Here is a 72089-nt window from a genome sequence, read left to right as displayed (position 1 = left end):
TAGGCCTGTTAGCCTGACTTCAGTTGTCAGGAAGATTCTAGAGTCCATTATTAAGGATAAGTTTTGGGGGTACCTAGAGGCACATGATAAAGTAGGTCTAAGTTAGCAAGGTTTCCTTTAGGGGAATTTTTTTGGAGCTCTTTGAGGAATTAGCAGACAGGATAGGCCATGAAGAGTCAGCAGATGTTGTATACTTGGATTTTAGAAGGTTTTGATAAGGTGTCATACATGAGGCTGGTTAACAAGATAAGAGGCCAAGGTATTACATGAAAGCAGATTGGCTGACTGGCAGGAGGCAAAGGATGGGAATAAATGGGAATAATTGGTTGACTACTGGAGACCAGGTGTAACCCAGGTTAATTAAACTGGAAGATGTAATATTAGAAAGGTCCACCTGTGGAGGGATGAAAACGAGGTTCACCAAATTAAAAAAAAGAGAACTTGGGGAAAAAAAGCTATGCAAGAACGAGGCGTGGCTGATGCAGTGCAGAAAAGAAAGAGAAACACAGCAAACTAGTAGAAACTAAAGATATAAAACTGTTAAAAGTGGAATTAGTAGTAAGTATCTCTACCCTACTTACTTGAAAACCTTAGGGTGAAACCCTGGAAGAGAGACGAAAGCTGCAGCTACAACAAGCAGCAGCTGTAACGAGACAATATCAGCAGAGATGAGTGTCCAAGACATCTACCGGGTAACCAGGAATTGGTTTTGTTAAATTACACCAAGGGATTTGGTGAGTTAAAACTTTTACTGTTCTGAGTGCATAAATTTGTGTGTGAAATATGTTCAGTAGTGTTGTAACTGAGAAATGCTGGAAATGACAATGTGATATTGAGTTAATTTGAAATAGAAAATAGAATGTGCATAAAAGCTTATGAATCGTAATCCTGTTGTACACAGGTCAGGATTTTTTTGTATAAGTTTGTGAATCAACTTTCCATGCAACAAACCAAGAAGAAAGTTGATGAGTGACCCAAGGTCAAAAATTCAGTGCAGGAATGAAATATTTAGTGACACAGAGGATTTAATACGATTGGATGTATAAGCTTATTTTCATTGGAGGGACCTGAAATTGATTTTCTGAAAGAACTGATTATTTTTGCAAAGACTTTGATAAGTTTCTAAATGAGATTTACTTAGTTTAAAAGTTGTGATGTTGGAAAATTGTTGTGAAAGGAGTTAAGCATTGTAGATATGAGTATTGGGTTTGAATTTGTAGATATACTGACTGGAACTGAAGCTGAAGTTAACCACACTACTTAAGAATAGGAATTTAATTAGTTTCTGACTAACTAGGGATTAAAAAAAAAGGAAAGTTTATTTAGTCTGTAAACCTTTAAATAAAGAATAATACTAGATCTAAGTAGTTGGAGGAATTGGAGTAATAAATTCTAATGAATATCACTGATTCTAATTAAACAGGAGTTTGGTTTTTGTTGATATCTAAGATTTGGAAACTAACAGAATGCTGGAATTTTGAATTGTTCTGACTCATGTAAATATTTTGTCTATCTTGCTTTTTTTTATAAAACAATACTTACCTCTAGAAGTGTGTGATTTCTATTCATTGCCTCCTTCCAATATCTAGAGCTTCTGATGACCTACTAGCACCTAGTGTAGTACTATGTAATTTGCTTTTTGTCACAAAGAGTGCGGTGACCAGTCACAGAATAGGACCAGTGCCACATAGGTGTTACAAGTGGCATTTCACAGGGGTCAGTATTGGGACTGTATCTTTTCACATTATATGCCAATGATTTGGAGGATGGAATTTATGGCTTTGTGACTTAAAGCTGTTTTAAACATGGTGTCTTAGCTGAATTGATGCTTTCCAAAAGCTCTAGCACGTCCTCTTCCTAATATTTACATGTTCAAGCTTTTCAGTCTACTGCAAGTCATTCCTACAATCACCAAGATCCTTTTCCGTAGTGAATACTGAAGCAAAATATTGATTAAGTACCTTTGCCATCTCCTCCGGTTCCATACACACTTTTCCACTGTCACACTTGATTGGTCCTATACTCTCACGTCTTATCCTCTTGCTCTTCACATACTTGTGGAATACCTTGGGGCTTTCCTTAATCCTGTCCATCAAGGCCTTCTCATGGCCCCTTCTGGCTCTCCTAATTTCATTCTTAAGCTCCTTCCTGCTAGCTTTATAATCTTCTAGATCTCTATCATTACCTAGCTTTTTGAACCTTTCATAAGCTCTTCTTTTCTCCTTGACTAGATTTACAACAGTCTTTGTACACCACGGTCCTGTACCCTACCATCCTTTCCCTGTCTCATTGGAATGTATCTACGCAGAGCCCCCATGCAAATATCCCCTGAACATTTGCCACATTTATTCCGTATGTTTCCCTGAGAACATCTGTTTCCAATTCATGCTTCCAAGTTCCTGCCTGATAGCTTTATAGTTCCCCTTACTCCAATTAAACGTTTCCCTAACTTGTCTGTTCCTATCCCTCTCCAATGCTATGGTAAAGGAGATAGAATTGTGATCATTATCTCCAAAATACTCTCCCACTGAGAGACCTGACATCTGACCAGGTTGATTTCCCAATACCAGATCAAGTACAGCCTCTCCTCTTGTAGGCTTATCTACATATTGTGTCAAGAAACATTCCTAAGCATACGTAACAAACTTCACCCCATCTAAACACCTCACTCTAGGAAGATGCCAATCAATATTTGGGAAATTAAAATATCCCACCACAACAACCCTGTTATTATTACACCTTTCCAGAATCTGTCTCCCTATCTGCTCCTCGATGTCCTTGTTACTCTTGGGTGGTCTATAAAAAACACCCGGTGGAGCTATTGACCCCTTCCTATTCCTAACTTCCACCCACAGAGACTCCGTAGACAACCCCTCCATATCTTTCTCTTTTTCTGCAGCCGTGACACGATTTCTGATCAAAAGTGCCATGCCCCTACCTCTTCTGACTCTCTCCCTGTCCTTTCTGAAACTACGGAAAAGGAACTTGGCGATTGTGGGGATGACTTGCAGTGGACTGAAAAGCTTGAGCACGTAGATATTAAGGAAGAGGATGTGCTGGAGCTTTTGGAAAGCATCAAGTTGGATAAGACACTGGGACCAGATGGGATGTACCCCAGGCTACTGTGGGAAGTGAGGGAGGAGATTGCTGAGCCTCTGACGATGATCTTTGTATCATCAATGAGGACAGGAGAGGTTCCAGAGGTTTGGAGGGTTGTTAATGTCATTCCCTTATTCAAGAAAGGGAGTAGGGATAGCCTAGGAAATTATACACCAGTGAGTCATAATTCAGTGGTTAGTAAGTTGATGGAGAAGATCCTGAGAGGCAGGAGTTATGAACATTTGGAGAGGCATAATATGAATAGGAATAGTCAGCATGGGTCTGTCAAAGGCAGGTCGTGCCTTACGAGCCTGATTGAATTTTTTGAGGATGTGACTAAATACATTGATGAGGGTAGAGCCGTAGATGTAGGGTTTATGGATTTTAGCAAGGGATTTGATAAGGTACTCCATGCAAGGCTTATTGAGAAAGTAAGGAGGCATGGGACCCAAGGGGACATTGCTTTGTGGATCCAGAATTGGCTTGCCCACAGAGGACAAAGAGTGGTTGTAGATGGGTCATATTCTGTATGGAGGCCGGTGACCAGTGGTGTGCCTCAGGAATCTGTTCTGGGACTCCTACTCTTAGTGATTTTTATAAATGACCTGGATGTGAGGAAATGGAGGGATGGGTTAGTAAATTTGTTGATGACACAAAGGTTGGGGGTGTTGTGGATAGTGTGGAGGGCTGTCAGAGGTTACAGCAGGACATTGATAGGATGCAAAACTGGGCTGAGAAGTGGCAGATGTTCAACCTAGATGGTAAGGTGGTTCATTTTGATAGGTCAAATATAATGGCAGAATATAGCATTAATGGCAAGAGTCTTGGCAGTGTGGAGGATCAGAAGGATCTTGGGGTCCGAGTTCAAAGGACACTCAAAGCTGCTTCTACGCAGGTTGACTCTGTGGTTAAGAAGGCATACGGAGCATTGGCCTTCATCAATCATGGGATTGAGTTTAAGAGCCGAGAGGTAATGTTGCAGCTATATAGGACCGTGGTCAGACCTCACTTAGAGTACTGTGCTCAATTCTGGTCGCCTCACTACAGGAAGGATGTGGAAACCATAGAAAGGGTGCAGAGGAGATTTACAAGGATGTTGCCTGGATTGGGGAGTATGCTTTATGAGAATAGGTTGAGTGAACTCAGCCTTTTCTCCTTGAAGTGACGGAGGATGAGAGGTGACCTGATAGAGGTGTATAAGATGATGAGAGACATTGATCGTGTGGATAGTCAAAGGCTTTTTCCCAGGGCTGAAATGGCTAGCATGCGAGAGTATAGTTTTAAGCTGCTTGGAAGTAGGTACAGAAGAAATGTCGGGGTAAGTTTTTACTCAGAGAATGGTAAGTGCGTGGATTGGGCTGCCGGTGGTGGTGGTGGTGGAGGCAGAAACGATAGGGTCTTTTAAAAGATTCCTGGATGGATACATGCAGCCTAGAAAAATAGAGGGCTATGGGTAAGCCGAGGTAGTTCTAAGGTAAGGACATATTCGGCATAGCTTTGTGGGCCAAAGGGCCTGTATTGTGCTGTAGAGTTTCTATGTTTCTATGTTTCTAACAGACAAAATGCAGAAGGAAATCAGCAGGTCAGGCAATATCTATGAAAAAGAGTAAATAGATGACAATTTGGGCCGAGACCCTTCTTCAAGGAAATGAATGGTCATGCATTTTGGTAGAAGGATTAAAGGCATAGACTATTTTCTAAATGGGGAGGAAATTCAAAAATCAGAGGTGCAAATGGATTCGGGAGTCCTTGTGTTTGGATCTGGAAAGGTTAACTTGCAGGTTGAATCAGTGGTAAGGAAGGCAAATGCATTGGCAGTACTCATTTTGAGAAGACTAAATATAAGAGCAAGGAGGTAATGCTTATGCTTTATAATACATTGGTCAGACTACACTTAGAATATTGTGCCATTGATATGCTGGCATTGGAGAGGTTCACAAGAATTATTCTTGGAATGAAAGGGTTAAGATATGAGGAGTGCTTGACGGCTCTGGACCTGTACTTGCTGAAGTGAAGAGTGAAGGAGATCTCATTGAAAACCAATGAATATTGAAATGTCTAGAGAGAGTGGATGTGGATAGGATGTTTGCTTTTGTGGGGGAGTGTAGAACTGGAAGCCACAGCCTCGGAATAGAGGGACATCCATTTAGAACAGAGATGATGAGGAATTTCATTATCCAAAGGTTGGTGAATCTGTGGCAACAGATGACTGTGGAGGCCAAGTCATTGAGTATGTTTAAAGTAGAGGTTAATAGGTTCTTGATTAGTCAGGGCTTCAAAGGTTACCGGGAGAAGGGAGGAAAATGCAGTTGAAGGAGATTATAAATTCATGTGGTGGAATGGCAGAGCAGTCTCGATGGCCCAAAAGGCCTAATTCTGCTCCTGTGTCTTATGGTCTTAATGTATGAACCTGGTGCGCCAAATTTATATTTTTGAAAATCTGAAAGTGTTTAATATTCTCAGAATATTTTGCCAGTGGTATGAGAATTCAACACGTATAAGTTCTGAATAAGCGATTATTTACTGTATACGACATGCCTGCTTTCCTGCAGATTTCCAATATTTTTTCTTCATTAAGTATTTATGAAGTTTTGACTGTATTAGAAATGCAACAGTGAATTAAATGGAGCAAGCACTTCTAAACAGTAAAGATGTGATAATTAGAAGTTTAGTTTTAGTGATGCTGATTAAAGGATACAGTCACAAGGGTTAATTCTTCTGTTCATTCATGAATTAATGCCTTGGGATCCACCTGAAAAGAAAAGGGATATGCGTAATGTTCCATCAATATGATGATATTGCTAATACTACTGCTCTCCTTCAGTACTGTACCAGAGTGTCTGCCTATAACTTTGTGCTCAGGTCAAAAGTAGGCAACATTTCAGAGGACCTGTCCTGGGCCCAGTACATAAGTGAGATTACAAAGGAAGCATGGAAGTGCCTCTACTTCCTCAGGTGTTTGCGAAGATTTAGATTGACATCTGTAACTTTGACTAACTTCTATAGACGTGTGATGGGGACTACATTGACTGGCTGCGTCACAGCCTGGTATGGAAGCACCAATGCTTGAATGGAAAATCCCACACAAAGTAGTGGAAGTGGCCCAGCCAATCATGAGTGAAGCCTTCCCTACCATTGAGTATATCTACATGGAGCATTTTCAAGGGAAAGCATCGTCCATCATCAGGATCCCCCACCACCCAAGTCATTCTTTTTTCTCACTGCTGTCATCAGGAAGAAGGAAAGGAGCCTCAGGACTCATATCACAAGGTTCAGGAATAGTTGTTACCCCTCAACTATCAGGCTGAATGTTGTAGCGTGGATGAAATTACTGGAGAGACAGTCACTGGTAGATACAAAGCAGCTTCATTATTCGACACAAGGTACTGCAGGTATCTATGTACCGAAACACTTTCCGCAGAAAGGTCTGCTAGCTAAATATGGGCTCAATATTTATATGCTAAACACAAAGGCAATCACTACTTTAAAAAGTTACAGACAATGCATAGACAATGCTTCCTTTTGAAGTAACATACAAACATCACACCTTCGGATTTCACCCTTTCCTTCTGACGCCAACCTGTCCACAGCCTTTAGTTCCATCCACAATACATTTATTTGGAATTTTACATGCTAACATAGAAGACAATTAATATTTATAACACATAGATAACACTGTCTTTGAAACTACAGCACCAGGCACCAGAAACATCTGGTATTTACACCTTTTAGGAAGCTCATTGTGGTGGACTCAATCCACAGTCCTTTGTCAAACAGTTAAAATAGAAGTCTGGTGGCCAAAGTCATTTAAGTGTTAACAAATCATCTACCCAAAGAGAAATCCGCTCTAATACTGAACAAGAGGGGATAACCACTCAACTTCACTTGCTTGATCACTGAACTGTTCCCATAACCTATGGACTCACTTTCAAGGGCTCTTCCTCTCAGGTTCTTGATATTTATTGCTTATTTATTTATCGCTAGTAATGTATTTTCTTCCTTTTTGTATTTGTACATTTTGTTCCCTTTCACCCTGTTGTTGCGGCATTTCATTGATTCTATCATGGTTATTGGATTTACTGAGTATGCCCGCAGGAAAATGAATCCCAGAGTTATATTTGGTGATATATATGTACTTCAGTAATAAAATTACTTTGAACTTTGAACTTTAAGATGTCAACTTAAAACTGATTTAAGGAAGAACTCAATAATTTAAAGACACATAACTATCTGGAGTAGACCTCAAAATTGATGGGCTTAAAACTCTGGCCTGCAATCAAAATAGAAGGATGTCATGATTTGAATAGACAAATTAATCTTGGCAGGCAGGCTTCCACATCAATATTTATTTTGTACTCTTGTGATTTGCAGTGGCAACTGGAACAAAAGATTCGTGTCACTCTGAAGTAACTGTATGTTCCATTCAAAACCATGTTTGTTTTTGTGTTGCAGCCATTAGGCAGAAGAAGAATTTCCATCTTATTACTTGAGGCTAAGTTTGAACTGTAACCTTCAAATGAAAATCCATTTATGCATCTAACTGCACTATTTGTCCAACCATCTATTTAAGGTGTAATTGTGCTGTCACATCAGTACTTTTGATAATAAAATACATTTAATAATCGTAAATACACAGGGATATCATTTTCAAGAATGTTTTTACTCATTTCAGAAGCCAGTGATACATAGAAACATAGAAACATAGAAACATAGAAAATAGGTGCAGGAGTAGGCTATTCGGCCCTTCGAGCCTGCACCGCCATTTATTATGATCATGGCTGATCATCCAACTCAGAACCCCGCCCCAGCCTTCCCTCCATACCCCCTGATCCCCGTAGTCACAAGGGCCATATCTAACTCCCTCTTAAGTATAGCCAATGTACTGGCCTCAACTGCTTCCTGTGGCAGAGAATTCCACAGATTCACCACTCTCTGAGTGAAGAAGTTTTTCCTAATCTCGGTCCTAAAAGGCTTCCCCTTTATCCTCAAACTGTGACCCCTTGTTCTGGACTTCCCCAACATCGGGAAAAATCTTCCTGCATCTAGCCTGTCCAATCCCTTTAGGATTTTATATGTTTCAATCAGATCCCCCCTCAATCTTCTAAATTCCAACGAGTACAAGCCCAGTTCATCCAGTCTTTCTTCATATGAAAGTCCTGCCATCCCAGGAATCAATCTGGTGAACCTTCTTTGTACTCCCTCTATGGCAAGGATGTCTTTCCTCAGATTAGGGGACCAAAACTGCACACAATACTCCAGGTGTGGTCTCACCAAGGCCTTGTACAACAGCAGTAGTACCTCCCTGCTCCTGTACTCAAATCCTCTCGCTATAAATGCCAGCATACCATTCGCCTTTTTCACCGCCTGCTGTACCTGCATGCCCACTTTCAATGACTGGTGTATAATGACACCCAGGGTTCGTTGCACCTCCCCTTTTCCTAATCGACCACCTTTCAGATAATAATCTGTTTTCCTATTTTTGCTACCAAAGTGGATAACTTCACATTTATCCACATTAAATTGCATCTGCCATGAATTTGCCCACTCACCCAACCTATCCAAGTCACTCTGCATCCTCTTAGCATCCTCCTCACAGCTAACACTGCCACCCAGCTTCGTGTCATCCGCAAACTTGGTGATGCTGCATTTAATTCCCTCATCCAAGTCATTAATATATATTGTAGGCAACTGGGGTCCCAGCACTGAGCCTTGCGGTACCCCACTAGTCACCGCCTGCCATTCTGAAAAGGTCCCATTTATTCCCACTCTTTGCTTCCTGTCTGCTAACCAATTCTCCATCCACATCAATACCTTACCCCCAATACCATGTGCTTTAAGTTTGCACACTAATCTCCTGTGTGGGACCTTGTCAAAAGCCTTTTGAAAATCCAAATATACCACATCCACTGGTTCTCCCCTATCCACTCTACTAGTTACATCCTCAAAAAATTCAATGAGATTTGTCAGACATGATTTTCCCTTCACAAATCCATGCTGACTTTGTCCGATGATTTCACCTCTTTCCAAATGTGCTGTTATCACATCTTTGATAACTGGCTCCAGCAGTTTCCCCACCACCGATGTTAGGCTAACCGGTCTATAATTCCCCGGTTTCTCTCTCCCTCCTTTTTTAAAAAGTGGGGTTACATTAGCCACCCTCCAATCCTCAGGAACTAGTCCAGAATCTAACGAGTTTTGAAAAATTATCACTAATGCATCCACTATTTCTTGGGCTACTTCCTTAAGCACTCTAGGATGCAGACCATCTGGCCCTGGGGATTTATCTGCCTTCAATCCCTTCAATTTACCTAACACCACTTCCCTACTAACAAGTATTTCGCTCAGGTCCTCCATCTCACTGGACCCTCTGTCCCCTACTATTTCTGGAAGATTATTTATGTCCTCCTTAGTGAAGACAGAACCAAAGTCATTATTCAATTGGTCTGCCATGTCCTTGCTCCCCATAATCAATCCACCTGTTTCTGTCTGTAAGGGACCTACATTTGTCTTTACCAGTCTTTTCCTTTTTACATACCTATAAAAGCTTTTACAGTCAGTTTTTATGTTCCCTGCCAGTATTCTCTCATAATCTTTTTTCCCCTTCCTAATTAAGCCCTTTGTCCTCCTCTGCTGAACTCTGAATTTCTCCCAGTCCTCAGGTGAGCCACTTTCTCTGGCTAATTTGTATGCTGCTTCTTTGGAATTGATACTATCCCTAATTTCTCTTGTCAGCCACGGATGCACTACCTTCCTTGATTTATTCTTTTGCCAAACTGGGATGAACAATTGTTGTAGTTCATCCATGCAACCTTTAAATGCTTGCCATTGCATATCCACCGTCAATCCTTTAAGTGTCATTTGCCAGCCTATGTTAGCTAATTCACGTCTCATACCTTCAAAGTTACCCCTCTTTAAGTTCAGAACCTTTGTTTCTGAATTAACTATGTCACTCTCCATCTTAATGAAGACTTCCACCATATTATGGTCACTCTTACCCAAAGGGCCTCTCACGACAAGATTGCTAATTAACCCTTCCTCATTGCTCAAAACCCAGTCCAGAATAGCCTGCTCTCTAGTTGGTTCCTCGACATGTTGTTTCAAAAAACCATCCCCCATACATTCCAAGAAATCCTCTTCCTCAGCACCTTTACCAATTTGGTTCACCCAATCTACATGTAGATTGAAGTCACCCATTATAACTGCTGTTCCTTTATTGCACACATTTCTAATTTCCTGTTTAATACCATCTCCGACCTCACTACTACTGTTAGGTGGCCTGTACACAACTCCCACCAGCGTCTTCTGCCCCTTAGTGTTACGCAGCTCTACCCATATCGATTCCACATCTTCCCGGCTTATGTCCTTCCTTTCTATTGCGTTAGTCTCTTCTTTAACCAGCAACGCCACCCCACCTCCCCTCCCTTCATGTCTATCCCTCCTGAATATTGAATATCCCTGAACGTTGAGCTCCCATCCTTGGTCACCCTGGAGCCATGTCTCTGTGATCCCAACTATATCATAATCATTAATAACAATCTGCACTTTCAATTCATCCACCTTATTATGAGTGCTCCTTGCATTGACACACAAAGCCTTCAGGCGCTCTTTTACAACTCTCTTAGCCTTTATACAATTATGTTGAAAAGTGGCCCTTTTTAATGCTTGCCCTGGATTTGCCGGCCTGCCACTTTTACTCTTCTCCTTAGTACTTTTTGCTTCTACCCTCACTTTACACCCCCCTGTCTCTCTGCACTGGTTCCCATCCCCCTGTTGTGAACTAACCTCCTCACGCCTAGCTTCTTTAATTTGATTCCCACCCCCCAACCATTCTAGTTTAAAGTCACCTCAGTAGCCCTCGCTAATCTCCCTACACAGAGCGTATTCCAGACAAAATTAACATCTAGCTTATACTGTCAAATTCTAATGGGGTTTGATTCTTTTATCATAGCAGATATAATCACCAGTGTTAAACTCATTCATGTTCAATAGATGCATAGTTTTCTTGGAGAATCAACAGGAGTGGAGGGAGAATTCTAGCTGTCTATTCTACAAATAAGTAACATCACCTACCATCAATTTCAGGCTGTTGAGAATGAATGAAATGGCACTGTGCACTTGAGAATGAGGGTAACCTAATGAAAGATAAAAAATGATCCATTTTTTGGCCTCTTGTACCCAGCAGGAATTTTGACCGTTGACTTTCCCATGGAATCTTTGTTGATATCAGGAATATTATTCCAGCCTAAAGCTTCTCCAGATGATACTGGGGATAATGCAGCCAGGAGTTTTCAGCCTCACTGGTCAGACAGCAGACAGAGAACTTAGTCACTAACAAAAGCAACCACCTTTGATGTATGTTATTTCCCCGAAACTGAGCCCACATTCAAACTGCTCTCCTTGCCAAGCTGCTACCTCAGGACTTACTCTGAACACTTACCACACTTAGTTCTAAGCCGTCCTTACATCATTTTGATCTCATTTCAAGCTTGCTTCCAGTAAGCATTGTCTACTGATAATACTTTCCAAGCTGGGTGGCATTTGAGCAAACAAAATGCATGGAGGGGTCACATAGAACATACAACATGGAACAGTGCCTCAAGAAAGTGGCATCCTTCACTTAGGACCCTCATCAGCTGGGCCTTGCCCTTTCTCATTACTACCATTGGGGAAGAATGCCCCACCTCCCCCTCGTACCCCATCTGTTATTTATTTTTATACACACATTCTTTCTCTCACTCTCCTTTTTCTCCCTCTGTCCCTCTGAATATACCCCTTACCCATCCTCTGCGTTCCCCCCCCCATTTGTCTTTCTTCCTGGACCTCCTGTCCCATGATCCTCTCGTATCCCCTTTTGCCTATCACCTGTCCAGCTCTTGGCTCCATCCCTCCCCCTCCTGTCTTCTCCTATCATTTTGGATCTCCCCCTCCCCCTCCAATATTCAAATCTCTTACTCACTCTTCCTTCAGTTATTCCTGACGAAGGGTCTCGGTCTGAAACGTCGACTGTACCTCTTCCTAGAGATTTAACTTCCTGGCTGATGTTTTGAGATGTTGCTTCAAGATATCCACATAATTTTCCTTCCTCATGATGCCATCTATTTTGTGAAGTGCACCAGTCCTTCCTGCAGCAAAGCACGTCCACAACATGATGCTGCCACCCCCATGCTTCACGGTTGGGATGGTGTTCTTCGGCTTGCAAGCCTCACCCTTTTTCCTCCAAACATAACGATGGTCATTATGGCCAAACAGTTCAATTTTTGTTTCATCAGACCAGAGGACATTTCTCCAAGAAGTAAGATCTTTGCCCGCATGTGCGCTTGCAAACTGTAGTCTGGCTTTTTTATGGTGGTTTTGGAGCAGTGGCTTCTTCCTTGCTGAGCAGCCTTTCAGGTTATGTCGATATAGGACTCGTTTTACTGTGGATATAGATACTTGTCCACCTGTTTCCTCCAGCATCTTCACAAGGTCTTTTGCTGTTGTTCTGGGATTGATTTACACTTTTTGCACCAAAGTACGTTCATCTCTAGGAGACAGAATATGTCTCCTTCCTGAGCAGTATAATGGCTGCGTGATCCCATGGTGTTTATACTTGCATACTATTGTTTGTACAGATGAACGTGTACCTTCAGGCATTTGGAAATTGCTCCCAAGGATGAACCAGACTTGACATCATTTTCTAACCTCAATCCAATAGAAAATTTGTGGGCAGAACTGAAAAAGCATGTGCGAGCAAGGAGGCCTACAAACCTGACTCAGTTACATCAGTTCTGTCTGGAGGAATGGAACAAAATTCCAGCAACTTACTGTGAGAAGCTTGTGGAAGGTGACCCAGACATTTGACCCAAGTTAAACAATTTAAAGGCAATGCTACCAAATACTAACAAAGTGTATGCGAATTTCTGAACCACTGGGTAAGTGATGAAAGGAATAAAAGCTGAAAAAAATCATTCTCTCTACTATTATTCTGACATTTCACATTCTGAAAATAAAGTAGTGATCCTAACTGACCTAAGGCAGGGAATGTTTTCTAGGATTAAATGTCAGGAATTGTGAAAAACTGAGTTTAAATGTATTTGGCTAAGGTGTATGTAATCTTCTGCCTTCAACTGTATATGTTAAGCCTCATGCATTAAACTAAATGCAGTTCAACTGAGTATTCTTTCCCTCCATTACTGAAACCTTGCTTTTCTTGGTTACTAATCTCACTCTCACCGGCAACTGCTTTATTCCATGACCACGGCTGCGTAGGGTAGGGTACTGACAGGGATAGAAAATTGGTTGGCAGACAGGAAACAAAGAGTGGGGATTAATGGGTCCTTTTCAGAATGGCAGGCGGTGACTAGTGGGGTACCGCAAGGCTCGGTGCTAGGACCACAGCTATTTACAATATATATTAATGATTTAGGTGAAGGGCTTAAAAGTGACATTAGCAAATTTGCAGATGACACAAAGCTGGGTAGCAGTGTGAAATGTGAGAAGGATGTTATGAGAATGCAGGGTGACTTGGACAGGTTGGGTGAGTGGGCAGATGCATGGCAGATGCAGTTTAATGTGGATAAATGTGAGGTTATCCACTTTGGTGACAAGAACAGGAAGGCAGATTACTATCTGAATGGTGTCAAGTTAGGAAAAGGGGAAGCACAACGAGATCTGGGTGTCCTTGTTCATCAGTCACTGAAAGTAAGCATGCAGGTACAGCAGGCAGTGAAGAAAGCTAATGGCATGCTGGCCTTCATAACAAGGGGAATTGAGTATAGGAGCAAAGAGGACCTTTTGCAGTTGTACAGGGCCCTGGTGAGACCACACCTGGAATATTGTGCACAGTTTTGGTCTCCAAATTTGAGGAAGGACATTCTTGCTATTGAGGGAGTGCAGCGTAGGTTCACGAGGTTAATTCCCGGGGTGGCGGGACTGTCATATGTTGAAAGATTGGAGCGACTGGGCTTGTATACACTGGAATTTAGAAGGATGAGAGGGGATCTGATTGAAACATATAAGATTATTAAGGGATTGGATACGCTAGAGGCAGGCAATATGTTCCTGATGTCCAGAACCGGAGGCCACAGTTTAAGAATATGGGGTAGACAATTTAGAATGTTGAGGAAAAACTTTTTCACACAGAGGGTTGTGGTTCTGTGGAATGCTCTGCCTCAGAAGGCAGTGGAGGCCAATTCTCTGGATTCTTTCAAAAAAGAGTTAGATAGAGCTCTTAAAGATAGTGGAGTGAAGGGATATGGGGAGAAGGCAGGAAAAGGGTACTGATTGTGAATGATCAGCCATGATCACTGTGAATGGTGGTGCTGACTTGAAGGGCTGAATAGCCTACTCCTGCAGCTATTGTCTATTGTCTATTGACTTGCTGATGGAATAAAACATAATAAAGCTTAAGGGATGAATCATGACATGATGAATACTTGCATACACTTGGATTATTTTAAGCGCAGGTGGCCGAGGAAGTGCTACCTAATGGCAGCATATAAAATTATGGGAGGTAGACACAGGGTCAATAGTCAGAATCTTTTCCTCAGTACTAGAGGACATTGGTTTAGACTGAGAGGGGAAAAGTTTAAAGGATGCATGCATGACAAATTTTCTTCTTACACTGACAGTAGAAGTACCTAGACTGTGCTGCCAAGGAAGGTGAAAAAAAAAGGAATGTAATAGAACTTTTAAAAGGATTTAGACCGACACTTGAACATGCAGAGAATAGTGCGATTTGGACCATGTTGAGGCAGGTGGGATGAGTTAGGTTGACATCATGGTTGGTGTAGAGACGATGAGTCAAAGGCCAGTTCCTGTGCTGTGCTAATTTCTAAGCTCAGAGTAATGTTTTCCATTACCCTGCCCAAGACCTTCTCAAAACTGGAAGCACTATCTTTCCACCCCTCCAATCATTGCAACAGGATTTCTAGAATATGCATCACTGTACCTCAGCTGGAAAAGCACCTCTTATACAGTGTTAGCATCCTTTAAGATCAGTCTCTCAATGTCACATCTGTGAGGCTGGTTGCTGACACTGAGTGTTCTTGCAATAAATCAATAGAATAGCAGTAGCTAAACTGACACAGCCTGTTTTAACTCATGGAAACTTGATAATGTTGTTTTGTGAAGTTTATTTTACAAGGTCATGATCTTCAAGGCACATTTAAAAACAGTGTTAATTTGCTCTGCAATATTATTTTAGTGCTAGTAAGAAAAAATAAAGAACACATTTCTAGCCTTGTGTGTTGAGCTCAACGTTTTGTGGAGGTTCAGCTAGAAGGTAGATTCATTGCATTTAGAAAATTGGTTTCGGTATTGATTTATTATTGCCACATATAATGTTTTTAATAATTTCTGAAATTCAGAACAACCTTTAATTGTCCTGTATTACACACTGCTTCAGACTAGCTGTTGAAAAAAAAAACAGATGGTATCTAAAGATTTATAAATAGGTGCATAGAATTTAAAAGAATGGAGACAAAATGAAACCATTATAAATTATTGGTTAGGCTTCAATTTGTGCTCAAATATGGCTAACATTTTTTGAAAAGGATTTCAAAGCCTTGGGAAGAATGCAGTTGGGGTTTGTTTGCATTACACTTGGAACAATTCATATTTAATTTACAGCAAAACTCTGTTACTCTGCTGGTGTGCCAGACTAGCAGATTTTTTAGACTATTGAACATTACTCCTATTAGTACCAAAACACACTTTTAATTAACCTTTTTTTGGGGTACACAGTAATAAAAGAAGTTTTCTTGATAATGTTTAAAGGAACTTGAGGAACTGAATCTTGCTGAGTTAAAAGTGACAAGTGAACTTAAAGCTGTACATGAATTTAAAGGTTTTACGTTTAAAGAGATCATGGGAAAGAGAACCACAAGCAAGAGAAAATCTGCAGGTGCTGGAAATCCAAAGAACACACACAAAATAATGGAGGAACTCAGCAGGCCAGGCAGCAGCTATGGAACAAAAGTACAGATGACGTTTTGGGCCGAGAACCTTCAGCAGGATAGAAGAAAAAAAACATGAAGAGTAGATTTTGGGAAAGAGAACTCTGATTTTCAACGCAAACACGAGGAATTCTGCAGATGCTGGAAATTCAAGCAACACACATCAAAGTTACTGGTGAACGCAGCAGATAAGGCAGCATCTCTAGGAAGGGGTACAGTCGACGTTTCCGGCTTTGATGTGTTTTGTCTGATTTTCAACCAAGTGTGGAAGAAATGCCCTGATGTGTTTCAAGAGAGCGTGGAAAGAGAACCAGGTGAGGAAAAGGGTGTCAGAGGGAGTATGGGAACCAGGGTCTCAGTGTGTCAGTATGAGAACTGTAACGTCAGTGTATCAGAGGAAGCGTGGGATCCAAGGCTGTTGTGTGTCAGGGAAAATATGGTAACTGAGGCCCGGTATTTGGGAGCTGGATCCCCATTGTGTTAGAGGAAGTATGGGAATTAGGGAGTGTTGGAACTGGGGCACTGGTGTGTTAGTATAGCAATTGGAACCCCAGTGTGTCAAAGGGATTGTGGGAACCAAGGCCCAGTGTGTCAGGGTGGGAATGGGGTCTTGGGGTGTTATGCAGTGCTGAAGAACTGGGTCTGTGGTGTGTTAATGCATCCATTAATGCAACCCAGTAACTTAAGTACTTAACCATCAGGATTTCCAAAGAATCAGAAGCAGATTATTCCTCCAGCAGCAGACAGCAGAAGCATTTTGAGGATACTGAGAAGATCCGGAATGAGAAGTCCGATTACTGTCTGAACAACCACCTCAAACCTAACCATGTAAAGAGGTGTGTAAACTGTTAAGAACTGGTATGGTGTACCAATATGAAAGTGGCTGAAATTATGTAACAATAAGAAATGTAAGTTACTTTCACACTGTGTAAAACCTAAAACTGTGCTGTTTTGCCTTTCAGGATGTAAAAAGGTTCTTGAATCTATTTTGCAGAGGCCATATCCTTAAGTAACAAAAACACTAAGCGTACTTAGGGCTTAACACTCGGTTACAAGACAGTAAAGATAAGGCAACGCACCAAATACCGTTCTGCAAATTCTCTACTTCTACTTTCTGTCTTTTTGCCTTTTTTCTCTGTCAGCTTATGTCTATTCTACCTGAGGAATAAACACAACAGCGCCAGCCATATGCCACATGCATTCTTAGAATAGGTTGCCTGAAAGCAACCTTTGATCTCCAGTTGTAAACATTTTCTAATATTGCACCCGCTAACATCAGGTTGACAATAAATGGCACATACAGCATTCTGACAACTGCCAGCTTTTACAAGGGCATCAGGACGCAGAGCAGAATCAGAATCAGGTGGATTATCACTGACATATGATGTGAAACTTGATGGTTTGCAGCTGTAGGACAGTGCAATTATATGAAATTACTGTAAATGATAAAATTAACAAGGTGGTGTTCATGGGTTCACAGATATGATGTGAAGGGGAAGAAACACTACCTCACATTGAGAAAAATGGTCTTTTGCCTCTACCATACCATTGATTAGTGCTACTCGCAACATCAGGCAACAAAGCAGATGAGGAGAATTAGCTCCAGAAAAGAGGTAACATTTAACTCAATACAAAAGGAGCCTGACCAAGCTGAGATCGCCATTTCGAAAATGTAACCTTCTTTTGAAATCCCAGGTCTTTTACACATTTAAGAGTATTAAGGGAAGGAAGTCATGGGCCGTCTCCTAGGGCGCTTTGCATGATTATATTGCACTTCACGCAGTCTGGGACGGCCAGTACAAGAAACAGTGGTCTGTACAGAATAATCAGAACAGACCAGATCAGAAAATTGCCCAGGAAACATGACAAAGGCCGGGGACTTTGGAGAGCAGAGATTGTAAAGGAAATGCTTAGCAGATTTGTCTGCAATTATCAGAGCCTTGCAGAGCAAAACCCATATTCATTGTCAGAAAGGTCTGCGCTCTGGTGACACAAATTGAAAACTAAGCTATTAAAGAAGCCAGAAAAATATTCCTGTAGGTAACATTATATTTGAAGTTTTTGCAAAAGATTCAGCTGTAATTCTTGAAAAGGAAATACCTGCTTGAAAAGAAAACTTTTTCAAGGCTACCAAAAAAAATCAGGAGATGGGCTAACTGGAGAGCTCTTTCAAAGATTTTTTTTGTCCAATTTGACCTGAATGACATCCTATTCTGTTGGATTCCATTAGCAGTCCCATGTTATCTTTTGATCCATATTGCTGAAGATGGTACCATTATCTCGTCAAGAGCATAAGAATTCAAAGTGTACATAGGCCATTTCACTTTTCACATCTGTTTTGCCATTCAATAAGATTGTGGCACACACATACTCTCTCCTAGTCACCTTACAACACTATATTTAAATCCATTATTCCCTCAATGCCCTAAAATATATCAGTGTGTGTCATCAGTATCTGGGGTGGAAAATGCTGAAGATTAACTGCTGTGCCATCTCAGTCCAGAATAGCCAATACCATTCTTCCTGCACCTTTGCAAAGTTTCTCTTTCATTTTGTGGGAAACTATTAAAATCTTTGAAGGGATTTCTGTGCAAATTCTCTTGCAGATTTGTTTCTCTTTGGCTTCTCATTACTGCCATCAGGGAAGAGGTTCAGGATTCTGAAGATCCACTCTTAGTGTTTCTGGAACAGACTCTTCGCCTCTGTCATCAGATTTCTGAATGGCTCATAAACCCATGAACACAATCGTGCTATTCCTCTTTTGCACAAATTGTTTGTATATTTTTATGGCAGCTTACTATAATTTTTATGTCTTGCTCTATTCTGTTACCACAGAACAACAAATTATTGGCACCCAATTACCCTCCATTGAGAACATCTACCATAAAGGCTGTCTGGGCAGGGCGAAAAGCATTATCAAGGATGCATCTCACCCTAACCATGGACTTTTTACTCTCCTCCCATCTGGTAGGCACTACAGGAGCCTCCACTCCTGCACCAGCAGGCACAGGAAGAGCTTCTTCCCTGAAGTTGTGACCCGCTGAACCTCATGTCACAGCGCTAAGCAGTATTGCACCCATATTGTCTCAGTACTTTTATGTTTGTGTGCTGTAGCACTTACTCTTTATTCGCAGTTATTTTGTAAATAACACTATTCTTTGCATTTCTGGTTAGATGTTAACTGCATTTCATTGGCTTTGTATCTGTACTCAGCACAATGACAATAAAGTTGAATCTAATCTAATTACATAACAATAAACCCAAATCTGGTTTTAAAGCTTTGCGGCGATAAATTACCAGCATACTACATTTACCATTATGGATTTAAGGAAAAGGAATGAAACCGGAGTGAGAGACGGGAATATTCTCCACAATACAGTGAATATACTGTATGTTACAATGCTACAAAGTTTTGGCACAAGTTAGAGGCAGCAATTTCAGTAATAATAGACACTAGCAATCAGGCCATCAGAATTGTGAGCTTTTACTTGAGCTATATTAATCTGCTGCTTCAAAATCATGTCTTTAGGCATGTTTATACTGTGTGTCTGAGAGACTTCTCCTGAGCCCATTTATTGAGCTGTCATTACATGCTGCAGCTAATGTACCAGTCCATCTGTTACATCAATCACAATGAACTCTGCATTAGTACCATTAGTAGCTCCTCCCTCAACACCATTCCAGGTCCCAAACAGTCCTTCCAGGTGAGGTGACACTTGACCTGTGAGTGTGTTGGGGTTATCTACTGTACCTGGTCACTCCTCCTCTCTATTGGTGATACCCAACGTAGGTTGGGAGACTGCTTTGCCAAGTACCTATGCTCCGTCCACCAGAAAAAGCGGTATCTACTGGTGGCTACCCACTTCAATACTAGTTCCCCATTCCCATTCCGACATGCCAGTTCACAGCCTCCTTTTCTGCCATGATGAGGCTACACTCAGTTTGGAGGAGCACCACCTTATATTCCGTCTGGGTAGCCTCCAACGTGACAGCATGAACACTGATTTCTCAAACATCCGGTAACTGCCCTGCTTTTGCCATTCCCATTCCAGTTTCCCTCTGTCATCTCATCTTCTTAGCAGACCATTACCTCTTCCTGGTGCTCCTTCCCCTTCCCTTTCATCCATGGTCTTCTACCCTTTCCTATCAGATTCCACCTACTCCAAACTTTTATCTCTTTCATCCATCAACTTTCCAGCTCTTTATTTCACTCCTCTCCCTCTCCCGGTTTTACCTCTCACCTACCACCTTGTATTTTTCCCTCCCCTGCCCCCACTTTCTTGCCCTAACTTCTAATCTTTTTTTTTCAGTCCTGAAGAAGGGTCTCGGCCCAAAAGATCGACTGTTCACTCTTTTCCATAGGTGCTGCTTGGCTTGTTGATTTCCTCAACATTTTGTGTGTGTTGCTTGGATTTCCAGCGTCTGCAGATTTCCTCATCTTTGAACTCCCCATCAGTTTTCATTTCACAGATTCTGGTAAAATGATGGTGCACTCAGACGTAGTAGCCACTCCAGGTCCAATCAAAGGTATACTTGTTCATCCTTTATGTCTTTTTTATGATTGCAAGTCACTGCTGGATACTAAGAACATCAAGTACTATAGGACTGTCATATTAGAGAATTTCTCAATAGCGATGGAGCTGGACTTCTTGTTGTGTGGTTACCCGGACTTGTTTGGTACTGTTGTTGTGTTGAGATGGTGTATGGTCTGAGTGATTTTCTTGGATGTTTTTTATTGTGATCGCAAGATGCTGGTGGATATTGGCAATGTAGAATACCGCAAGTTTGGCTTGCTAGGTCCTTGGGGGATCTGTGTTGCCTTGGTAATGACGAGGACTAGGCTCTCACTGCGGGGTCACCTGTTGCAGTCACCCAGGGGAGGAGACATCAGGGGTAACGTGGGAGACAGCAGAGCCGTCTGTGGGTGTGCTGATATATGTGCTAGACCCCCCGGTCAGTGCTGCCCTCCAGTGTTCAGTTGATGGAATAACAAACTGGACCAGGACAATTTACCATCAATGTACAGTCAGGACACTCAGTCACTTGGACTAATTTTTTTTTTCATTGTGACTGAATGTTTTTCTGTAATTTGTGCTATACAATGTGCTGTGTGTTTTGCACCTTGGCCCTGGAAGAATGCCATTTTGTTTCCTCTCATCGGTGAGACTAAAACTAGGGGGACATAGCATTAAGACTTTGGGGAGTAGATTTCGGATGGAGATGAGGAGGAACTGCTTCTCCCATGGGGAGGCGAATCTGTGGAATTCTCTGCCCAATGAAGCAGTGGAGGCTACCTCAGTAAATATATTTAAGACAAGGTTGGATAGATTTTTGGATAAGAGGGGAATTAAGAGTTATGGGGAAAAGGCAGGTAGGTGGAGATGAGTCCATGGCCAGATCAGCCATGATCTAATTGAATGGCAGAGCATGCTCAATGGGCCAGATGGCCGACTCCTGCTTCTATTCCTTATGTTCTTATTTTGCTTGGTTGTATTCATGTATGGTTGAATGCTAATTAACCTTGAACTTGGTGAGACAAGAGGGCAGATGGAATTATCGCAACAAAGACAAATTGCTGGGGAGATGTGGTGTGTCTGGCGGTATCTATGGAGGCAGAGGGATGGTCAACACTTTCAGTCGAGGCCGTGCGTCAGGACTGAGAGTGTGGAGGGGAAATAGCCAGTGTAAAGAAATAAGAGAAAAGGGTAAGAGCTTTGGGCAGTGGATAGGTGGAAAACAGGTGAAGATGGGCAAGGAAGGTCTCCTTGTCTCTACTTGTCGCTTTTCAGTCTTTCCAGTTTCTGTCTCAGCTTCTACTCACAGCTCTCCCATCTTGATCCACCTGCTATCGGCACCCACCCCCACCTCCCACCAACTTTTTCCAACTCCTTACCTATTTATTCAAATCACCCACCAGCCACTGTCTCTCTATTTTACCTACTCCTCCCTCACCTGGTCCCCTCTGCCCATCGCTTGGTTGTATCTGTTACCTGCCAGCCCCGCCTCTACCATCCCTTCATGATCATTATTTCCCCTCTACACACCCTCGGTCCCGATGCAGAGTCTCAACTTGAGATAGCGACCATCCTTTTCCTTCCATAAATCCTGCCTAACCCGCCGAGTTCCTCCAGCAGTCTTCTTTTGCTATAATTCCATCTTCCTTCCAATCATATCTGGATTACAGTACCTGTAGTCAATTTTGCCTCCAAATCATTATAGCAGTTGTGGAAAAAAAGTGGTTCAGGTATTGAAACTCATCAAAAGAGTGTTTTACAGAGAGGTGTGTATCAGCCCAAGTTTTGCTGTTGTAAGGCATCAAGCATTGTGCTCCATTCTTCCACATTCCCTCAGACATTTAGGCCTTTCTACTGATGGAAATAGGAGCCAATAACTTCACCAGGATATAGCATCGATACAGGTGTCTGAGACCTGAGTGAAAAGTGCAGACAGCTGTGTACCTCCTTAAACAACTGGAGTGAGAAAGCAATCACAGAAATACTGACAAGGAAATGGAAAAGGGAGTGGGCAAATCCCATCTCAGGCCTAATGCAGAGAGAAGGGAAAATGGGATTAACGAGGGAGAAGAAGAGGAAAAATAAAAATAATGGAAGAAAAATATTAGATCTCTGCTATAATTAAATCCCCAAGAAACTGAGACTCTACTCTTGAGGATATTAATTTTAGGGTTAAAAAATTTGTCTATATCAATACATCCTATCATTAAAGGAGAGCTTTGAATAGATAAGATTTGACTAGATGTGGTTCGTATCTTTGCTACAAAATACACAATTTCAGACTGTTCCATGCTCTTCAGCATTGGGCCAGACTGGAAGGGGCTGCAAAAGTGAAGCTGATGGCAGTGTGGCACACTTCTAAATATAGCTTCTCAACACTTAACTGTGCTTCGTTGCTTGAAGTTCTTTTATGCTTATACATTAAATGCAGTATCATTAATCTCCACATTACTTTGACAGTCTTACCAGGTATTAGTAACTGGCATTAGATGGATCCTTGATAGCTGCTGTGGGCTGTGGACACGATAAGCTGAAGAACCTGTTTCTATGACTCTTAAGAAAAAAATTGCCGCACAGGTTTCTCAATAAATCAAACGGCACTCGTCTGATTGAGGGACTTAGTGATTTTGAGAACTAGGTTAAAGCCCAAGGTTGAAAAGCAATTCATTATGTCATAGTTTTTTCTTATAAAATACCTTTTCCTGCCTCTGCACCACATAAATATTTTGCCGCTATTACGAGTCACTGAGGATTATTCTAAATTGCATAGTTTCTCCATCAATAATCCAAGATAAATCTAGTTTAAGACCACTATTGCTTAATAGTAGATGGAATTATTTCTTATTAGTTATAACCAGTGACTCTTTTATAGTTTGAAGTTTTATAATTCACAGATCTTGCTTTATTTGATAGGCCTAGACAAAATTGCTAGTAGCATTAAATTTTGTTAATTACATGCATATCATTCATGGGTAAAACAGCGCAATTATTATCTGTCCAAATACTGAAAATAAAAGAACACAAATATGCAAAAAGTACTCTTATATGATACATGCAAAAGGGAAGTAAGACAAACTAAAAATATGCAAATCCCTAAAGAGGAAGTCCCTAATACAGTGTAAATTAAAGTTTCTGACAGTTTGCATTATTATGTTCAAGCTGATGATTAACATAACAAATATGAGCAGCAAATGGCCACCACAGCCTTCAATTCTCCTCTGCAATTTGTACCATGATGACTGAAACTGGGAGGGCTGTAAAATAGTAGAGTTCTGGCATTCCTTGATTTATGACTACAGGATTGACTTTTTTTTGCTGTAATGCCATTGATTCTTTGAGGTCCTTGTCCTCAATTTACACATCTACTATTCACCATAATGAATAGCTCAATGCTGTGTGTGTTCTTTGGAATCCACAATTCATTCCCACAATTGTTTGCTCAATGTTTTTTGGTTAAAGAAAATATTTTCCCCAGGAATTCTCCCTTTCAGGGAATGAAAGAATGGCCAAATGAAATTTGTGAAAATCAGCATGCAGGCAATAAAAGTCCCCTCTGATCTTCAACCCACAGAGAAAGAAATAAACTCTACAGTGGGTGGGTAATTATTTACCACCTGGGGCTTTCCTTGTTTCCGGGAGTGTGATGGCTAATACATATTGTATGTATATGAATCCTTTTGTACTATATGAAAAAAACTGTAGTCCATTTAATATCCATGGGGTACAGAAAAAAACATTAACTAGTGTACAATCAGGAGAAATTCAAACTCCCAGTAAATGAATTCTGTAAATAATAGACTTATTAGAAGGTATAAACATGATTTTTTTTATATTTCATGTCGACAAGAGTATGGAGAAATGCTTGTTTGGTGGTGCTAATGTTCATTGCAAACTATCAAAAGCATGTTAATTTGAACAATTAGACATAATTTCTCAGTTTGTGTGCATGTGTAAGGCTCTGCCATAAATTAAATATGTGAATATTAAAAATCCACACAGAACAAAAAATCCTTTTGTAGGTTCTAATAATATTCACAGATCTCTGTGGGAAAATTTGCTGAATTACTTGGCATATTTAATGATATTAGAGCAATCCGAAGTGCAATTAATGTGTTTGCATGATTAGCTAATTATTGTTATTAAAATGCTCAAATTATTGTTGCTTTATTTAGATTTTGTAATGTGAGGTACATACATAAAAATCAGTTTGTTATATTCAAATGCAGATTCACACAATTATTCTGGATGCATATATTAAACCGATTACCAAGATAAAAATAGCTTACTCCTGAGCTGGGAAAGGCTCAGAACTTAGAACAGAATTCATTTACAGGGATTGGAATTCCTTCTGATGGTACATTAGTTAATGAATTTATATGTGCCATGAGTTACAATCTTGTTTATATAGATACAAAAAGGATTCATATACAGGGACATACATATTAACCAACACATTACTGGTTGAAAAGAAAAGCCCGTGTGGTAAAGGCTTAGAATTTAGAAAGTCCTAAACCCTGCAGTCAAAAAGTCAGTGTCAGTGATATTAAAGTCCACTTATTGGTTGTCAAAGGTTTTTACCCGAAATGATCACTTTACTTGTTTCCAAATTTTCCACATTCTTTGTATATTGAACTTTTTCCCTATCTTCTCATTCTTCGACAGTTTTCTGTACATACAAGCTCACGACAGGTTTCTTACACAAAACCAAAGCATGATGTATTGAGCTCACGCTGGGATCTATGAAAAATGGCCAAAGGTGGGGTGGGCACTGTCACAAACTGTGTGGATGACTGAAAATGAGGACTAAGACTTGTGGGAGGATGGTGATTCCATTACTGGAGGATATGGAAGCTGATGTTAGGAATGGGATTATGTTGATGTGAAAAGGGAGCAGTAAGGTGCTCAACTCTACATGAATTTTGAAGCATGTGAATAGTCAAAAAGACAAGAATGGAAAAGGAAAACAGGATGGGGGGATTGGGGGAACATGTCTTGCAGATATATTCTAAATATCTTCTCATCACTAGCTAAAAGTACTGGAAATTCCCTACCTACTAGTTGTGAGAGTTTCTTTACCACAATGATGAGAATAGTTCAAGAATGTAGTTTACCACCAACATTTCAAGAGCAATTAGAGATGGACAATATAACGTAAGACAACAGACATCTCACGGAAAATTGAAAATAACTACCTTTGTCTTTAAATATAGTTGTGTTTCTTTTTGGTTTTGCAACTTGCTTCAGGACCTTGGCCTCTATACCTCCTTGTGCAATTGGATCCTCGATTTCCTCGCTTGCAGACCCCAGTCAGTTCAGATTGGCAACAGCATCACCATCAGCTCAGGTGCAAAACAAGAGTGTGTTCTCAGCCCCCTGCTCTACTTGCTTTATGGCTATGACTGTGTGTCGAAGTTCAACTCCAATGCCATATTTAAGTATACTGATGAATCGAAAGTGGAGATGAATCAGCATATAGGAGGGAGATTGGAAATCTGGCTGAACGATGCCACAACAACAACGTCTTACTCAGTGTTAGCAAGACCAATACTTTGATTATTGACTTCAGGAGGAAGAAACCTGTGGTCCATGAGCCAGTCCTCATTGGGGAATTAGAGGTCGACAGGGCCAGCAATTATAAATTCCTAAGTGTTATCATATTAGAGGACTTGTCCTGAGCCTAGCACGTAAATGCAATTACAAAGGAAGCACGGTCATGCCTCTACATCCTTAGGTGGTTGCGAAGATTCAGCCTGACGTCTAAAACTTTGGCAAACCTCTATAGATGTGTGGTGGAGAGTACTGTATATTGACTGGATGTATCACAGCCTGGTATGGAAACACCAATGCCATTGGACGGAAAATCTTACAGAAAGTAGTGGATGTGGTCCAGTCCATCATGGGTAAAGCCCTCCATGCCATTAAGCACATCTACATGAAACGTCATCACAGGAAAACAGCATCCATCATCCGGGACGCCCACTACCCAGGTCATACTCTCTTCTCATTGCTGCATGTGGAAAGCGGCACAGGAGCCTCAGGACTCTCACTACCAGGATCAGGAACAGTTATTACCCCTCAACCATCAGGCTCTTGAACCAGTCGGAATAACTTCACTCAACTTTACTTGCCCCATTACTGAATTGTTCCCACAACACATGGGCTCACTTTCAAGGACTCTTCATCTCATGTTTTCTATATTTATTGCTTATTTATTTACATTTTCTCATTTGTATCTGCACAGTTTGTTATCTTTTGCACATTGGTTCTTTGTCCGTCCTACTGTGCGCAGTCTCTCATTGATTCTATTATGGTTCCTGAATTTACTGAGTATGCCCACAAGAAAATGAACCTCAAGGTTGGGTATGGTGACATATATTTTATATATTTTGATAATATATTTACTTTGAATGTGCATGTTTTAGTATTTTAACTCTTATGTTAATGAGGATCAATATATTTTGCAAAGATTTGTACAATACCTCTCCCATTATGGAGAGTCACAAAGACTGTACGTTTACATACCATTCAGCTTTAATAAATTATTATAGGGTTCAACTAAAACATTTGTCTGTCCATACAATATTACATGTCAACGATGAATAATTCTATAACTTTCCTCTAAGTTCTTTGATTTACAACTTTCCAACCAAATCCTTGATTTCAGAATCTGTCCTTGAGCGTATTAATGCAAATTCAGATTCACCAATGAATAAAGAATTAAGCTCATAAATTTCACGTAATCTCTTCAGTCAGAAGTTGAAAACATTTCAGATTAAGCTGCATTATTCCTTTATGAAAATATCCAAATTTAGAAAAAAATCTTTTAACTTATTGTAATACGCACAGTATGTACAATTTTGTAAGGAAATGGGTTTGACCCATAGACACAGATTGAATAAAATATTGCTCAACAAGTCCCAAAGCCACTTTTAGCTAACAAACTACCTTTAATCACACTTGAAATGTAGATAAATGCCACAGTCCTTTTGCTCACAGTTCAGCGAACAGCAAAGCAAAAAAAATCAAAAATGAAAATGGAAGATCCTGGAAACGCTCAGCTAGGTCAGGCATCATCTGTGGAGAGAGTTGTGATGACACTGAGTGTACCCATTCTAGAATTCTAAATGTAAGCCAAGACCTCAAGTCTTCAAGGTGTCGATCAGTACCTTACTTTAGGGAGATATTATATCAACCTATAATTCAAAGACTAATTTACTTAACTATTTTAATCTCTTTTCCAAAGGGGTCAGGTACTGATGAACAGTATAACTTTTTGTCAAGTAAAATGGAAATGCTGGAAGAACTTAATCAGTCAAGCAGCTCTCTGTAGAAATAGAAACCAGTTAACGTTTGAGTCAAAGTCCCTTCATTAGGACAACTATTTTCTCTTTCTAGAAACACAGCCTGATTGGTTGATCTCCTCCAGCTTTAAAAAAATGATTATTTTCCAGCATCTGCAGTTCTATTTCTTTTCCATGTAATATTTTGCTCCATTATAGAAAATGAACATAGCTTCAAATGAACAATAACACTTTCTACAGAGCAGCAGTAAAGCATCAGACAGGATTATGTGATTGAGTCTCTGCAATAGTGTTTGATATTTCTACATAAATCAAGGACAAAGCTGCAGAAAGTTCACCATTGAATGTGGAATATAATGTATTCTGCATTTTTTAACCCCGGGGTGGCTGCATATCTCATCAATTCTGTATTAATGTTGCCAACATTCACATTTCTTTGTTGAAATCTTCCCATTTAAAAAAAAATGAGTTAATCTGTAAAGAAAGCAGACACAAGAGATAACTGAATGAAATACATTAAACCAACAGTTGTATTACTCTCCCAATATTTTGTACCATTAGTGTCAACACTGAGCACAAATAATCAAAGATGAATTTGTGCCTGAAACATCCTTAATTTCAGTTGCAATTTTCTATTACTATATTGCAACAAAGCAAAGGGTGTCAGGCTGAGATGACATGTTTCTTTCATCCGTTTCTAGCATCTCATGCACCCAGCCCTTGTTTTAAACAGTGTTAAGCATTTTTTGTAATACCTCAGACAAAATAATTGAGAAGTACTCTCAAAATAGCAGCTAACACTGATGCAAAATTTTATATTCACTTCCTGGACCTTTTATTCTTATTTTAAAGTTTAAGCAGAACTTTTACAGAACAAGAATATGTTTGCTGATGAAGTCATCTAGCAGGCCAGTGGACCAATTACCTTTTGTGTTGGATTGCACAGTGTTATGGTTTCCCATTGGTGGAAGTATGATTGAAACATTTTGAAGGAAGCAGTCCATCACAGTATGCATACCTTTGGAAAATTAAATCAGGCTTGGACACCTGCAGAAGCATGAGCATTTGCAAAAGGCAGCAAGCTCCAGACATCATTCAGGCTTGGGCTGATTATTGGCTTGAAACATTCACGTCTCATAAGTGCCCGTTACTGGCTGCTTCAAAAGGTCATCTAAACTTCTCCTCACATTCAATGGCTTTATTATCACCATGAACCCACCATCAACCTCTGACTGGTGACAAATGGAACATAGTATTATGTATGTTATATGCTGGCATCCTGCTATGAGTAACTCACCTCCTGACACTTGAAAGACTTTCCATCTGTATGTAGTGTCCACTTGTCTGGATGAGTACAACTCCAACAACGCTGAAGAAGCTCAACATCATGGAGAACTAGGTGAGCCAAGAGGTCTGATTCTGTGCCACAGTGCTCCATGACTCTATGACAAAGCAGCTCACTTGTTTAACAGGCCCACCACCATATTCTTTCCCTCTGCCACTGAAGAACTGACTCTAGAATGTGCTATCCACAAGATGTAGAGTAGCAGGACTTCTTTGAAGTACCTCAGAAATGATACAACAATGAAGGGCAAGTACAGCAAAGATGGATGGGAAAACACCACCTGCAAATTCTCCTCCAGATTAAACATCATCCTGAAAACAAAATACATCACAGTTCCTGCCTCATCTCCAGGTCTAATTCCTGAAACCCACTCTCCAAAAGCACTGTTGAGAGTACAATTACCAGAGAGACTGCTGTAACTCTATAATGTAATCTTTCCGTGGGGAATATGTAAAAATTAGAATCATTGTGCTTTCTCGTTCTCCTCATTTCTATCACATTTAAGACCATCAGACCATAAGATATAGGAACAGAATTAGACCAAATGGTCCATCGTGTCTGCCTCATCATTTCATCATGGCTGATCCATTTCCCTCTCCTGCCTTCTCCCCATATCCCTTCACACCCTGACTAATCAAGAATCTATCAACCTCTCCCTTTAATATACCCAGGGACTTGGCCTCCACAGCCGCTTGTGGCAATGAATTCCATAGATTCACCACTCTCTGGCTAAAGAAACTCTTCAGCACCTCCATTCTAAATGGACATCCCTCTGTTATCAGGGGATATTCTCTGATCTTAGACTCCCTCATCATAGGAAACATCCTCTCCACAAACGCTCTGTTGAGACCTTTCCACATTCATATATGTAACACAAAAAGAGGCAGTTCTTTTTTTGCTTGCAGCCAGTCAGCTGATGTCTTTCCTGTCATACCAGGGGCACTTAACTTGTTAAGCAGCCTCATGTATGGCATCTTGTCAGAGGCCTCCTGAAAATCCAAGGACACAACTTCCTCCAATTCTCCTTTGTCTTCCCTGCTTGTTATATCAACTTCTAGCAGAGTGAAAAACTGAGCTTTACGGTGGGGTTGTGGCAATCACACATTTATTTGCAGTGTCCAATTCTGATTCCATGATCTCTGTGCATAACCTGGAAAGCAACAACATGCTGTATGCATACAGCACTGGGCTTGCCTGGCTGGCCAATGTTTACTCACTCATCATATGTGAACTTCAAAGCCAAGGTTGTCCAATGTCTATTACTAGCAGCAAATGAAAAAAACAGTGACTTGACACCTTCTTGAGCTTCTATAGTCCTTGTGGTGAAATGTACTCAGCTTCATAAACTGATTCCACTTCCAAGTCAGTCAGTTATTGGTCAACCCCACGTCAAGAGCCTGTGCTTTTAAACAGATATCCGTAAGTCAATTTTGTCCATAATCAGAAGATACAAAAATAAAAATACGAAAATACAAAACTCCACAGTTTTGTAATGAACGGCATCAAAACACAGAAGGCTGATAAGAAAGGACAGTTACTAGAGGTGCAGAGAGAAGGGAAACTAGTTCTGCTGTTCATAGGAAGAATCATATGTATGTCAGAATCAGAATCAGAATCAGGTTTATTATCACCGCATGTGTCATGAAATTTGTTAACTTAGCAGCAGCATTTCAATGCAATACATAATACAGAAGAAAAAAATAAGTAAACCAATTACAGTATATGTATATTGAATAGATTAAAATCGCTTAAAATAATATCTATTAGAAAACTGGGGTGTGTTCGCAGTTTCAATGTCCATTTAGGAATTGGATGGCAGAGGGAAAGAAGCTGTTCCTGAATCACTGAGTGTGTGCCTTCAGGTTTCTGGAACTACCACCCAATGGTAACAGTGAGAAAAGGGCACGTCCTGGGTGCTGGGCGTCCTTATTAACGGACACTGCCTTTCTGAGACACCGTTTCTTGAAGATGTCCAGGGTATTGTGTAGGCTAGTACACAAGATGGAGCCGACTAAATTTACAACCCCTTGCAGCTTCTTTCAGTCCTGTGCAGTAGCCACCACCTCCCCCATACCAGACAGTGATGCATCCTGTCAGAATGCTCTCCACGGTACATCTCCAGAAGTTTTTGAGTGTTTTTGTTGACATAGAAATCTCTTCAAACTCCTAATGAAGTATAGTCAGGGTCTTGGCTTATTTATAGCCGCATCGATATGTTGGGACCAGGTTAGGTCCTCAGAAATCTTGACACCCAGGATATTGAAACTGCTCGCTGTTTTCACTTCTGATCCATCTATGAGGATTGGTATGTGTTCCTTCATTTTATCCTTTCTGAAGTCCACAACCAGTTCTTTTGTCTTACTGACATTGAGCGCCAGGTTGTTGCTGTGACACCACTCCACTAGTCGGTATATCTCACGCCTGTACGCCCTATCATCTCTATTGAGACTCTATCAACAATGGTTGTATCATCAGCAAATTTATAGATGGTATTTGAGGTATGCCTAGTCACACAGTCATTGGTATAGAGAGAGCAGAGTAGTGGGATAAGCACACAACCCTGAGGTGCACCAGTGTTGATCATCAACAAGGAGGAGATATTAGGTTTCAGTAGATTTAAATAGGTACTTTTAATGTCAGAGAATTGTATACAATATACATCCTGAAATTCTTTTTCTTTGCAAACATCCACAAAAACAGGGAAGTGCCCCAAAGAATGTTAGAACCTTAAAGCGCCCTTCACCTTCCCCCCGCCATGCATAAGCAGCAGCAAGGCAATGACCTCCCTCCCCACCATGCACTCAAGTGTGTAGCAAAGCATCAATAAGGACACAGACTTGCAGAATTCCAATGACTGCTCATTCACCCGGTAATTCGACATACCACAGGCTCTCCCTCTCCCTAATAAGGGAAAAAGGGTTGTCCCCATTTCACAGCAAAAAGGGAGACATAACAAAACAACTCACTGATTTATGGTGATAAAAGTCTGTTGCGTTACTTTTTCTGAGATCTGTGTTCAAAGAATGTGGGTCTCTGGGCACACAGCCAGCAGCCAGCTCCCTGCTTTTGATCTTCCGTATACTCCTACAACACATCAGGTGGCGGTGTAGGCCTCAAATCTGCCCGCCTCCAGAGCCAGGAAAATCCAGCATCCTGAAGGAACACTAGCCTTCTGGGCTGTGTCTTTGTCATATCAAAAAGCAGCCGGTCGTGAGGCCCTGACAGCAGGTCCCATTTCCACAAAGAACCAAAGTCAGTATGTAACCCTAGGTCCGGTCTTCAAAGGTACCCTGAAAAGGTAAAAAAAGAGGTATTAAAGATAGAATTAGAGCTGCTTTGGAAGATGCAGCAAATTAGTCGCTGTTAGGTGCCATCGTCTGCACAAATTGTGGTCTTCTGGTTAGGAAGTCAAGGATCTAATTGCAGAGGGAGTTACAGAGGCCCAGGTTCTGTAACTTATCAATCAGGATTGTGGGAATGATTGTGTTAAATGTTGAACTATAGTCAATGAACAGCATCCTGACATAGGTGTTTTTATTGTCCAGGTGGTCTAAGGCTGGGTGAAGGGCCACTGAGAGTGCATCTGCCGTTGACCTATTGTGGTGATAGGCAAATTGCAATGGGTCCAGGTCCTTGCTGAGGCAGGAGTTCAGACTAGTCATGACCAACCTCTCAAAGCATTTACGCTGCAAAGTATGTATGCTGCATTTTGAATTTACTATCTTGCTTTTATGTTGTGGTGCCCATAAATAGGGTATTCCTACCCTGGAGATAGCCTGTATTAGACTCAAGTGACAGTCATCCTATTCAATTGATCAAGAATGAATGATGGACCATCCAGAATGGAAAGCAATGTGCAAAGCCATTTGCGAGCATAGTTTCTGAAGATGTACCAACCTGCAGCCTCACTTCTCCAGTGATCCAGGTTCAGTCCCAACATTGGCTTCTGTCTGTGTGGACTTAGCGTGTTCTTTTTATAACTGGCTGTGTTTCCTCTAGTAGCTCTGTTCTTTTTTAATTTACATCCTAATGACTTAGCAACACACATAAAAGTTGCTGGTGAATGCAGCAGGCCAGGCAGCATCTCTAGGAAGAGGTACAAACAACATTTCCGGTCGAAACCCTTTGACAGGACTAACTGAAAGAAGAGCTAGTAAGAGATTTGAAAGTGGGAGGGAGAGGGGGAGATCCGAAATGATAGGAGAAGACTGGAGGGGGAGGGATGGAGCCAAGAGCTGGACAGGTGATTGGCAAAAGGGATATGAGAGGATCATGGGACAAGAGGCCCAGGGAGAAAGAAAAGGCGGAGGTGGGGAAACCTAGAGGATGGGCAAGGGGTATAGTGAGAGGGACAGAGGGAGAAAAAGGAGAGAGAGAGAAAGAATGTGAGTATATAAATAAATAACGGATGGGGTACGAGGGGGAGGTGGGGCATTAGTGGAAGTTTGAGAAGTCAATGTTCATGCCATCAGGTTGGAGGCTACCCAGACGGAATATAAGGTGTTGTTCCTCCAACCTGAGTGTGGCTTCATCTTTACAGTAGAGAAGGCCGTGGATAGATATATCAGAATGGGAATGGGACGTGGAATTAAAATGTGTGGCCACCGGGTGATCCTACTTTCTCTGGCTACAATGCCCTGAGTGTGTAGGTGAATGTGGGAATCCATGTGTGTGTATGTGGAGGGAGGGTGCAGTTGATGGGAATGTGGAGAGAGTCAGAATCAGGTGTATTTTCACTGATATATGTCATAAATTTTATTGTTTTGTGGCAGTAGTACAGTACAAACATAAAAATTACTATATTATAATAAGAAATATAAAAAACAAAGAAACAGTGCAAAAAGCGAAGTAGCATTCACAGGTTCATGGTCCATTCTGAAATCTGATGGCGAAGGGGAAGAAGCTGTTCCTAAGGTGTTGGGCATGGGTCTTCAGATTTCTGTATCTCTTTGCTGATGGTAATAGTGTGAAGAGGACATATCCTGGATTGTGAAGGTCATTCATGATGGATGCCACTAATTTGAGGCATCGGCTTTTGAAGATGCCCTTGATGGTGGGGAGGTTATGCCTGTCATGAAGCTGAAAGACACTGCAGTCCTCTGTAGCTTCTTTTGATCCTGTGCATTGGCGTCTCCAAATCAGACAGTGACGTAACCATTTAGGATACTCTCCACAGTGCATCTGTAGAAATTTGTGACATACCAGATCTACTCAGACTCCTAATGAAATTTAACTGTTGTCATGCATTATTCCTAATTGCCTCAATGCTTTGGTCCCAGGATAGAGTTCCAGAGATTTTGACACCCAAGAACTTGAAGTTGCTCACCCTTTCCATTGCTGACCCCTCAATGAGTATTGTTATGTGCTCTTCTGACTTCCAAAAATGGGTTTACAGGGGATATCAGTGAGGGAATATCAATGCTGCGTGAAGTGGTCTAGAATTGGTCTACCCTGCACCCACTCCTTTCTGTAGCCTAGTAACTAGAAATGTACACAACAACTGCTGTGGTCAAAACTAATGTTATCTACTGTTTAAACAGGGCTTGCTTGTTTTTGTTTTATGCCTGAGCCAATAAAAGGAAGCATCTTTTTTAATAACCTTATCGACCTGTTCCACTACCTTCAGGGATTATGGAATGTCACTCCAAGGTGCTTCCACTCTGCTACACTTCACAGTACACTAGCATTTACAGGTGTCTCCCACTTTTCGAACGTTCGCTTTACGAAACCTCACTGTTACGAAAGACCTACATTAGTACCCTGTTTTCGCTTTCAGAAGGTGTTTTCACTGTTAGGAAAAAAGATTCAGCGTGCGATAAAAAATCCGTGCGCGTCCTGAGCAGCCGCTCTCCCCGGATTGGGAACTGCATTGCTTTAACACGTGCCTGTGAGCAGTCGTTTGCAAGATGAGTTTTATGGTATCGAAAAAGCCTGAAAGAGCTCGTAAAGGTGTTACACTTACGGCAAAACTAGACATAATTAAGTGTCATGGTGAACAAAGTAAGGACAAAGTGAGTTTGGCTTGTGGAAGCTGACGAAGATGATGTTGAAGAGGTTTTGGCATCCCATCACCAAGAACTGATAGATGAAGAGCTAATGCAATTGGAAGAAAAAAGGATAACAATCGAAACCGAATGAGTAATGACAAAGTATGACTTTAATTTTGAAAGGGTACGTCGGTTTAGGAGATATTTGCAGGGTGCTTTGAGTCCTTATCAAAGAACTGTGTGAGAGAAAAATGCGCGAGGCTCAGCAGTCAAGCAAGCCTTCCACATCAGCCACAGCAGACGACGAAACCTCGACCTTCGACATCGAGGCGGGCAGAGATAGAAGAAGATGAGCTGCCTGCTCTAATGGAAACAGACGATGATGAGATGACACTCCAGTGTCCCACTACCCCAACCCCCAGGCCACGGACAGATACCGATTCGCGGAGAATGCAACAGTAGCCGGGAGACACACAGCACATCTTTAAGAAAAAAGCCAGAATAAACATACTAATTAATTAAGTGCCGCCAACATGTAATTGTCGGCCCAGATCAGTGCCGATTTCTGATTGCGTCGTCTCTGATCTGGGCCGACAATTACGTGCTGGGCGGCACCTAATTAATTAGTATGTTTATTTTGGCTTTTTTCTTTAAGAAGTGCTGTGTACCTCCCGGCTACTGCTGCATTCCTGCATGCTTCGCGGCAATGTATCGCTCGGCAGCCTGGAGGGTGGGGGCCACTGCACCACCCAACCTGCGACGACTCAGTCTAACACACCATCATCAGTGTGCTCGGCAAGCTATCTTCCCGATTCCTGTAAATGTTACTACACTGTACATACATTATTTCTACTTTATATTGGCTGTGTATTTTTATGTGTTATTTGGTATGATTTGGCAGCTTCATAGCTTAAAGGTTACTGGAGAGCGCTTGCGCCATGTTCTTGCCAACAGCGCTTGCGTGAGATTCTCTGCCGACGCGACGCTTGCGTGAGATTTTCGCTACGGAGAACAGTTCAGTAATGATTGTGGAAAAGTATTTCTACTTTAAATAGGCTGTGTATTTATCATATCATTCCTGCTTTTACTATATGTTACTGTTATTGTAGGTTTTATGTATTATTTGGTAGGTTATTTTTGGGTCTGTGAACGCTCACAAAATTTTCCCATATAAATAAATGGTAATTGCTTCTTTGCTTTACGACATTTAAGCTTACGAACCGTTTCATACGAATGTTCTACCTTTGGATGGTGGGGAAAACCTGTATCGTGTTTTTGCTTCAAGTATTTCCCTAGATTTCATTATGACACAGAACCATCTGGTCTGTACCAACTCACAAAGAATTTCCATTCCTCCAATTGTTTTTCCTGTAACCTATTCTCATTACATTCCCATCAGCTTCTTGCTAATACACTTACTCACCTATGCACCATAGGACCATAAGATACAAATGCAAAATTAGAACAGTTGGGCCATCAAGTCTGCTCTGCCATTTCATCTTCACTTCATTTCCCTCTCAGCCCCAATTTCCCGCCTTCTTCCAGTGACTCTTCATGCCCTGACTAATGAAGAACCCATCAGCCTTAAATATACCCAGTGACTTAGCCTCCACAGTTGCCTATGGTAATAAATTCCACAAATTCACCACTCTCTGGCTAAAGAAATTCCTCCTCATCTCTGTTCAAAATGGACTCCCCTCTATTTTGAGGCAGTGCCATTTGGTTCTAGATTCCCCAACCACAGGAAACATCCTCTCCACATCAACTCCATCAAGGCATTTCAACATTTGATAGGGTTCAATGAGATTCCTCCTCATTTTCCTGATTTCCAAAGAATGCAGGACCTGAACCACCATTTGATCCTCATTGCAATCCCAAACCCTTGCAATCTCAAAATCATTTTTGTGAGCCTCTTTTGAACCCTCTCCAATTTCAGCACATCTTTTCTTAGATAAGGGGCTGAAAACTGCTCACAATACTCCAAGTAATGCCTAATCAGTGCTTTATAAAATCTCAACATTAGATCCTTGCTTTTATATTCTAGTTCTCTCAAAATGAATGCTAACTTTGCATTTGCGTTCCTCATCACAAACTGAATCTGTAAATTAACCATTAGGGAATCCTGCATGAGGGTTCCCAAGTCCCATTGCACCTCAGATTTTTGAATTTTCTCTCCATTTGGAGAATAGTCTACACTTTAATTTCTTCTATGAAAGTACACGACCATGCACTTTCCAACACTGTACTCCATTTACCTCTTCCTTGCCCATTCTCTTAATCCATCATAGTCCTTCTACAGTCTCCCTGCTTCTTCAGCACTGCCTATTCTTCCATCAATCACTGTATTGTCAACAAACTTGGCCACAAATCCATCAATCCCATCATCCAAATCATTGATATATAACAGAAAAAGGAGCTTTCCTGTGGAAGCTGTGACTCATTCTGATTGTTGAACATCACTTCTGTTATGATTGGTTAATTTAGAAAATAAAGCTGTTGTTCTCATTGGTCAGCTGCTTGAATATATAGAGAACATCACGGGAAGTTTTTTTCTTCCTCTCTTTGTTTAAGGCAAGCAGTGTACATGACCATTGGTAAGGTATGCTCCGTGCATGCTTTTAACTAAGTACGTCTGTTGAATATTCAGCTTTGTAGTTTCTGTAACTTGGGGAACATGAATGTTTGGTCAAATTTTTACTGTTTGTAAATAAATTATTAATATATTTATTGCAGTCAGAGTTTTCTATCTCATTTGCCAGACTAGCGAATATGATTTAACGTTACAGAAGTGGTTCCAACACAGATCCCTTTGGAACACCACTAGTCACCAGCAGCCAACCAGAAAAAGCTCTGTTTATTCACACTCTTTGCCTCCTGTGAATCAGTCAATGATCTAACCATGCTAGAATCTTTCCTGTAATCTTTCCTGGCTCTTAACTTGTTAAGAAGCCTCACATGTGGCACCTTGCCAAAGGCCTTCTGAAATTCCAAGTATATCACATCCACCAATTCTCTTTTGTCTGTCCTGCTTGTTATTTCTTCAAGGAATTGCAACAGATTTGTCAGGCAAGATCTTCTCTTAAGAAAACCATGCTGACTTTGGCCTGTTTCACAATGTGCCTCCAAGTACCCTAACATCTTCCCAACCACAGAAGTCAAACTAACTGGCGTCACAACCACGGATTTGGCAGCGCAACCGATACTGCAATTGCACTTGTGAATATGCACGTGTAATGCTCAGTTATATTGGCTCGTATATGTCTAGGGGAAATCCTGCCCAGCACCTGCCTCAACGCTTCCCATGGAATCGGTTGCTGCACCACTGCCGCCCGTATCAATCCCGAACATCAATCATCAGCCAGCACACACAGTACGTTTCACCAAGCACACTTTATAGATATTACTAAGTCTATGAAATTAATATAAATTCGATAGAGAAAAGGAAGTAATGGGAAAAAAAGGTGCCAGACTTATCAAAGTCCAAGTCCTTCGTGCACAACCGTTGGAGCTCAATAAATTCCTGACAACGACCCGGATCCTGTCAACTCACGGCTCGGGACCACCCAGAGTGATTGACCGGAGCCTTTCACACGTCCGCCATCCTCCCCGTCTCTCCGCCGTCCTCCTCGTCTCTCCTCCGACTCCCCCCCAAAAACCCTCGTTCCCAGTCATATGAGACAGCATTATCACCAGAAAAAAGCGATGACATGAATACCCATTGGCTAATAGCACCCTACTATCTGTACTAACCCAAGCAAATGTCTAGCTGGAGACTTTCTCAGCATTTAACATAACAAAGAAGCATTCCCAAGTATAACATAACAAAGAAGCCATTTTAAATTTAACATGCAAAAAAAACCCCGTACCCTCTCCCCCCACCAAATAAAAGTCATGCCCTCATGACGTTAACAGGGTTCAACAGTGCTCCTTGCAAAACACAAAACCCAACCCAGATGCATAAAGCAGTGACATAACTTCCCAGGGCTGTAGAGATCACATCTTGTTCTCCCGGCGCTGTATAAATCAACCTCTCCGGGAGGTGCCTACTCCTCTGAGACCTCTGTACTTCCTCTGCTGACTCTTCTGGTTCAGATACCCCAGGTGACACCCCTGTCAGACCCTCACCCCCATGGGGACCCCTCGGCACCTATGAGCCCTCTGCCTCAGGTTCTGGCTCCACCCCCTCCTCTTCCAATCCCGGCTGTAATACAGGCGGTTCTGCAACACCCTCCCTCCTCTCCCCTAACTCAATGAGGGAAAGGCCAGGAGCCTCTTCTCCCGGCACTGGGGAATCAGCGAACGGAAACAGATACCACACGTCCGAATCATCGTCTTCCGATGACGTATCCCTTTTCGAGGTGGGGACCAGCCCCGTCTCCTTCGCAGCGGGCTCTACCCGCGCCCCGCGCCCTTGCAGAGTCCTCGTACCAGCCGTAAACTCCCATTCGGGCTTTTGGTCTACCTGCACCTCTCGACCCAGAGGTAACAGGTGGTTCCGATGGAGTACCTTGACAGGCCCCTTCCCATACTCTGGTCTCACCCGGTAAACAGGGAGATTCGGCATCTGACTCTCTACCACATAGGGGGTAGCTGCCCAACAATCCGCCAACTTGTGCTTACCAGGTAGTCCTAAATTCTGGATAAGGACTCGGTCTCCCGGCAATAGCTGGACGAACTTTACTTTCTGTTCGTACCTCCTTTTATTCCGCTGGTTCTGCTTGGTGGCTGCCACCTCAGCCAACTCGTACACCCTTTTCAACTCTCTCCTCATATCAGACACGTACTTCAGACATGGCTTTGAAGGTATTTCCCCCGCTTCAGTCCCAAAACACAGATCAATGGGCAACCTCGCTTCCCGTCCGAACATCAGATAGTAGGGCGAGTGCCCCGTAGCATCATTGCGAGTACAATTGTAACAATAAACCAAATGGGCAATGTGCTGACTCCACTTACTCTTCTGTCCAATCTCCAAGGTGCCCAGCATGTCCAGCAGGGTCCAGTTAAACCTCTCGGGCTGAGGATCACCCTGCGGGTGATAGGGGGTGGTTCTGGATTTCTCAACCCCAAGCATATCCAGTAATTCATGTATAAGCCTGCTCTCGAAGTCCCGTCCCTGATCACTGTGGATCCGCCGGGGAAGGCCATAATGAACAAAGTACTTCTCCCGAAACACGTTCGCCACTGTAGTCGCTTTCTGGTCCTTAGCAGGAAAAGCCTGCGCATATCTAGTGTAGTGATCCGTGAGGACCAAGACATTCGCGGTATTGCTGGTGTCTGGCTCAATAGACAGGAAATCCATACACACCAGGTCCATGGGTCCCGCACTCTGCAAGTGGGATAACGGGGCCTCCTGCGCAGGCAAGGTCTTCCTCCTGACGCAACGGCTACGGGTCTTACAGTATTCTTCCACCTCCCCCCTCATCCGGAGCCAGTAAAACCAGTCCTTGAGTAATCCATAGGTCTTCTCTACCCCTAAGTGCCCGGAATCATCATGTAGTGCCCGGAGCACAGTCTTCCGATACTTCTCAGGCATGACCAGCTGCCAGCATCAGGGGTGGTTCGGGGGCAACGTGACCCGGTACAAGACGTGGTTCTTCAACTTCAACCGGGGCCACTCCTTCAGTAGTAGGGGAACGGAGGCATGCTTCACCTTCTCCACCTGGGCCATATCACCCTGTCTAACCGCGTACCAGATAGTGCCAATGCTTGGGTCATCACGCTGAGCCGCCCCCACTTCCTGGGGGCTCAACTCCGGCAACTGCCTGTTCCTCAGAGCAGTCACATTACAGTGAACAGTGGGCAGCGTGTCACCGTCAGCCCCCAGCATATCCACTGCCAGATCCGGCCTCATCGGAGCTCCTGCTTCCCCGTCGATCCCAACTTGACACATGGCCTTCACTCCCGGAGCAGGGACACTCTCCCACTCCTCAGCCGTGCCTGACTCGTTGTGCGCCCGACGAGACAGGGCATCTGCATCGATGTTCCGACTCCCCGGCTGGTACTTCAGGCTGAACACATAGGCAGACAAGGCTGCTAACCACCCGTGACCAGTAGCGTCCAGCTTCGCCGAAATCAGGATATAAGTGAGGGGATTGTTGTCAGTTCTCACCTCAAACTGGGCCCCGTATAGGTAGTCACTCAACTTGTCCACCACCGCCCATTTCAACGCCAAGAGCTCCAGCTTGTGAGTGGGATAGTTTCTCTCAGATGGCGAAAAACTCCGACTGACAAATGCCACCGGCCTCAATCCGTTTCCCTGTTCCTGGTACAGAACAGCCCCCAGACCGTCGTGACTGGCATCAGTGTGTAGAACATACGGCTTCCGGGGCTCAGCAAAAGCCAACACTGGGGCCTGTGTCAGCGCCCTTTTTAGAGATTTGAACACCTCCTCACATTGAGCATCCCACCTCAATCCAAAAGGCCCCCCCGGGTTCAAGTATCCTCCTACCTCCGACCCTCGGTCTCCCTTCCTCCTCCTCCCCACAGGTGGATAGCCACACAGCAGCTGGTTCAATGGGTGACTCACTTTCACATATCCTGTCACAAATCGCCGGTAATACCCACAAACCCCAAAAACGAGCGTAAGGCGCTCACCTTCTGGGGTCTCGGCCAGGTGGTGACTGCGGCTACCTTAGCTGGATCAATGGCCACTATATTTTGTGAGATTATGTGCCCGACATAGCTGACCGACGTCTTACAGAACTGACATTTATCCAGAGAAAGCTTTAACCCTTCCTCCTACAGCCGACTCAGCACCTTCAGCAGCCGCTCCTCATGTTCCTCCAACGTAAATCCAAACACTATCAGGTCGTCCAGGTACACCAATACCTCCAGCAGGTTCATGTCCCCCACTGTCCGCTCCATGAGCCGCTGGAAGGTGGCTGGGGCCCCCGATATGCCTTGGGGCATTCGTTCGAACTGGAAAAATCCCAGGGGGCAGATAAAGGCCGTCTTCTCTTCATCTGCCTCACTCATCGGAATCTGGTAATACCCACTCCGCAAATCCAATACACTGAACCATTGTGCACCACTCAGACAGGCCAATGCGTCTTCCACCCTTGGGATTGTATATTGGTCGGGAACAGTGTGCCGGTTCAGGGTCCTGTAGTCCACGCACATGCGTACCTTCCCATTTTTCTTCCTTTAGGGCTCCGGGACTCCTCGATAACCCCTACATCCTTCAACTGCCGCACATCTTCCACATCTGCTGGCGTCAACCGCCGTGACCCTTCTCTAAATGGGATGTCATTTGTCATCTGGATAGTGTGCCGAGTGCTCTTGGAACATCTCACATCAAACTTGCCCTGAGAAAAGACATCCCCCAGCTTCAGCATCTTCTCCACCAGCCTGCTCTTATACTCCGGCAGTACAGGGGAGTCTTTAAAATTAAAGGCCGGCTGGGTCAGCCCCCTGTTCTCCAATAGTTTTCCCCCAGTGGGTCTCACGGGGGCGTTAGACATCACCGTCACCGGGAACAAGTGCACGAGGGGCATCCCGTGCTTAAAGGTGATCTCCAACTCTGTTATGTTCCTTACCATCATCCCCATCCGCCGTGCCTGTACAGCTGAGGGCCTCTGCAATTCAGGTCTCACCAGCGCCCCAGCTGGGAACTGGGACTGCCCTTCCAGGTCGTCGGGGGCGTCTACTAGCAGGGCCTCACCCGGCGGTAATCCGGGGAATCTGGGGGTCCCCATCACTAATGCCACCTCCCCTGGCCGTATCACCTTAGGCCTCGCCTGAGTGCACCACACCATCCCTCGTTTGCACTCAGGATCCAGCCCCTGGGGGTCACCCACTCCTTTGTACACCGCACGGAACACGGGGTGGACCGAGAGGGTCTCCAGAAAGTTCTCCCCCGCCTTCTTCTTACAGGATCCCAAGAGCCGTCACACCAGAGGGGAGTTAGTCCCGTCTAGCAGGGCAGCGCCACCGGTTTCCACCGGGTCCGGACAAACCAACACCAGCGTCTCAAAGGCTTCCGACACTCCCACATCCCCCTCAGAGAATTCCAATCTCACTGACAGGTACCCATCGTACAGGTAATCACCGTCGCTCATGCCCCAAATCTCCAGCGCATTAAATGGGGTTACTGGCAAATGCTTCAGATGTTTGTTGTAGAACGACCGGAACAGTAAGGTAACCAGCGATCCTGTGTCAAGGATGGCTTTCGCAAAGATTCCCTCTATCCGTAGGGACATGCTGGAACGGGGTCCCACCAGTCCATCCGGAATAAGGGCTTGTACTTTTGGGGGTTCCATGGCTGCTTTTGGGGAATGTGTTCCTCCTGAGACTCCAGTCCGTTCCCTCACTGAGCCTCTCCTAAGTTTCCCGACACCTCTCCCTTCTTAGTGGCCCGGGGGACCTCCCTCCTAGGAGCATCTCGTCTCTCACAATCCCTCCGCAAGTGACCCGCTTCCCCACAGCTGTAGCACACCCCCGGCCACTCACATTCCTGCTGGAAATGCCCCTCTCTCCCACAGTTATAGCTCACGCTACCCCCCGCCTCTCTGCTCCCGGGACGCCCCACGAAAGGGGTACCCCCCCGCCATCCATCCCCTCACGCGGGGGGCCATCCCCCCCAGGAGCCCTTGGATTTCTCTGATCTCAACCCAGCCACCACCTCCTGAACCACTGAAGACTGTCTCTGGGGGTCCGAGCCCCCTGTTCGGCCCGAAGCACTCTCCTCCTCCCGCACCTCTCTAATCAGCTGCCCGATTGATGGAGGGGGGCTCCTCTTATATGACTGCTAGATACTCCAAGCCACCCTGTCATCCTCCCAGGAACCTCTATGTATCTGGCTCATCCTCAACTCTGCCACTTCGTCCGCTTCACTACCCCTCGGCGCCGCAGCCCAGTAAGCTTTCCTTCCAGATGGAAAATGTATTCTGAGAGCTTTTCCCCTCTTCCCTGCCCCATTCGTTGAAACTCTGCTAAAAGTCACCAGGGATCTCCTGACAGTCCAAACACTTCCTCCAAAGCGTCCAAACACTCCGACAGGGAAGCCGAAGGGCGTGCCGCTCTCAACTCGCGGACTACACCGGCTGCCCTGCCCCTTAAACTTTCCACCAATCGCTGTCTCTTTTCCTCATGCGAAACTGACCACGCCTCTAACAACAGGGACGTATTCTCAATCCGTGCCTCATAGTCATCATCCCCTTCTGGGGTGGGCCTGGATCCTGAGAAAATTCTCAGCTTTGGGCGGGGCCCCTCAACCCTTCTCACCAGGGAGGTAATGGCAGCCGCTAACTCAGAGGTCTCACCCCTAACTGGGGGATGGGGCCTGGCCAAGCCTTCCCACTCCAACCCTCCACACCTGGCTACTGGCACCTCCCCTGGGGCCTCATCTAGCTCCTCCTCCGGCACCTTCTCACTTGCGTCCTCCGGGAGGGTGTGGTGACCCCACGGCCCTGCCTCCCCCTGGACGTGGACTGTCGCTGGTAGTTCCAACGTCATGACGTCGGCACCCGTCCGCACCAACATCCAGCTGGGCTCCAGTTCTTTCCCACACCTTCTAGCTATAAGTTCTACCTGCTCGATACCTTTAATCAAACTCAACACTCACGCTAGTACACCTGCTGAAATGCGGAAATCCACCCCACTTAGCACGCACTCATGATTCACTGGTACATTCTCTAATTCACACCAATTTACAGTCTAATCTCGATCCATCTTCCCGAGTCTACATATTGAGCTTCTTTAGTTTACATTGAGTATCTCTGATATCCATTCCAAGCTTTTCAAATCACAAGTACTCAGGTTCCCAGCTTTGTGGTCTTGTGACTCAGGTCTGCATAACAAATGAGTGATCCAAGCAAGCTTATCAATTGATTCAACAAATCATCACTCAAGTCAATAGTGTAAACTTTGGAAGAGCCCTACTCCAAAAGCTGATCCCTGGCTGGAGTGTGCAAATATACAATTAAAGTAACCCTATCAAGAATATTTTTAACTCCTTGATGAAAGTCATGGTACAGACTGGGAAAATTGAACTCTCACTTAGCAAGTGAAACAGATCTACAGAGAATCACCTAGCTTAGCGATGAAAGAAACCTGTCTATGCTGTCTTGATCTGCACTGGGGCCATATCCGAACCCGGGTGACAACTGGCTTATAATGCTCTTTCTTCTGCCTCTCTCTCCTTTCTTGAAGGGTGAAGAGACATTTGAATTTTTCAATGCCTCCAGGACAATGCCAGAATCTATTAATTCCTGAAAGATCATTACAAATGCCTCCACAATCTCTTCAGCTACCTCTTTCAAAATCCTGGGGTGTAGACAGTCTGGTCCAGGTGATTTATCTACCTTCAGACCTTTCAGTGTCCTCAGCACCTTCTCCCTTGTCATGGCAACTTCACTCACTTCTGCCACCTGACACTCTGGAACTTCTGAAATTCTGCTGGTGTCTTCCACAGTGAACACTGATGCATTTGTCTGCCATTTCTTTTTCCCCCATTACTACTTCTCCAGCATCATTTTCCAGTGGTCTGTTATCTACTTTTACCTCTTTCCCTCGTGATATATCTGAAGAAACTTTTGGTATTGTCTTTAATATTATTAACTCCTTTACCTTTGTATTCCATATTTTCCATCTTTTTGAATTTTTAGTTGCGTCCAGATGATTTTTAAAAGTTTCCCAATCCTCTAACTTCCCAATAATTATTATATGCCCTCTCTTCTTCTTTAATGTTAGCCTTAAATTCCCTAGTCAGCCACAGTTGCATCATCCTGCCTTTAGAATACTACTACTTCTTTGGGATGTATCTATCCTGTGCCTTCTGAATTGCTTCCTGAAGTTCCAGCCATTGTTGCTGTGCTGTCATCCCTGCCAGTGTCTCCTTTCAATCAACTTTGACCAGTTTCTTTCTTATGCTTCTGTAATTCCCTTTCTTCCACTGCAATACTGATACATTTGACTTTGCTTCTCCCCCGCAGATTTCAGGGTGAATTTTGTCATATTATAATAACAGTGCCCCTAAAGGTTCCTTTACTTTAAGCTTGCTAATCAATTTTGGTTCATTGTACAACACCCAATCCAGTATAATAGTTGATCCCCTAGTGGGCTCAACCATGAGCTGCTCTATAAAGCCACCTTGTAGGCATTACAGAAATTCCCCCTCTTGGGATCCAGCACAAACCCAATTTTCCCCAAACCACCTGCATATTGAAACACCCCATGACTGTCATAATGTCGTGCTTTGACATGCCTTTTCTTTCTCCTGCTGAAATTTGTAGCCCACATCCTTGATACTGTTCAGAGGCCTATAAATAACTACTATCAGGGTCTCTTTAAAAACTTGCAGTTTCTTAGCTCTACCCAAAAGGCTTCTACACCTTCCAATTGATGTCATCTCTTTCACATTAGGGCAACATAGAGTAACCAACTGACTGGCTAGGCCATGAAGAAGCACAAGAAAGGAACTGGGCAAAGTTGATTTATAATGTGGGAGGATGCTGGAGTACACCTCACTATCATGGGGAGCAAACTCAACCCCTCACAGATAACACAGATCAAACCCAATTTCCTTGCAGTGTGAGGTACCAGTTATATAGACTGTGAGGCTGTGTGAAGAGAACTTATTTACCACTAAGACAGCTTGCCAACTTTAAATCCATTGATCAAATTAATTTGGAAATCTTTAGTATTACTAATAGTAATTGGACTGTTTTAAGGATTGAATCAGTTAATTGCATATCTAGAACTGCAATTATCCTGAATGAAGCAAATGCATGATTCTTACCTGACTTGGAGAATAAGGTGTAGTGGAACAGTAACAATGATCTAACTGTTAAAATGGCAAGACTGGCACCTCGCATAGTACTTACAGAAGCAGCAAACATGTCAGACTCCTCTAACACTACCCCTGAGTCGAGGTCATAGAGATATACAGTCAAGGGAATGGACTTGGAAAAAGCCTTAATAAATTGCATACAACTGTGCCGGTCATTGGCAAAACATAAGCTTCTGTGATGTCTGAAGCTCATAATTGTATGTCTGTATCAGGAAAGAGGATGTATTAGAAATATTGGCTCATTAGCATGGATTATTTCTCTCAGCCTGACAGTATCTAGCTCAGAGTGTAAGAGGAAGAAAACAAGAAGATTGTGACAGCTCTGCTGGAGATTTTTTGTCTTTGCCATGAGTTTCCTGCGACAAAACTAGAGAAAAGCTAATGTTATTCCTTGTCCAAAGAGGAATAAGAATAAGTCTGGAAACTATAAAAGACGCTGAGCTTAACATTAGGAGCAAGGAAGTTGTTGGAAAAGATTCTAAGTGACAAAATTTATGTTCATGGAAAGTTGCGGATTGATTTGGAAGGTCGGCATTGTTTTATGTAAGAAAGTGAAATCTCCTAAATCAGAATTTTTTGAAGAAGTAATTGAAAACTGAAGAAGGGACTCGGCCCAAAATGTTGACTGTTTATTGATTTCCAGTAGACACTCCCTGACATGCTGAGTTCCTCCAGCATTCAATGCCCTAAAACAGAAGTATGCAGACAGAGCAGCAAACATAATTTACATGGATTTTAGTAAGGTTTTTGAAAGGTTTGATTTGTATGCTGATTTTGCAGATTTGGATTGCATAAAACTTCCAAAGCATTTGGCAAACTGGCTTCAAGATAATGATAGGAGGCAGAGGCTAGAGGTAGATAAGTGACTTTTAACTGGAAGACTGTGACAAGAGGTGCTGGGACCTTTACTATTTGTAATTCATACAAATAATTCAAATAAAGAAATAGGTGGTTTAGCAGATGGCACAAAACTGGTGGGGTCATAGAACACGAAGAAGGTTGTCTAAGAATGCATTGGAATTTAGCTCAGCTAGAAATTTGGGCAGAGTAATGGCAGATATAATTTAATCCGGACAAGTGTGAAGTAACACAATGTGGTAAATAAAATTCTGGTAGGACATATAGACTAAATGATAAGAACTTTAAGAATATTGATGTACATAGGAGCCTTGGGAGCATGTCCATAGCTCTCTATGAATGAAGACATAGGTGTATAGAGAAGTAAGGGAGGTACCAAGACCAAGGCATTGAATGCAAAGTTTGGGATGTCAAATTGTAGTTGTATAAACTCTTGGTTAGACCACGCTCTGAGTATTGTGTACATTTCTGGTAAGGTTGGTATATCTTCAAAGACATGGTAGAAATATAGAGAGTTCAGAATAGATTCATCTGGATGTTGTCTGGAGTAGAGGATTGTAGTTATGAATAGTGATTGGGGAGGTTAGATCTATTGTCACTGCAATTAAAGAGGTTGAACAATGATCATACAGAGGTTTGTAACATTATGAAAATAGATAGTCAGAAAGTCTTTTTCCTAAGAAGGGGAGCATAGAACTGGAGAACACAAGTTTAATGTGAAAAGAGGGAAATTTAAAGGAGATCTTAAGGTTTTGACCTGAGGATCATAATCAAACAATTTGATTCCTATCTGGATCTATCATCTTGGAGTAACTCTTAGTTTGATCTCTTTGGATAACTAGAGATTTTCCTTTCTGACATTGCAAAACCATCAGACAACATGGTGAAAATAAAAATTCTCAATAAGAGGAATGGCTGTCATTCCTTTACAAATGCTTTGGAGTGAAGTTCTGATGGTATTGGGTTTGCTGTCCATGAAGTTCTGAACGCAAATGAAGATCTTAAGCCCTAACCAATATAGATAGTTGTTGGTATATTCAGTAATGGGAGGTTATACTCTAACCACCTACTCTTCAAGGCTAGATCTGTTTATCGTCCATGGCCGGTTTGGCTGCCAATAGCCACTATTTGAGTACATGGTCCACCCTCCCTGCAAAAGAGGAGATTTTTCAGCTTGCAAAGTAATTTGAACACAGTTCATTTATTTTTAATGACACCCATTTAAATTAAGAGGAAGTACTTAAAATGCATTTAAAACCCACGCAGGTTCTCTATCATAAAAAATTTCCAATTTGCAAATGATTTTTAAAACACAGATTTCCAAAACACAGGTCCAATTTCCATCAGCTAAAAACACTTACCAATGCGTTGCAGATAAACAAGTCATCCATCACAGAAATCAAAGACAGAGGAATGGATTCTGGTCACCCTATCTTTCTGCCATTCTTCTTGTTGTTCCTTCACCATTCCTAACAAAACTGACTGCTCTTGAACATTTATACAATTTTTTTCTCTACTTGGTGACTTCGCTCACTTGATATTTTCAGTTACATTTGTCGGGCCAGGTAAGCACACTGTTTAATTAAGCTGAAGTGGATTCCATTGTTTTCTCTTGATTAAATAATGGGCCAAAGGGAACCCTATTGTTGTCTTGCTTGACAAGAGGCTGAGTATGGAATATTGATTGGAAGATTAACTTACTCAAAAACAACCCTTTGATTTACTTATGGGTAGAATCAACTTCTGCCTCAGCAGGGATCTGGACCCACTGCAATTTGCTTTTCTTCTCATTATGTCTACAGCAAATGCAATCTCACTGGCTCTCTGGGTGACCTTGGATCACCTGGACAATAGAAATACCTATATCAGGATGCTGTTTATTGACTATAGCTCAGCATTTAACACCATCATTCCTACAGTTCTGATCAAAAAGCTTCAGAACCTGGACCTCTGTACCTCCCTCTGCAATTTGATCCTCAACTTCCTCACCAGAAGACCACAATCTGTGAAGATTAGAAATAACCTCTCCACCTTGCTGACAATCAAAACTGGCCACCCTCAGGGATGTGTGCTTAGCCTACTGCTCTACTCTCTCTACACCATAACTGTGTGGCTAGGCACAGCTCAAATGCCATCCATAAATTTGCTTGCGATACAACCATTGTTGGCAGAATCTCAGATGGTGATGGAAGGGTGTACAGGAGTAAGATAATTGAGTGGTGTTGCAGCAACTCAACATCAAAAACTGATTGTGGACTTCAGAAAGTGTAATATGAGGGAACACACACCTGTCCTCAAAGAGGGATCAGAAGTGGAGAGAATGAGCAATTTCAAGTTCCTGTTGTCAATATCTCTGAGGAACTAATCTGGACCCATCGATGCAGCTACATTTCATTAGAAGTTTGAGGACATTTGGTATGTCACCAAAAACACTCACAAATTTCTACAGGTGTACCTTCGAGAGCATTCTATTCGGCTGATCACCATCTGGTATGTGGGGCTACTGCCGTGGATCGAAGTAAGCTGCAGAGAATTGTGAAATTAGTCACCTCCACCATATGCACAAGCCTCCGTAGTATCCAGGACATCTTCAATGAGCGGTGCCTCAGAAAGTTGACTTCCATTGTTAACAACCCCCACCGCTCAGGACATACCCTGTTCTCATTGCTACCATCAGGAAAGAGGTACATGAGCCTGAAGGCACACACTCTGTGATTCAGGAACAGCTTCTTCCCCTCTGCCATCTGATTTCTGAATGGACATTGAACCCACGAACGCTACCTCACTACTTTATTTTTATTCCCTATATTTTGCACTGCCTGTTTAACTATTTATACACACACACACACACATACATACACATTTATTGTAACTCACAATTTTTTATCTCTATTGTCATGCATTGCATGGTACTGCTGCTGCATAGTTAACAAATTTCACAACATACGCTGGTGATATTAAACCTGATTCTGATCCCTGGAAGTGTCAACTTCTGTTTTAGAAAGCTGAGCTCAACAAAAATGCCGTGCCCACCGCCCCCCGCCCACCCCCGCCGGCTGAGGACAATGATTATCCATCACAAAGTCAGATTGACAGTCTCAGATGGGGGGGGGGGGGTAATAAAGCATTACCATTAAAATATTATTTACAGAATGGAAAAAAAATCAATGCTGAAGCACCTACACTAGTAATTTAGATTATCTGGATAAATAAATGTAGATTTTGACAAATACTACCACCACAGCTGGGGAATTTAAATTCCAAGAAGCGACTAATTTAGTTATAAAATAGTAATAGTGTTTATGACTCATTAGTTTAATCTTTCAGTCCCTTGTTTAGCAACTTTAATTCACCTCTGTCTTAAAGTTATTCAAAGACTCTTGGCAAATTGCACTAATTAATAGATTCTGCTCTCTCCAGTACAATTTGGAAACAATTAGGGTGTGTGATGATGGGGGTGGGGGAGCGGGGTAGAGTTGCTTGTAATATCAAGGGAAACATGGAAGCTGAAGAGAAAGGCTGCCAAACAGTGGAAATGCCGAGACAGGATGGAGATGATTGTGTCAGTGATTAAAAGAGGCACTGGATGCATGGTGTAGCTTTGCAGCAGGGAAAAGAGTGCAAGAACATTGCATTGCAAAAGGGGAAGGCAGCTCAAGCAGAAGTGCCTGTTTACAGAAGTAACATCAGTAAATAGATTACCATCATAAGAAGTGGTGACATGTGGTGGTGCTACCATGAAGTGAGTAAATGGAAAAGGATATTGCCAAAATTTGGGGCAGAATGGGAAGCTATTGTGCAAATATATGTTACACAAATGTGAGCAGCAACAAAGCCACTCTGAACCGAAAGGGCAGGGTGATAGTTCACAGCTCAGCACATACAGAAACCAGCTGCCCTCTATCTGTACATTTTGCTGCTTTGGTAAAGCATATTCAAACACCCCACTCAACCCACCACTGATATTCTCTCTTCTCGTCTCTTCCATCAGGCAGAATATACAAAAGCCTGAAAGCATGTACCTCCAGGTTTAAGGACAGCTTCTATTCCATTGTTATAAGACTAATGGAATGGTCCCTAATGTGTTATTATTAGGTGTGTATGTAATAAAGAACTTCAGTTCCCAGGGTGCAATGCGGGCAATTCACCTGGTGACGCTGGTTAACGGGGAGTGCGTGTTAAAGTGTGGTGCTAGAAGCCATGACTGTCTCCTGTTAGTAAACATGTTAACGTTTAAACCCACACAAAGTTTATCTTTTATCAAGAACAAGCATAACGTGGTGTCAGACGTTGGTGTGAGGTCTGAATACAAAGAATAACTGAATACCATGAGCAACTGAGAATGAGATGTTAGGTTCTGACAGAAGCTGCCAGCAAGAGAGCACGCTGTCTCAATGTTCACTGAGATTCAGGTGAAACAACCCGAAAAATTCTGTTGTAGTTACCTGCAATCTAATGGATTACTGAAAATGCCTCAAACAGTGATTAAGTGCAACATATTTAGCAGCAAGTAGAGCTGAAGGTGCAGAGGAAAAGTTGAACATATATCTTTCTGCACATAATTGGCGAAGATGCTTTGAACATCTACAACAGCTTTCAAATTGATTATACAGCCTTGATATTGGAGACTCTGATGACAAAATTTAAGGAGTATTTTGTTCCAAGTAAAAACATCATGTTTGAGAGATACAAGTGCTTCCCCTGTGAGTTTGGAGAATTTAGAGACTCAGTAGTCAGAAACAAAATAGTTTGTGGAATCCTAGATAATGGGATCAGAGAAAGCTTGCTCAGTGAAAAAGGTTTTATGCTAGAAAAGGTGTAGGTCAATGGAGACAGACAAGCACAAGCTAAGGAGCTGCATAGGGCAAAAGCAACAGTGCATGCTGTGAAAACAGAAGGGCAGAACACAAGGCATTTCTCAAAGCAAAGAGATAGCCTCAAACAGCAAATGTGGAGGTGGGCATATCCCAAAGATGTGTCCTGCTGGTGGAAAGTCCTGCAATAATTGTGGGAAGAGGAATTATTTTGCAAAGTGCTGCAAATCTGGGGCTACCTAGAGGAAGGTGCATGATGTTGATGAGGAATTTGAGAAAGTTTTTGTAGATTCTCTGCAGACTGCTGGTACTGGTAAGACAGAATGGATCGGCCCAGTGTCAGTGAATGAGATAGTAATTCCATTCACGCTTGACACTGGAGCCCAGGTGAATCTGTTATCTGTGGATGATTACAAGACTCTCAAAGTAAAGACCAAGATTTACCCAGTGAAGTTAAAAGTGACAGGCTATACTGGAGAAAACATTCCAGTAAAGAGGGGCTGCATTGTGACCTTCAAGCACAAGGGACAGCACCTAAAGGCACAGCTATTGATTAAGGAAGGAGAGTACAGCCAATATTGGGTCTGAGTGCATGTGAAAAGCTCACTTTGGTGACAATAGTTTCCATAGCGGCTTCACAGACCAAAAATGACCACTCTTCACTCATGGAAGAGTATGCAGATGTCTTTGAGGGGCTAGTGTACACAAAATCCATGTAGATGAGAAAGTAGCTCCTGATGTCTATGCATGCAGGAAGGTTCCATTTACACTTAGAAGCGAACTTAAACAAGAACTAGTGTGCGTGGAATAGATGAGTGTCATACAGAACATTGAAGAAATGACAGATTGGGTGAGTTCACTGGGTCACTGTGCAAAATAAAAATGAAGCATTGCAGATATGTCTGGACCCAAGAGATCTCAATAAAGACATCAAGAGAGTGTTTTAAATTACCAGTTCACCAGAGAGAAGGTATTACTTCCTTCAGTTACCATATGGAATTCTGTCTGCACCAGAAGTCTACCAAAAAACTATCCACATTAACTTTGAGGGCAAACTTGGTGTTGAGACATGATCAATGACATCATCGTCTGGGGGTTCACCAAGGAAGAACACGATGCACGACTGAGACGGGTGCTAGACGTGACACAGAATGTAAATTTGAAATTAAATTAAGAGAAATGAGAGTTTGGTGTTAAGACACTGACTTGCATAGGAGATGCCATATCAGAAGAGGAAGTGAAGCCTGACCCAAAAAAAAAGGTCAGCCATAGTGAACATGGAGAGGTCCCAAAACAAAGAGGAGGTGAGACATTACCCGGGGCTGGTGACTTATCTGTGTCAGCACCACTTAGGGCATTTCTGGAGCAGCAAAATGAGTGGATTTGGTCTGACGAGCAAGAAGAGTGTTTCCTGAGGTTGAAAAGTATCCTAACTGAAGATCCCATGCTGAAGTTTTATGATGCAGAAATGCGTACTATGATCTCGGCTGATGTGTCTCAGTACAGCCTTGGAGCAGTACTACTGCAGCAGCATGATGACACATGGCAACCTCTGGCCTGTGCATCAAGGACTTTAACAAGTGCAGAAGCCAACTATACACAGATAGAGAAAGCTTCTTGCCAGCATGTATGCATGCAAAAGGTTCCATCAGCAAATTTATGGACAAGTTTTTGAAAAGTGAGGCAGGCCATAAACCACTGGTCTCAATTATCTCAAAACCATGAGGATACAGCACATGTTGATAAGGCTGCAGAAATATGATGTGAAGATGATTCACACTCCAAGAAAATACAGTATATATTTGCTGCTGATGCACTGTTTCGAGCAGTCAACAAGATAAAAAAAGAATGACCAAAAGATTAATGCAGATATACAGGCCTCTGTTGACATGGTTGTCACCTCCATTCCTGTATCTGCAAATAGAACAGAGCAGATTAGGACAGCAGCAGGGAAAGAGTAAACAATGAAAGCACTCGAAGTTCACTTGGGACCAGAAGTGATGTTGGTGAATGGAAAGTACATGTTAAAATGTGGAACTAGAACCCGTGACTGCCTCCTGTTAATAAATGTGATCGTGTTTAAACCCATGTAAAGCTTGTCTTTTGTCAGGAACAAACAAATCACCTAATATGATCGATGAAGTCTTGACCTCATTAGGATCTTGCATCTCATTGTTTAACTGCACTGCACTTCCTCTGTAACTTTATTCTCCAATCTGTTAACGTTTACCTTGTTCTACCTCTAATGATTGATTTGTAGAATGGTGTGCAAGACAAGCTTTTCACTGTACCTCGGGTTCCTGTATGTGACAATAATAAACTAGTATCTATAATCTGTGTCTGCATGAATAGAGAGGGAATGAGGGAATAAACAGTGTTAATAGCTGCAGCAGGCTCAATTCCCCATTTTAAACTTAATTTTGTGATTCACTGCCAGGGACAGAGGATGGGGTTGTTTATGTGTGTTTCTGTAGGAATGTACGCTTCTGTAAGAACATCCCCACCAGGTGGCATTTTCTTTGTGCTGTAACCACACCAGCTTCTTCGGGACTATGTCTGACTTTGTGAATCATTTATTCTATAGTGTCTTAAATTATTATGGCTCCTGCTCAGTGTGGTTGTGTAAATAAGAGTTATTTACAGAGAGACATGGTGTTGCAAATAAGAGGTGAGGGCAAGTGACTGATAGTATGTGCAGGAGCTTGATGCTTTTTGTCAATTATTTTATAGCTCAGTAAACTGGCTGCATGTACCTGAGGTAAACTCACAAAGGAAAAGATTTTATAAGAGTTTAGGAGAATTTAGGAGAGCTTATTCTTTTGACTTGCTGGTGAATTTCACTTTGCTGGAGCCCAAAACAAGTGTATTTGAAAATAGTCAGTTAATAGTTGATTAGCTAACAAGTTTATTAACAGCAGACAGTAAAAAGGTGGTCAGGTCAAGCAGAGTGGCATTGAGCCTTGGGAGCTGGATTGATATGTTGTGTTAGAATAAAGGAATGAGCGGAATGGTGGGAGTGGTTCTCAGGCAGGAAGGATGGTGGTGGGGGCGGGTGGGGTGACTCTAGAGATGGGAGGAAGTGAAGAAGATGGATTTGTGAATGGCAGATGGTATTGAGCAGTAGGAGTTGTATAGAAGAAGGTAAATGGCAGATTTCTGGGAAACAGTAAAATAAATGGCCATTTGAGGATTGGAATTGCTTATCATCCAATGATGAAAGCAGTAGACAGGATGTAAATAAAAAAACAGAAGAATTTAATATTTTGTTGAGTTTTGACTATGGATCCGTTTCTGACATCAATCTGATTGATTAACTAAGCGTCAGGATGTTGGAGCAGGGATCCAATCGCAGACCCAGTACTGTGCATGCAGTGATATTAATTGAGTAACAAATCCTGAGGTGCAAACAAAGTCAGCGTCAAAGTTCAGGCAGAGATCAAAACATCCAGAGAAATCCAAAAACCAGAATCAGGAAACAGGCAGAGTCAATATTAAGACAGACAGAGTACAGATACAAATGTTGGAAAGACTCAGGAAAATTCACTTGCACAATTTGACAACAAACAGGTGAAAACACAGGACTGAAATACACTGAGCAATAAACAGAGAGGCAGGTGACAGGTGGAGCACAATGAGACACAGGTGGCAGCAAAACAGGTAATAATGAGAAACAGGTGAGAGGCGGAGTATTCAGTAATACAGGGGCTGGAGTAGAGCAGGAGCGGGGACTGGAGCACATGGGGCATGAAAACAAGCAAGAGCACATGGCAATACAAAACCACAGACTAATGGCTAGGGGGAAAAACACACAAAAAGACAAAGTTCAACTGGAGGTACTGACAGTACTCCCCCCACCGTCTACGGACACCTCCAGGCATCACAGCAGATTGAGCTGGGTGCTGGCGATGGAAGTCCTTGATGAGAGAGGGTTCCAGCATGTTATGGGCGGGGACCCAGCACCTGTCCTCAGGAGTGTAGCTCTCCCAGTCCACAAGGTACAGGAGGCCACAGCCCCAGCGACGAATGTCCAGCAGCCTCTGACCCATCGATGAGCCGTGGGGGTGGGAGGGCAGTCGATTGTGGGCAGGACACAGGGATGGCTCATGAAAGGCTTGATGCGGGACACATGGAAGGTGGGATAAATGTGGCGGAGACCGGAGGGGAGCTTGAGGTGGATGGCAGCAAGGCTGAATGGGAAAGGGGCCGATGAAGTGGGGGGCAAGCTTGCGAGAATCCACCTTGAGAGCTCAACTGGAGGTACTGACACTAATGTTTAAAAAAGAGAATTAGGTGATATTGTGGGTGCAAGAGCATTACGAGTTGGTGCACTCATAGTGTTTTGTAAAGATAATAAGCAACATGAGAAAAGTTTGGGGTTAAAAGATGTGGGAGGAATGAAAGTAACATCAAGAGATTACAGTATATTGAAGGACAGTGGCTTTGGAGCATAGGAGGGGTGACTGATAAGTTCGTGGCCTAAGGTAGAAGGAGTCAATTTTAGTAAATCTAGCACATTTATTTTTCAACATAGTCCCCTCCTACATTCTCACACTTAGTCCAGTCGTCGTGGAGAATACAGATCTTGGACCTCAAGAAAGCGTCCACAGCAAGGGTGATTGATAAATTCGTGGCCTAAAGTAGAAGGAGATGAGTTATACGGCTCTCATTACATGCGCATGCAGTTCAACTCTTTGAGTGATTATGTAGAAAGTTTGAAGCTATTAACTCATCAGTGAATAACTCATCAGGGGTGATTGATAAGTTCGTGGCCTAAGGTAGAAGGAGATGAGTTATTAACTTCAAACTTTCTGTGTAATTCAGAGATCTGTAGGAGTCTATCAGGGCTGCCTCCTTTCCTCCACTCTCTTCAACGTCTTCCTGGAACGAATCATGAGTGTTGCCCTTGAAGATCATGTGAGTACAGTCAGCATCGGAGGGAGGAACATCACAAACCCAAGATTTGCTGACGACATTGATGGACTTGCAGGAAAAGAGGACGAACTGGCCAACCTGGTCAGCCATCTTGACAGAGCCTCCAAAAAAGTTTGGAATGGAAATAAGTGCTGAGAAAACCAAGCTCATGGCAAATGCCAACGGTGCCATCACAACAGACATCTCAAGCTCATAGTCAGAAACTTGAAACAGTGTAGCAGTTCAAATACCTGGGGGCAATCATCAGTGATGAAGGATCAAGACCAGAAGTCCTGGCAGGAACCACACAGACAATGACCGCACTATTCAAACTCAAGACAATATGGAGGGATAGCAACATCATCATGAAGTACAAGATCAGACTCCTGTGTGCATTGGTATTCTCCATCTTCCTGTACACATGTGAGACATGGACCCTCACATCAGAGCTACAGAGGAAGATATAGGCATTGGAAATTAGATGCTATCGCAACATCTTGGGCATCTCATACTTGGACCACATCACAAACAAGCAGGTCCGCAAGACCATCCAACACCACATTGGCCCCCAGGAAGACCTTCTCACAACGGTGAAGAAAAGAAAGCTGAGATGGTACAGCCACGTAACAAGATCCAGTGGCCTTGAAAAGACCATTCTACAAGGAACTGTGGAGGGGTAAAAAAGGAGTGGTAGACAGAGGAAAAGATGGATGGACAACATTAAAGAATGCACAGGGAAAACATTTGTGATGACTCAGGCACTGGCACACAACCGCGACACATGGAACAGACTGGTAACAAAGCTTGTCATGACGTCGCTCCGACGACTCAACCAGGAGCTTAGGGTGCAAGGCAAGGCAAGGTAAGGTATTAGATGCTGAGCTAAGGTCAATGAACAGTATCCTGACGTCGGTGTTTGTGTTGTCCGGGTGGTCTAAAGCTGCGTAGAGAGCCATTGAGATCGTATCTGCCGGCGACCTATTATGGTGATAGGCAAATTGCAACAGGTCCAGGTCCTTGCTGAGACAGGAATTCAGTCTAGTCATGAGCAACTTCTCAAAGCACTTCGTCACTGTAGATGTGAGTGCTACTGGGTGATAGTTATTAAGGCAACTCAGGTTATTCTTGCAAGCATGAGAAAATCTGCAGGTGCTGGAAATTCAAGCAACACACACAAACTGCTGGTGGAACGCAGCAGGCCAGGCAGCATCAGTAGGAAGAAGTACAGCTGACATTTCGGGTTCAGACCCTTCATCAGGACTATTGGAAAAAAGAGATAGTAAGAGATTTGAAAGTGGGAGGGGAGGGGGAGGGGGAGACCCAAAATGATAGGAGAAGACAGGAGGGGGAGGGATGGAGCTAAGAGCTGAAAGTTGATTGGCAAATGGGATACAAGGCTGGAGGAGGGGGAGTATCATGGGACAGAAGGCCTTGGAAGAAAGAAAGTGGGAGGGGAGCACCAGAGCAAGATGGAGAACAGGCAAGGAGTTATTGTGAGAGGGACAGAGAGAGAAAAAAGAGAGAGAGAAAAGAAGGAAAAAACAATCAATCAATGTCAGTAAGTAAATAAAGAAAGAAAGAAAGGGATAGGGTAAGAATGGGAGGAGGGGCATTAACGGAAGTTAGAGAAGTCAATGTTCATACCATCAGGTTGGAGGCTACCCAGAGGGAATATAGGTGTTGTTCCTCCAACCTGAGTGTGACTTCATCTCGACAGTAGAGGAGGCGATGGATTCATCTCGACAGCATAGGAGGCCATGGATCTCCTAGTGGCCACACATTTTAATTCCACATCCCATTCCCATTCTGATTTGTCATATACTGTGTCCGGTGCTCCCAGTGCGGCCTTCTATATATTGGTGAGACCCGCTGCAGACGGGGAGACCGCTTCGCTGAACTCCTACGCTCTGTCCGCCATAGGAAGCAGAATCTCCCAGTGGCCACACATTTTAAGTCCACGTCCCATTCCCATTCTGATATGTCTATCCATGACCTCCTCTACTGTCAAGATGAAGCCACACTCAGGTTGGAGGAACAACACCTTGTATTCCGTCTGGTAGCCTCCAACCTGATGGCATGAACATTGATTTCTCTAACTTCTGTTAGTGCCCCACCTCCCCCTCATACCCCATCCCTCATTTTTTTTATTTATTTATTTGTTTGTTTGTTTTCTCTTTTACCCTCTCACAATAACTCCTTGCCTGTTCTTCATCTTCCTCTGGTGCTTCCCTCCCCCTTTCTTTCTTCCAAGGCCTTCCATTCCATGGTACTCCCCCTTCTCCAGCCTTGTATCCCTTTTGCCAATCAACTTCCCAGCTCTTGGCTCCATCCCTCCCCCTCCTGTCTTCTCCTATCATTTTGGGTCTCCCCCTCCCCCTCCCACTTTCAAATCTCTTACTATCTCTTTTTTCTGTTAGTCCTGACAAAGTATAGTCTGAAACCTCGACTATACTTCTTCCTAGAGATGCTGCCTGGCCTGCTGCGTTCCACCAGCATTTTGTGTGTGTTGCTCACGTTATCCTTCTTAGGCACTGTTATAATACAGGAAACATTGTTGGAATTTTGTTTAACTTTTAAGTTTTGAGGTTATGTTGATGGAAGATGCAATCGTAAAAAGGGTAGGGGTGTGGATTTTGTTTAAAATGGGATTGCACAGAGAGTTTTGGAAATTAGAGCTGTTTATGAGTCAATTATAGTTGAACTTTGGGGAAAGAATAGTAAATTGCAGATGATAAGTGTTTATAACCGTTGTGAAAGGTTAACACCTGCTATATTGGGAAGTGTGGGTGGAAATGGAGGAAAATAAGGTTATATGGTGTGGGGATTTTAATGCTTATGGTACCATGTGAGACTGTGATGACACAAATGTGAATGGGACAGTGATGGACAAGTTTCTGGGAAAACGAAGTGTTTCGTATGCTTGAATGATGGTAGGAATTCAAGGATATATTTATTTAATAACACTGTTTCTGCTGTAGATCCTACGTTGGTATCTGAGGATATAGCAAGTGTGTATAACTGGAAGTGTATAATATGGTCTGTCTTCACTTCAATAGCTAAGGAAGCAGTTCCCAGATCTTTGAGAGATAATAAAAGGAAAGCTGTTCCCTAGTGGACAGATGAACGTAAAACAAGCTGTGGAGGTGCAAAATATTGCTTTTAGGGAAGTTAAGCAGTGTTACCCCTATTCGTCTTTCATCCAGTTTAAAAGAGCTCAAGCCATAGTAAGAAAGGTTCTGAGAAGGGCAACGAAAATATATTGGAGAATGTATTGTGATAGTATCGAGAAAGAGATCCAGTTGGGGGAAGTTTGGGGTATGGCATGGAGAATTGGCGAGTTGGAGAACTTCATGCATTACTCGTCTTGTATGGTGGGGAAAGGTAGCAGTTACTGACTCTGAAAAGGCATAATTATTAGCAAAAGTGTATATCATAGTTTAGCCAATTTAAATGAAGAAGAGAGGTCTCGTACAGCAACATGCACAAAATGCTGGAGGAATGGGAAGGTGGATTGGAATTAAAATACAAACACGAGGATATCTGCAGATGCTGGAATTTGAAGCGCACACATAAAAGTTGCTGGTGAACGCAGCAGACCAGGCAGCATCTCTAGGAAGAGGTACAGTCGATGCTTCGGGCCGAGACCCTTCATCAGGACTAATTGCTACTGGGAAATCCTGCATTTTGTGGATGGAGCTGAGATGCTGTACAAAGTGGTCCCCAGGCTACATCAGTTCTTACAAATGGAGAGGAGGCTGGATCAGGATCAATGGATACAGTATATGGCCCCAACAGATTCTCCAGTGAAGTGTTGGCTCATTTGCAATGACTGTTTGGGGCTCTGAATGGAGGTGAGTGAGGAGGTGAATAGGCAGCTGTAGCACATTTTCCATTTGCAGGAAAAAGTGCCAGGAGGTAGAGGGACAAATGGACAGGGAAATCATGGAGGGAGTGATCCCTATGGAAAGCGGAGAGTGAAGGGAAGATAAAGATATGTTTAGTGGTAGGACCCTGTTGAAGATGGTGGAATTTGTGGAGAATGATATGCCAGATGTGGAGACTCATGGGGTGCTAGGTGAGGACAAGAGGAACACTATCCTTATTAAGGTGGCAGAAAGATGAGGTGAGGGTGAATGTTTGGAAAATGGCAGAGATGTGGGTGAGAGCAGCATCAATGGTGGAGGAAGGGAAACCCCATTCGTTAAAGAAAGAGGACATCTCTGATGCTTTGAAGGAGGCCGATATCTCTGATGTCTTGTAGATCAACAATTTTTGCAAGCAATCCTCAGATTGCTGAGAAGAAAGAATGTTCTAGCTCCTGCTTGGATGTTGTCTGAAGAGACTGGAAATCTTGGACATCGTCTGAACTAAAAAGGGCTATTAATGGTACTGGTCAGACATCACCTGGGAAACATGGTAGCTGTTATAATATGGTTACATGGTTATACAATTCAAATCTTCTTGTGTCTTTGGAATTTTTTAATACAATATACTGTAGATTGAAAGGCAGCTTCCCCCTTCCTCAAAATTAGTGGTTGTGATCCCTATATTGAAACCTGATAAGGATCAATCAGATCCTTCCAGTTATAGACCTATTTCACTAACTTCATATGTAAGATAATGCAATGAATGGTTATAGCCAGCCTTTTTTAATTTTGTGGAAAGTAGTGGAAAATTAATTGTATCCCATTCTGAATTACCTAAAGGGAAAATTACCATGGACTAGGTGTTTGGAATCTGATATTTGTAAGGATCACATTATTAAAGAATCAGTGCTAGCAGATTTCTTTGGTGTAGAGAAAGCTTGGGACATATTACAGACACAGGGGTTGCTGCTTAAATTTGCAAAGCTTGGAATAGGTGGTAGAATGTTCAACTGGATTCAAGATTTTTATATGTGATAGGAAGATACAAGTTAAGGTGGGAACAACGTTCGCTACGGAGTATGAATAGAGAATGGGACTCCATAGGGGAACGTGTGAATTAATTTTTAATATTATGTTTAATGATACTTTCTTAAACGTTCGCTGAGACATTTCCAAAACATCATATGCTAATGATGGTGCAGTGTGGAAAATAGACAATTTATATAGTTAGGAAAATGCTGGCAGCTAATAATGAAGTAGAGGAATGGGGACATCAGTGGGTGTTTAAATTTCCTACTGCAAAGACTCAAGTTATTTATTTTTTCTATAAGACACATTACATCCACAATTGATCATAGGTTATATGGTAAATCTCTTATGGCTCCTTGCTCAATTGTTGTTGAAAGGAATGAGGTGGCAGATCTTTTAGCCAACAGTCACTAAAAATTAAGGACGTAAATGTGTGGTGACTTGGAACAAAAGGGACGTGAGTGACCTAATTAAATCTATTCGATTACTATGGCAACAAAGTAGGGATAAGGAAAAGAAAGGACAGCATTTAAAACTCAGAGGATGGTGGGTTCAACTGCAAGATAGGTATAACAGGAGGAAAGAAATGATACTTAACATGTTTATGTACACATAGGATAGTGGAGTAAAGCAGACACCAGTGTTCTTCAATATTCTCCAGATATTCCAGAAGGAGGTTTTTCCCCAAACAAAGACCTGAAGCTACTGTTGGGTGTCAATGTCAAGCAAGCTCTCAAGTTTTAGTCTCAGGCTGGCCAGATTGTTATGAAGACTTCTCTTTTTCATGAAACTGACGGACATGGTAGAGCGGATCAAGCAATGATCTGTCCAGCATTCATCTGTGCCAGTCATGGTCCTTGTGATATTTACATTATGGTGGTCCCTAGCTCAGATGATGACATAGTTAATGTGATGCCACTGTTTAGATTGAGGGTGCTGCCAAGATGCCTCAAATCCACTTTTTTCTGGCAGATGATATTGTTTGTGTTGATAAGATTGTGCTCAGCACATATGAAGAGAAATACTCCATTTGAGTTCATGTTGTCAGTGCCTTCCTTTCCTGTGGTACCCTTCCAAAGGTTAAAGTCCTGACTGACCTTGGCACTGAAGTCTCCTATGAGAATTACCTTATCATATTTAGGGATGCTCAACAATGTTACATCTGGGCAAGTGTAAAAGGCCTCTTTTCATATTCGTGTGAGATCAGAATTAGAGGAAAATGAGGATAATCCCAGAAATTATAAACTGCTGAGTCTCACGTTAGTGGTAGGGCAGTACTGGAGAAATTTCTTAGGGACAGGCTTAACAGTGTGTGTATATGGAAAGCCATGGCCCATTTAGAGACAGTTTGCAGGGCAAGTTATGTCTGGTTAACTTGATGGTTTTTTGAGAAAGTGATGAACTTGATTGAAGATAGAGCTGTGGATGCTGTCTACATGGATTTTAAGAAGGTATTTGATGAGATCCCTAATTCAACCCCTCCATATACTTATCCAAGTGCTTGTTAAATGATACCATTGTACCTGCCTCAACCACATCCTCTGACAGGTCATTCCAAGTACTCACCACTCGCTGTGTGACAAAACTTACCCCTCAGGTGCCTTTTACATCTTTCTCCTCTCCCCTGTCCTGGGGAGAAGACTGTTGCCATTCATTTGCCTTTCATAATTATAAGATCAACCCTCCTTGTTCTATGTTCTAAGGAGTAAAGACCTAGCATGGCCAGCCCCTCCCTATAATTCAGGTCCTCTAGTCCTGCAATATCCTCAAATCTTTCTGCTTTTTCTACTCGCTCTGACACTTACAACGAAAATCAGAAATGTAAACAAAGTGTTGAAATAACTCTGATCAAGCAGATTCCATGTGGAAAGAGAAACAGTTAACAATTCAAGGTGAATTCTCCTGCGCCCCTTTGCAACAGTATTCTTCATTCTATGTTACCTCTCCTTAACCTTCCAGCCATTTCCTTGCATTAACTGTAATCTACCAGCCTTCTGTCTATTCCACCAGCTTGTTCATGTCCTGCTGTAAATCACTATCCTCTGCTCTTTGCAATAACGTCAAGCTTTGTCACTTGCAAATTTAGAAATGTGGCTTGCACCCTGATATTTGATCACTAATATAAATCTATGGTCCTAACACCAATCCAAGAAGAATGTAGTTATTTACCTTCCTCCAGCCTGAAAATAACCACTTACTGAAAACCTCTGCTAGAAATGTCCCTTTAATACCACGTCCTTTATAAATGAGTTTGGTTATGTGGTACCTTATCAAAAGCCTCTGGATGTTCATCACTTCATATTTCACCATTCTGACTTTCCTTATTTAAGGTGTGCCTTAAAATCTATCTAAGTGGTCATATCTGTCTATATCTTAATGAGCAATGTGGTAATCAAAGCACTGTGGAACATTGTGTGTGTGTGTGTGTTGATGCATAGGTCAAAAGATTAGCTTTCATATTGTTCTTGGTTGAATTCCATTTGAAAATGTTTATCAAAACTCAAACATGAGGAAAGTCTGTTTGCACTCTGCAGGAAGGCTGTAAACACATTCAGTTGCCAATCTCAGCAAGAATATTGTGAAGCAAATAAATGTAATCATGCTTTGAGCTGGACCAATGTGAATATGAGGTCAATGAACTTCATTCTAAGTTAAGATATGGTGAGAAATTAGGAATCCACAGTCCAGTATTATAGATGGAAGATCACAAATTGATCATCTATTGACCCACACTCTCCCAATGCGTTTCCTCATTGTGAATATCTTATTATATATTGAGTGAACAAATACAAAGCAAAACTGGTTGCTCAATTTAATTCAGTTTTGTTATTTCCTTTGGAAACAAATGAGGTCTTCTAATGTGCTGTGTTGTAACTGTGATCCATGTAATTATAGCAGAGGTTCCCAAACTGGGGTTCTCGAACAACTTGGTTAATGGTGGGGTCCATGGCATAAAGGTTGGGAACCCCTGCACTGGAGAGACACTGAAGCAGGTCTAACCAAAGAAACTTCATTCATAATAAAAGGTATTTACAAGAATAAACTGCAATGACTTTTCATTCTAACATTTGTAGATGATGTGTTTAATGTTAAGTTATACTAGACAACGGGGTGACCCATTGGGGCACTCTTTGAGAGAAGGGTAGTGCAGTCTGATATGACCAGAATGAACATTAAATTTTCCTGAATGCTCCTGGTATTGCTTTGCTTTGGAAACTGAAGTAGAAAACCTCAGTTTATTAAAGAAGAATGACGCGTAGCAAAGCAAATATAGCTCCTCCTCGTTTAACAAAGGACACTTTTGATGGCATCATTTCTGGTTTTTCTGCCATCCTCGTGCCTCTCATTGTCATTCTGGGACATGCAGCCCTTTCATCCCCCATCTCTTCAGCTCTTCTGCTGTTGTTGTTTGTCTCTGATCCTGGAGACGTGCATGCCTCTCCTCCTCTCTCTCTTCTTCTCTCATCATTTTTTCGACTGACTCTTTGATCCTGGAGTCATACGGCCTGGCCTCATCCGATTCTTGTTCTCTCTCTTTCCTTGCCGCTTCCCGACGATGTTTGGCGTCATCTCTTGACCATGATGTCCCCCTTCCCTTTCCATGCAGCATAATTAGGCTGAGCATCTTTTTTTACCTTAATGCTGGATAGAAGATACGAAGCACTAACACCAAAGGACGCTGATTATTCTTGATGATGTGGTTGACATTCTCCTAAATGGACGTGATATAGTCACCACTGTCCTTTAACTGCAGCAAAGGGTTTTATGGGTGTTTCGAAGTACGTCATTACAATAAGATTTAATTATCTCTTATTGATGGGTGGCAGTTAGATCTGTTCCAATCCTGCACATGCTGATGGTGATTAGCAGAATGTGCTGCCCTGCCCTTTTGCTCTGGTAGGTGTCGCTGCTGAGGCTGGTCGTGCGCATGCGTCGGGCTGTCGCATCCCAATTTCCATGATGGCCGATTGGCTCTTGGGTGAAAGCCAGCCTGTTGATTTTTAGCAAATGAGCAATTTTATACAAATATATAACCCTGAACTTTGCCTGCATTCTGTAAGTTAGCGCATTTTCATTCGATTTGGCCAAAAAGTGTGTCACTGTAATGCACCGTTTGTGCTAATTGGAGGTCATAAACAGACAGACAGATGGACCATAAGAGTTTTATTAGTACATAGATTAGTACCTTATATGACCCCTAATAATTCAGGCCCACAGCAACTGACTATTACAATGATTGAGGGGCTTTCTTACCCAGCCTGGCCCCTCCTTGTCCACTGGTGGAAGAACCCTATGTTATGGTCCTTCCCCACCGAGGGCCTTGCGGTGATTGCACCAAGCTCCAGTGTGTTCTTCAGTATGTACTCTTCTGTGGAAGTCTTTCTGAATTCCTAACTTTTGTAAAAAGTAATGCGACAAAGTGAAACCTATGAAATCTCAGAGTGGTTTGCTGGTTTGGATGGGAGGCGTATGAGTTTGTGTGTGTGTGTGTGTGTGTGTGTGTTTTAAGACAGGAAAATGTGCGTTTTATGGTGGAGGGGGGATGTTATGACAGCAAAGGTAAACATGACACAGCCTCTAAAGAACAAATGTCAGGAACCAGATAAAGATACAGACAACGGAGGTGTATTCTGGAGTGGAATTAATTACCGTTCTCTGTAAAAGTATAAAAGTGCTTTGTTTGAACTATAAGAATGAAGCTATTTCCAGATGATAATGTGTAGAGTAACTTCCCTTGCAAGTGAATAAATGCATTTATAATTTGATCCATTCTGAATTTGATGTAGTTTGTTCCTGTATTTCAGAAGACCAGCAGAACGTTACACAACACTTCCATCCTGAAAATGGCCAGTTAGCAGCATTCCCCTATGGACATCTCAATATACTGGCAGACCAAACGGTATCTTTCATCGTTGATCTTCCAGCAATCCCTAATGCCCATCTGTGTATGTCCCTGGGAGTAGCCGGTAGATCAGAGAGTGCACTGCCTCACAGCTGCTTGGGATGAACAATGACATAGGTCTTTGCATCTTTCCCTGCGCCTTCTTGGCAAATCCACAGATCACAAAGAGTCGAGTGATCACCTCACCCCTGTTATGGTCCTCTCAAGGGCAACACACAGTGGCAGTGATATTCTGAGCATGTAGGAGGGATCTAACTGCTGGGCCTCTCTCACCATCAGCCAAGCCAGGTCTTGGTGTTTATTGGTGAGTTCTTCTATGAGGCATTCTGCTCGGGGAACACCCAACAAAATTAACATAGGGTGCTTCTGCAGGACATTCTGTATGACCATTGTCTGATGGACTTGTAGTCAAAGGTGTTGGCCTGGGGGAACTTTTCCATGAAGGACAGGTTCAGAATTCAAAGTAAATTTATTATCAAAGTACATATGTATATATCACCATATACAACCCTGAGGTTCATTTCCTTGCAGGCATTCACAGTAAATACAAAGAAACACAATGAAATCAATGGTGCAGGAATGACCAGTTGACTGAGAAATTGTGCATCAATGGGACTACACCCAACTGTTGCACTAGTGGAGACAGACAGAGCCTTGGCACGTAGTGGCACTCGGTGCCAATGTACTTTGATTTCACACATAACTTGATGCCGCCAAATATGAAAGTGGTCACGAGGATGAGGCCGACATTGGGCATGTTTTTGACCCTATTGTCCAGGGACTTCCGCATTGGCACCTGTCTAACTCAATCTTTAGTCATCATGACAAGCAGATGTTATCCTGGTTCAGTAGAATCTCACAACCTCAAAATACATCACATTTTTATACCCCTAAGATCACAGGTAACAGCAGGTAATTCAGTACCATTGCAATCGTTACAATGATATTATAAGTTTTAGGTTGATACTGTACCTATCTACAGTGGGAGATAACTCTGAATGCTCAAACACCTTTTCTGGGATGAAGTAATTCATACAGATTGTTTAAGAGCATCTTGTGACAGGGATTCCAGACATCCGAAATTAATGTTGTCAGGGCGGACTCTGAAAACACAGACGTCTCAGTTATTGATTGATCAACTATACCTGTGACCATGTTTGACATGCCAAGTGACAACATCAGTCTGGTCTTCCAGCTTCATTGAACTTAATTACAATAGTACAAAACACTTCAGCCTGTCTTGCCTGGTTCAATGCATGCCACTGTCTTGTGTTTGGCTGATGCATATGAGAACAACTCATGGTTACTTCACTTTGCAAATGATATCTCTTGAACAGCCAGCTCTCTGCTGCAGGCCGGCAGCCAGTGCTCTGTAGACAGCGCTGTTTGTTTGCAAAGCTGTCCTCTTAAATTCAAACTGATTACGACCTGTATTTACAAACGTATATTAAGAACTGAAAACTGTTTCTCGCCTGAATTAATATATGCAGTATTCAGATGGTTTCATAACCCCAAAAGAATCCCAAACATGCTGCAAGATTTCAATGTATCTATTTCATCCATTTTCCATTTATTTCAGGAAAAGAACATGTCCTTCAATGGCAGATTGTCCTAATATTCACATCAATCATCGAAACAACTGAGAAATGTAGCCATTGTGATAATGTAGATAGCATTTATACAGAATGTGGAAAAGATTCTCTGCAAACTGCAACGTAACCTGCCATCCCAAATCTCGAAGTTTCCTTCTTCCATTCACCCTGCAGATACACAATTCTTCATCCAGGCAGAAAATGAGCCTGGCCATCAGATTTTCATCAGAATGCTAAATACAGTTAACAGACTGATAAATCTTACCTAGGGCAGAGCTCTACTGATGTCTAATCTGTCCAAAGTATATCTATCTATTTATTGTTCATCTTGCCTGTTTGAAATACAGCACATCTGAACAAATAAACTCTAACAGAAGAGCCTGGAAATTGGTTGCTCTTATGCCTGCTATAGAGGCACTGATCCAAGCAAAAATCTCCTCCAGTAAAATAGTTGACTTTCATTCATCACATTCCAGCTAAATGTCTGCACAAGCCATTGTACATATATAAAGGTAATGGGAGTTTTAGTCTCTGCAGTCACTTTCAGCAGCACCATGCATTCGGATAATCATCAGAGCCCTTCACTGCAATCACCTTAATTGCAAGCTTCGGGTGGGGTATTAATAGCATTTTAATGTAAAATAAAATAATAGCTTATTAAGGTGGCAGAGTTGAAGCAATTTTTAGCTAGTGTATTGCCAGCCTTTATGCCTTGTTACAGACTGCTCAGTGATGGGAGATGTCACTTAAAAATATGGATCTCTTTTTACTAAATTAAACATCACACACAAAAACGTGCCCATTCTAATAATTTACAGGTTTCCTGCTGTAACAGTAATTAATCATAATTGCTCAGTTGAGCTCACTTATAGGTGATAACTTCATGCCTAATCTCAGAGAAGGAGTCAATTTGGTATATGTGTGGCTTCATAAATGCATTAAAAGCACATTGCTTGGGACCGGTATTTGCAGCAGAATAATAAGATCTATTTGATGGATACCATTATTAGTACAGAAATCAAGTCCATGAACAAACCTTGAGTAGAACATGCTTTGAAATGTCCCAGTCCAGCAATATCAGGATCTTGCAAAATAGAGTCAGCAGTTTGCGTCGGATCATCCGTGCCAAATTGATGAGAGGATTCACTTCACATGGTTTTTCCCATCCAAGATTTGGTTTCATTAGAGTCAAATGTTAGGATGGACATAAAATTAGCCATTAATTCTCCAGCACCTGTTTGAAAAATGTTCAAAGTAAAATTTATTGTCAGAGTTCGTACAGTACATGTCACCACATATAACACTGAAATTCTTTTCCTGCGGGCATATGAGCAAAACTATAGGACTGTAACTGTAAACAGGATCAACGAACAGCACACTGCACAAATGAAAATATAAATAAATAGTAATAAGTAACAAGTTTTAAATAACATGAAATGAAAAGCCATGAAATAACAAGATAAAGAGTCCTTAAATTGAGTCCATCAGTTATGGGAGCACCAGAAACAGAATGAGTGTAGCTACTCCCTTTTGAACAAGAGTCTGATGATTGAGGGGTTGATGGTTAACACTAATGATGAAACACAAATTTCTAATAAACATGAGAAATAAAATAGAATTCCAAAGCAATGCACACAAAATGCTGGAGGAACTCAGCAGGTCAGACAGCATCTGTGGAAATGAATAAACAGTCAACATTTCAGGTTGAAACCCTTCTTCAGGACTGATAAGCGGAAGACGCCAGAATAAAAAGGTGGGGGAAGGGGAAGGAGGATAACTAGAAGGTGATAGGTGAGGCCAGGTGGGTAGGAAAGATAAAAGGCTGGAGAGAAAGGAATCTGATAGGAGAGCAGAGTAGACTATAAGAGAAAGGAAGGAAGAGGGAACCCAGAGTTGAGGTGATAGGCAGTTGAGAAGAGGTGAGAGGCCAGAGTATGGAATAGTAGAGAGGAGGGGTAGGGAATTTTTTTTTACTGGGAGGATCAATTATAGTCATTTTGGCCCATAATATTTAACCTACAACATTAGTTCTGCAATATATGTTTAAACAACATCATCACATCAATAATGATGCATCATTATGTCAAATACTGTCTGTGTAAATTTACTTAGCATTTTATCATATGCTGGAAACTTTTCTGAATGCTTCACACAATGAAATATGTTTTAGAGTGTTGTGACAGTCTGATACTAACAGTCAAAATTAGTGTCTATCTTAGTATGGAGTTTCAGATTGAGCATTCACAACTGAGATGTGGAGCGAACAATGGATTCATCACAGTTGATAAAGTGGAGCAGTACAATAAGAAGATGCAATGAAATATAGGTCCTGCAGAGATCTACTCTATGGTGAACAATCTACTTGATAAATCACACCTGGAGACTGTTCATTCCTGATTGAACTAAAGAAAAAGCACAACACGGTCCCAAGTTATGACCTCCACTGAGGTCTCAGCTCAGATCCAGTTGTTTTTTATTACTTGTTTATTATTAGTTGTTTATTTTTTTAGTTCGTAGGGATGGTTTTGGGGATAAAGGGGGAGTTAGGAGACAGGTTAAGGTTCAGGGAGTGCGATGTGGTGGAAATTCTAGGTCAGGCCAGAGCCTAAATCTTTGTTCCACATCTGAGGACCAGCCACGTAGACATGGAACATCCATGGTCCAGGTTGGCAGAGGTACACGGAGAAGGGCTGTTAACACCCCTTTTCCCGGGTCAGTGAGTTAATGATGAATAGAGTTGGAGTTCGGTGTAAACGGGAGGAATGAGATCTGATGACCCCTATGTTCGTATATCGGTGAGACTGGAGCTTGAGGCCTAGTGTTTCGGGTCCTGGCATCAACAAGTCCGGAGTTTAAAGCCTAGTGTCGGTAATCCATGGTTCCTGGGGTCGATGTTGAGGATCAAGAACCAAGGGTTAAATCAGAATCCAGAGTCTGTGAATCTCTGTGAATAGATAGGCTATCCACTCTATCTATTCCTCTTATTATCTTGTACACCTCTGTCATAGCTCCTCTCATCCTCCTTCTCTCCAAAGAGTAAAGCCCTAGCTCCCTTAATCTCTGATCATAATGCATACTCTCTAAACCAGGCAGCATCCTGGTAAATCTCCTCTGTACCCTTTCCAATGCTTCCACATCCTTCCTATA

At 42.4% G+C, this 72089-nt stretch overlaps 1 pseudogene; it reads right to left on the bottom strand.

Moving 5' to 3' along the window:
• Positions 1-43486: 43486 nt before the first annotated feature.
• LOC140198359 (paraneoplastic antigen Ma2 homolog) lies at positions 43487-44850 on the bottom strand (annotated as a pseudogene).
• Between the last annotated feature and the right edge of the window lie 27239 nt (positions 44851-72089).

Source organism: Mobula birostris, chromosome 5 (assembly GCF_030028105.1).
Source record: "Mobula birostris isolate sMobBir1 chromosome 5, sMobBir1.hap1, whole genome shotgun sequence".
In the NCBI taxonomy this organism is placed as follows: domain Eukaryota; kingdom Metazoa; phylum Chordata; class Chondrichthyes; order Myliobatiformes; family Myliobatidae; genus Mobula; species Mobula birostris.
The sequence above is the reverse complement of the archived record's forward strand: the minus strand, read 5'-3'. Positions and strand labels throughout refer to the sequence as shown.